This window comes from Hypanus sabinus, chromosome 17 (genome assembly GCF_030144855.1).
Source record: "Hypanus sabinus isolate sHypSab1 chromosome 17, sHypSab1.hap1, whole genome shotgun sequence".
Classification (NCBI taxonomy): Eukaryota; Metazoa; Chordata; class Chondrichthyes; order Myliobatiformes; family Dasyatidae; genus Hypanus; species Hypanus sabinus.
In genome coordinates, this window is record NC_082722.1 from 52316614 (window position 1) to 52388702 (window position 72089).

The 72089-nt window shown below is 39.9% G+C and overlaps 2 protein-coding genes and 1 long non-coding RNA gene across 3 annotated transcripts in view; 1 reads left to right on the forward strand and 2 right to left on the reverse strand.

Annotated features, from left to right (window-relative positions):
- LOC132406929 (cytochrome b-245 light chain) overlaps positions 1 to 15590 on the reverse strand; it is a 21355-nt gene extending 5765 nt beyond the window's left edge. Inside the window, exons 1-5 of the mRNA XM_059993061.1 lie at positions 15410 to 15590; positions 14967 to 15036; positions 8815 to 8889; positions 8508 to 8591; positions 7919 to 8000 (exon numbers count right to left, since the gene is read on the reverse strand). Of these exons, the coding sequence (XP_059849044.1) occupies positions 7919 to 8000; positions 8508 to 8591; positions 8815 to 8889; positions 14967 to 15036; positions 15410 to 15467 (369 nt within the window). The 5' untranslated portion in view covers positions 15468 to 15590. The remainder of the gene's footprint in view (positions 1 to 7918; positions 8001 to 8507; positions 8592 to 8814; positions 8890 to 14966; positions 15037 to 15409) is intronic.
- An 8392-nt stretch (positions 15591 to 23982) lies between these two features.
- On the reverse strand, positions 23983 to 54955 carry mvda (mevalonate (diphospho) decarboxylase a). Its single transcript, XM_059993060.1, has 10 exons — positions 54479 to 54955; positions 48021 to 48091; positions 45561 to 45675; positions 43882 to 44028; positions 43411 to 43610; positions 40936 to 41010; positions 39861 to 40076; positions 34609 to 34724; positions 31381 to 31489; positions 23983 to 25424 (listed from the first exon to the last, which is right to left on the reverse strand). The coding sequence occupies exons 1-10, from the start codon at positions 54546 to 54548 to the stop codon at positions 25350 to 25352; spliced, it is 1194 nt and encodes a 397-aa protein (XP_059849043.1). The 5' UTR covers positions 54549 to 54955; the 3' UTR covers positions 23983 to 25349.
- Positions 25431 to 34595, forward strand: LOC132406930 (uncharacterized). Its single transcript, XR_009516315.1, has 3 exons — positions 25431 to 27252; positions 32931 to 33009; positions 33445 to 34595. It is a non-coding gene; the product is annotated as an uncharacterized LOC132406930 (long non-coding RNA).
- Positions 54956 to 72089: the final 17134 nt, after the last annotated feature.

Consider the following 72089-nt stretch of genomic DNA (forward strand, 5'->3'; position numbering starts at 1 on the left):
ATTCAGGAGGGATAGACAGAAGGAGGTGGGGTAGCATTGCTGGTTAGAGAGGAGATTAACGCAATAGAAAGGAAGGACATTAGCCTGGAGGATGTGGAATCGATATGGGTAGAGCTGCATAACACTAAGGGGCAGAAAACGCTGGTGGGAGTTGTGTTCAGGCCACCTAACAGTAGTAGTGAGGTTGGGGATGGCATTAAACAGGAAATTAGAAATGCGTGCAATAAAGGAACAAATAGACTAGCAAATGATACTTAAAGGGTTGACGGTGGATATGTAATAGCAAGCATTTAAAGATCGCATGGATGAACTACAACAATTGTTCATCCCAGTTTGGCAAAAGAATAAACCAGGGAAGGTAGTGCACCCGTGGCTGACAAGGGAAATTAGGGATAGGATCAAGTCCAAAGAAGAAACCATATAAATTAGCAAAAAAAGTGGCACACCTGAGGACTGGGAGAAATTCAGAGACCAGCAGAGGAGGACAAAGGGCTTAATTAGGAGAGGGAAAAAAGATTATGAGAGAAAGCTGGCAGGTAACATAAAAACTGAGTGTAAAAGCTTTTATAGATATGTGAAAAGAAAAAGATTGATCAAGGCAAATGTAGGTCCCTTACAGTCAGAAACAGGTGAATTGATGATAGGGAACAAAGACATGGCAGACCAATTGAATAACTACTTTAGTTCTGTCTTCACTAAGGAGGACATAAATAATCTTCCGGAAATAGTAAGGGACCAAGGGTCTAGTGAGATGGAGGAACTGAGGGAAATACATTTTAGTAGGGAAGTGGTGTTAGGTAAATTGAAAGGATTAAAGGTAGATAAATCCCCAGGGCCAGATGGTCTGCATCCCAGAGTGCTTAAGGAAGTAGCCCAAGAAATAGTGGATGCATTAGTGATAATTTTTCAAAACTCCTTAGATTCTGGATTAGTTCCTGAGGATTGGAGGGTGGCTAATGTAACCCCACTTTTTAAAAAAGGAGGGAGAGAAAAACCGGGGAATTATAGACCGGTGAGTCAGACATCGGTGGTGGGGAAAATGCTAGAGTCGGTTATCAAAGATGTGATAACAGCACATTTGGAAAGAGGTGAAATCATCGGACAAAGTCAGCATGGATTTGTGAAAGGAAAATCATGTCTGATGTAACTAGTAGAGTGGATAGGGGAGAGCCAGTCGATGTGGTATATTTAAATTTTCAAAAGGCTTTTGACAAGGTCCCACACAGGAGATTAGTGTGCAAACTTAAAGCACATGGTATTGGGGGTATGGTATTGATCTGGACAGAGAATTGGTTGGCAGACAGGAAGCAAAGACTGGGAGTAAACGGGACCTTCTCAGAATGGCAGGCAGTGACTAGTGGGGTACCACAAGGCTCAGTGCTGGGACCCCAGTTGTTTACAATATATATTAATGATTTAGACGAGGGAATTAAATGCAGCATCTCCAAGTTTGCGGATGACACAAAGCTGGGCGGCAGTGTTAGCTGTGAGGAGGATGCTAAGAGGATGCAGGGTGACTTGGATCGGTTAGATGCAATTTAATGTGGATAAATGTGAGGTTATCTACTTTGGTTGCAAGAACAGGAAAACAGATTATTATCTGAATGGTGGCCGATTAGGAAAAGGGGAGGTGCAACGAGACCTGGGTGTCATTGTACACCAGTCATTGAAGGTGGGCATGCAGGCACAGCAGGCAGTGAAAAAGGCAAATGGTATGTTGGCATTCATAGCAAAAAGATTTGAGTACAGGAGCAGGGAGGTTCTACTGCAGTTGAATAAGGCCTTGGTGAGACCACACCTACAGCATTGTGTGCAGTTTTGGTCCCCAAATCTGAGGAAAGACATTCTTGCCATAGAGGGAGTACAGAGAAGGTTCACCAGATTGATTCCTGGGATGGCAGGACTTTCATATGAAGAAAGACTGGATCGACTAGGCTTATACTCACTAGAATTTAGAAGATTGAGGGGGGATCTTATTGAAACGTATAAAATTCTAAAGGGATTGGACAGGCTAGATGCAGGAAGATTGTTTCCAATGTTGGGGAAGTGCAGAACGAGGGGTCACAGTTTAAGGATAAAGGGGAAGCCTTGTAGGACCGAGATGAGGAAAAACTTCTTCACACACAGAGTGGTGAATCTGTGGAATTCTCCGCCACAGGAAACAGTTGAGGCCGGTTTATTGGCTATATTTAAGAGGAAGTTAGATATGGCACTTGTGGTTAAAGGGATCGGGGGTATGGAGAGAAAGCAGGTACACGGTTCTGAGTTGGATGATCAGCCATGATCATACTGATTGGCGGTGCAGGCCCAAAGGGCCGAATGGCCTACTCCTGCACCTATTTTCTATGTTTCTAAGTTGTGTCACTTTTTCTGAGCTCTGTGCCCAAAGATATTGGGTCTCCAGGCTCACAGCCAGCAGCCAGCTCACTGCTTTTGATCTTCCATCTCCCACGATGCATCAGTTTTCTGCGGTAGCATTGATCTCGAATCCACCTGTCTTCAGCACCAATTTCCTGCCTTCTCCCCATATTCCTTCATGCCCTAACTAATCAAGAATCTGTCAACTTCTGCCTTAAATATACCCAATGACTTGGCCTCCACAGCCGCCTGTACCAATAAATTCCAGATTCACCACTCTCTCTGGCTACAGAAATTCCTCCTCATCTCCATTCTAAATGGACATCCCTCTATTCCATGTTCTTTGGTCTCAGACTCTCCAGCCATTGGAAACATCCTCTCCACATCCACTCTCTCGAGGTCTTTCAACATTTGATGTTTTAATGAGATCATCCTTTCTTCTTCTGAATTCCAGTGAGTAGAGGCCCAGAGCAATCAAACACGCCTCATAAGACAAGCCCTTCATTCCCGGAATCATTTTCATGAACTTCCTTTGAACCTTCAGCAATGTCAGCACATCATTTCTTAGATAAGGGGCACAAAGCTGCTCACAGTCCTCCAAGTGAGGCCTCACCAGGGCTTTATAAAGTCTCAACATTACATCCTTGCATTAACAATCTAGTCCTCTTGAAATAAGTACTCATACAGTTTGTGCCTTCCTCACCACCAATTCAACCTGCAAATTAACTAACCTTCAGCAAATCCTACACAAGCACTCTCAAGTCCCTTTCCACCTCAGATTCTTTGAATTTTCTCTCCATCTAGAAAATAGTGTATGCTTTTACTTCTTCTACCAAATGATTCTTCATAAATCCTGTTGGACGGAGCAATTAAGAAGACAAGAAGGATCACAAGGAGGAGTAACGAAGGCCAATATACTATCTATCTTCTTAACTCTTGCTGTGCCTGTATGTTTGCTTTCAAGTCCTGGTGTACAAAGACATCCAAGTCCCTTTGTACATCAGTATCAATCTACCACCATTTAAATAACAGTCTGTCCTTCTGTTCCATCTACAGGTCATGTTCTTTGCATTTATATACATCAGCCTGCATCTGCCACATTTTGTTCATGTGCTCAACTTGTCTAATATACCTTCGACACTCCTTGCAGCCTTCTCACAAACTGCAATCCCGCTCAGCTTGATGTCATCAATATGCTTAAAAAACCATTGCATTTCATTCCCTCATTCAAATCATTGATATACATTTCAAATAGCTGAGGCCCAAGCACTCAAATACACAACGCCCTCTGGTTCTTTCCCTTTTCATTTTCCACTAGTTATATCCTTAAAACGTCTAATAGTTTGGTCAGGCACAATATTGACTCTGTTGAATCCCACTAATATGTATATTTTTAAAGAGTCTTATCACCTTGTCTTTATAATGGACTCCTGCCATTTCCTTTCCACTGATGTTGGGCTAACCAGCCCATTATTCCTCGTTTCTCTCTTCTTTTTTGGGGACTTACATTTACAACCTACAAATCTGCAGGAAATGTTCCACGGTGTAAGTGTTTTAAAAGATGACGAACAATGCCACCAGTTTCATGGTTATTCTTTTAGTGCATTGGGATGAAGAATACAAGGCCCTGGGGATTTACCAGTTTACATTGGCATTCATTTCTACAGCTCTTTGTCCCCTAAAGTATTATTAACTTACTCGAATTCCACATTCTCATTATAGTCTTTGTTTGCACAGAATTTCTTCTATTGGAAACAAAACCAAAGTCTTGTTTATTTACTTCAATATTTCCCTGTTCCCCATTGTATATTCTCCCATTTCTGAATGAAAGGGTTCGACACTTGTCTTAACTAATATTTATATACTTTTATCAATACTTATATACTGTAAGCATGTATCTCTTAAAAATATAATCTCATTCTCCATCTTTCCCTTTCTTAAATAAAACACCCTTTTTTTGCTGAATTCTGACCAGCTCCCAATTCCAATTCAGCTGTCAGATACCCTTTCGGTTTTTACGAAGTTGAGAAAGTCCATGCCCAGTAGTCAAACTGCTTCTTGCATTTTCCTTGAATATGCGATGAATGTACCTTTTGATGGCTGAAATCCATTTGAAATTCTGGAAGAAGCTCTTGGTCCAACACAAGGAGACGGTTGAGGAGTATACATGAGACGACTTTCCCTGAAGCAGATTTCAGGGAGATCCCTCTGCAATGACCAGTTATCTCCTTTCTCGAAGCCGCTTACGTTTATCACATTTCTGTAACCATCTGGCATGCTCTCCCCCTCCCAGAAGAAGGGGGTGAGGTTAATCTGTGCCAGGCCTGTGCCACTGGCACCTCTACTCCAGCAGGGGTTAGTTGGCTCCAGATACACACTTGTTTCTCAATGCTGTGATGGCTTTTTCAATCTCTTGCTGAGCTGGGCAGTGCTAGTATTGTAGCAGGTAGCTGTGGGATGGAGTCAAGGACACTCAGCTCATAGGCATGGTCTTGGTAGAGGAGTTATTTTCTATGCTCAACTCTCAATCAAAAATCATTACATTTGCATTGTTACTAGAAAACCCTCTACTAACAGAGCATCTTTAAAGTTAATAAAGTGTTCCAAAGTACATCAAAGGAGCATCGTGTCAGATTTTTGCTTGAAACTACAGAATAAGATAGAGATGGGACCAAAGCTTGACCAAAGAAATATGATTTTGTGGAGTGACTTAAAAAGAAAGAGCCAAAGAGAGAAAATACTGACGATTAATGAGTTGCCAGAATGACCAACTGCTTATTATAAACAATTAATACAGCAAATTCCTAGGAATCTGACGCTGATAAGCATGTCTAATATTTCACTTCAGTTTAAAACACTTAAGTAGTTCACAGTACAGACAAATTAAATATTTGAGGGGGTGCTTTGAGCGGTCTAATTTCACACTGAGAATGGAACATCAGTACGGCTGCTCCATCTAGCCGCAAATGCAGGTGATTTTCAAACATGTATCCTCAACTAAATCTGGAGGAACTATTTCATCCGGTGAGAATGTTCAAAATGTATTTGAAGAATTTTTTTAAATTGGCATATCATTGAATAGCGGAGGTGGAAAGAGCTTCACAAAAAGCATACAGTCAATAGCGAATTTTTTCCTTGTAAGCCGTGTGGGAACTGGGCTAAATGAAACATTTCAGTGTTTTCCATCATTAGTCAAAAGGGTGAAAATGGTTGACTGAAATAAGATACTGACCGACTATGTTGTTATTAAAATAATACACACAAAGTGCTGCAGGAGCTCAGCAGGCCAGGCTGCATCTGTGGAAAGAGTAAATAGTCGATGCTTCGGGCCGAGACCATTCATCAGGATTTCTTATTAAAATGGCGGACAGTTACCAGTGGTTAAATGGCCTCCTCTTGTTCAATGAACTACAGCATGAAATGCAAGCAAATTATAAGCTAGGTGTGGGTTACAATAAACATTCTATTAAAAGTGACTCAGGTTCAAAAGTGCACCATAGTACCGCATCATTATAGACACACTGCTGTCAGTTGTGAACTGACTTCCTCCTAAAGGATGTATCACTGGAAACTCCACCCACTGTAGCTTGCTTCAGTGAACAGCAGTTGAACCAAAGATCCTACAGGCCCCAAGGAAGAAACACAACTTACCAAAAAGAGTATTTCTGCAATTACAGATCTGGCATCAGCTTTAGTTCTGAAATTTCAACTAACTTCTACAGGAAGTTAGAAAACAAGAGTACTTCACCAGGAGGAGCTTCTCGTCAGGACCAGAGCCCAGTAACTCCCTCAAGAATTAAGACTACCATCTGTTAAAGGGAAAGTCCAGTGACCCAGATCATGAGACATTCCATCTCCTTGGCCACTGCTTAAATTCTGAATACCAAAAAAAAACTGTAAATTTTAAATGTTGCTGTAGGAACCCACATCTTGCTGCTTGTTTAGCCGAGACTGATTCAATGACAGTACAAGACTTTAACATCCTTCTAAGTCACGTCTGACTTTTTAGTTGACTATTTAATTGTTATCATTTAATCAAATGCACATTTTTTAATGATGTAAGTATACATCCAATAGATCAGAGCTGCTTTTAAGGTCACTGAGGATGTATAATGCCCTGCCATTCTATTACTAACAGAAGATAGTTTTGCCTCGTTACATCCTATGAAAACATGTCATGACGGTTTATTATGAAATGACTCGAGGCATATAACCAACAGGTTCTGTTAACAGGAACTAATCTTATTCATTCTATTACACTGTTCAAGCCTTCTGCCATTGAGCTCACTATCTTTCTATGTCATTTTGTTTATTTTTAAACAATCAAAAGCTGCAAATGTTTATTTAATTTGAAGATAGAAATTTTTTTTTAGATCTCTTACTGAGTACACTGCAACTCCCACTCACACACAGGGCTTTAGCAAACAGCTGAAACAAACTCCCTTGCTTTTACCTGTAATAACCAGTAGTGCTTGGTATCTTAGGCTGGCGATGAGACTCGTTGTGGACTGCATAGAACTATCCTTATTGTGAAGTGTATATCCACTCTGTCAGTGAACTTGGTAAGTTATCAGTACAGTAACCAGTGGCTGAGGTGAGGTGAGGTGAGGTGTTGGACAGTGTTTGCTTGTTTGTGGTTTCACATTGAAAATGTAACATTAGTATTACTGCTCTATCTTGCCAAAGATGCAGGTGTTGGTATCAAAAATATACACTCAGCGACCACTGTATTAGATACGCATGCTTATTAATGCAAATATCTAATCAGCCAATCACGTGGCAGCAACCCAATGAATAAAAGCATGCTGATAATATCAAGAGGTTCAGTTGTTGCCCAGCCTAAATATCAGAATAGGGACAAAATGTGATCTAAATGATTTTGACTGTGTAATGATTGTCAGGGCCAAATGGGGTAGTTTGAGTATCGCAGAAGCTACTGATCTCTTGGAATTTTCACAAAGTCTCTAGAATTTACGGGGTATGTCGCCAAAAATAAAAACAAAAACCATCTAGTTAGCGGCAAAAACCATCTGTGGGCAAAACTGCCTCGTTTATAAGAGAGGTCAGAGGGGAATGGCCAGAGTGGTCCAAGCTGACTGGAAGGTGACAGTGACTCAAATAACCACACGTTACAACAGTGGTGTGCAAAAGAGCATCTATCAGTGCACAACTCATCAAACCCTGAAGTGGATGGGCTACAGCAGCAAAGAAGATCACACTGGGTTTCAATCCGGTACCTAATAAAGTGGCCATTGACTGCAAACCTCAGCATTCCTGACTAGAGCTGCTTACAGAGAATCGCCTTCATTCTGGTTAATAGATTGTGAACTCAACTAGCAACAGGTTCGGAACAAAATAAATCGATCACTAGTTGATCACAAAGAATCCAGATTGAAAACTGAACCACTCATTCATCTCATGAAAGATTTAAAAAAAATCTTACAACAATTTTTCACACGTAATAACAGTTTCGCAAACTAACAGTGACTGACATGTTCTGGAAATTGAGAAAGATCATGTATCAGGTTACAATTCCACAAGAATATTAAAATCGACTTACAAGGAGATAAATAAGACTGGCAATGCCCAGGTTTACGGTGCCAAGAACTGTAGGTAACATAAATCCTCCAGGCACAGCGAGGCTGCAGAGAGTTAAGCAAATATCAGAATACGTTAGCCTGCCACCAAAGCACAGCGTAATCCAGACATCAACTAAATAAATACCTGAAAATCCTGTAACATGACAACACTCACTAACTTATTTGGCATTGATCACAGGTAAGAAAGTTAAACATACTGAGCATTATACAACCAAACAACACATTTTAAGCAATAATAATGAAAAATTTAAAAGCTACTCATTTCTTTCTGGATAAGAAAATTACAAGAACAAAATTGCTTGGATATCAAGTTACTAAAATCTATATTAAAACCAGTGTGCTCAGACCATGATTCTTGTACCAAGTATTTCTATGTTACATTGACTGTTCTATTTATTATAAACTACTATGATTGTACATTGCACATTTAGATAGAGATGTAATGTACAGCTTTTTACTGCTCATGTATGTGGAAGATGTAAGAAATAAAGCCAATTCAATTCAATAAAGAAAATTCAAGATACAGAAAGAGAGTTGAGGAATTTCTACCATGCATGGAGAATAGCACGGATGTAGTAATTCCGGGTCAAAGGTCCGAACAAGTTCACAACAGCTGCCAGAAAGCGCTGACCCCTAAATACAAAAAAAAGATAAATAGAATTATCATCGGATAGAGTATGAAACTATATTTGGCTAACTTAGAAAAAGTACAAACCCTATTCATTCATATAATTATTTCAAATCCCACAGTTCTGTCACTATTTGCATCATGCAAAATATTTTGATTTGAGTAATTAATTCTTCATACTTATCACTTTTAAATGCAGTCTAATTTTTCATTTTAACGTTTACTTACGGTCTCTCCATGGTTGTGCCTTTTCTCCTTTTGCCTCTGGGATATTCCAGTAACATTACAAAAGCTCCTGCAGCACTGAACGTCTCCAGGTAAGGAAAAAATGCATAATCACAATGATTCAGCATGTGCAATCCTCTAATGGTCATGGTACCTCTCTCCTAATGACATGACCTTTTAAACAAATTAAACAGCAAAGATTAGCTGTTCAACACTGCAGATGAAATGCTGTCAGAAGCTTACTAAGTCCCTCTCTAAACTTACCATACTTTTAGTATGGTAGAGGCGTTTCCATCTCAACATAGATCCAGATGAACTAGTGAGATGATTGTGGTAAGCAGACTAGAGCCAGATAATCTACAACTGAAGATTTTGGAGAAGAATCGATACAAGTTTGACACAAGACAAGGACTCCACTCACTAATGGAACACAACTTCTTATTTCACGGAGGATGATTAACACCCCCCAATCACTTCAGAAGAATGTGAAATATGATTTTTTCTTGATCTACAAATGTTGGGTGCTGGTATTTTAATGTCACATTTCTGAAGACAAATGGTAGAATTTGCCAGTACAGTATAGATCATAGAGCACAATACCGGCCCTTCAGCCCACAATACTGTGCCGAACATGTACTTTAGAAGTTACCTCGGGTTACCTGTAGCCCTCTATTTTTCTAAGCTCCATGTACCTATCCAGGAGTCTCTTAAAAGACCCATATATAGCTTCCTTTCCTATTGCATCTAGACAGTGAATTGAAAATGAAAGCAGCTGATGATTGTTTTAAATCTTTAATATGTACTGGTGCAAAAGCATATTATGATCTTACCCTGAAAGCACTTCAAATATCTATTGATTTAAACATGAAACTTACACTTTAATCATGAAAACAATGCATTGTTGACCCCTATGCCACCCCCTATACACACTTTGTCGTGAATCAACTCTGCCACATGAGGCACTGTCCGCTCAAAACATTGAAGTCCAAAAAAATTTACTTTATTGCACAGATCATCTCCACCCTCACCTCTCCCACTCCAATGAAGCCTTGGTCCTGAACTTGCAGATGTTCTTTATGCAATGCAATAAGTTTAGAATTAGGTTGAACAAAGAGCTATGGACCAACTAGTAAGCACAGAACCTCTATTGGATCAATTAAGAAAATTAAGACAACAGAGCTGACAAGCACTGGTAATCGTGCAGATCTTTAGGGTAGGTTAGAGTAAATTCTGGGAAGCGGATGGAGTAGTTATTCATAAAATCAGACCAGGAATTACTCCAGAAATTCCCCCTGGATTTCCACATAAATCTTGGTCCTATTTATGACTTTATGAGGTAGGAAGACTTATAAACCACCCAAACATCCGCAGGATTTAGAGGAGCAAATTTATAGGAAGATCGAAACCTGTTGTTAGAAACATAAGATTGTGATAATAGGTGATTTTAACTTTCCACATATTGACTGCGACTCCATTACTGTAAACTGGCTGGATGGGAAAGAGTTTGTCAAATGGGTTCAGGGGAGTTTTCTTACTCATACATACAGTAGAAGTCCCAACTAGGGAAAGTGTGACACCTGATCTGCGATCAGGGAATGAGACATGATGGGTGACAGAATTCTGTGTAGGGGAACACTTTGATCTAGTGATCATGTGATTGGTTTCAAGGTAATTATGAAAAAGGATAGGTCTGGTCCTCAGGTCGAGATTCTAAATTGGGGGAAGGCCAATTGCATGGCATTACAAATGTTTGTTGGCAAAGGTGTACTTGGTAAATGGGAAGCCTTCAAAAGTGAAATTTTGAGAGTAAGTGTTTGTATGTTCCTGTCAGAATAAAAAGCAAGGATAACAGGTTTAGGAAGCCTTGGTTTTTGAGAGATATTTTGGCCCTGGTTAAGAAAAAGGAGGAGATGCAAAGCAGGTATAGGTAGGTAGGAACAAATGAGGTACTTGAGGAGTGTAAAATTTGCAAGAGAACACTTCAGTAGGAAATAAGGAAGGCTGAAAGGAAACATGAGGTTGCCCTGGCAGACAAGGTGAAGGAGAATGCTAAGGGCCCCGACAGATATAGTAAGAGCAAAAAGATAGCAAAGGACAAAAATGGTCCCCCGAAAGATCAGAAACAAGAGAAAATCTGCAGATGCTAGATATCTGAGCAATACACACAAAATCACTCGGAAAGATCAGAGTGGTAATCTATACATGAGGCCAAAAGAGATGGGGGCGATCTCATGATGATGAGAGGCACTGACCACGTGGATAGTCAGAGGCTTCTTCCCCAGGCTGAAATAGCTAACATGAGAGGGCATAGTTTTAAGGTGTTTAGAATTAGGTACAGAGGAGATGTCAAAGATAAGTTTTTTTACACAGAAGAGTAGTGAGTGCATGGAATGAGCTGCTGGCAATGTGGTGGTGGAGGTGGATACATTAGGGTCTTTTAAGAGACTTTTGGATAGGTACATGGAGCTTAGAAAAATAGAGGGCTATGGGTAGCCCTAGGTAAATTCTAAAGTAAGTATATGTTTGGCACAGCATTGTGGGCTAAAGGGCCTGTATCGTACTGTAGGTTTTCTATGTTTCTATCTTAAATCTGGGAGATGGACACAGAGTGCAGCAATGCAGCAATGAGGTCACGGACCCTCTACAGATTACAGAGGAGGGAATAATAAAGGATCTAATGCTTTCTCAGCATATAAGATGCATAAACTTATCTTGGGCATCCAGTCGGGTCCAGGTATCAACTTTAATCTTCATTGAAGATGGCAGAGTTTGTCATTGAAACATCAGTTAAAACCGAAACCTGTGCTCGGCTAGATGTCTGAGAAGAGAGGAGGTGTTGTTTGGTCTCTTGAGGCAAATCAGCATGAATAAGTCTCCAGGGCCTGACAATGTGTTCCCTCAGACTCTGTGGGAGACAAGTGCAGAAATTGCAGGGGCCCTATTTTTAAAAACTGGATAGGCACATTGATGAAAGGGGTATGGAGGGATATGGTCCAGGTGTGGGTCGCTGGGACTAGGCAGATTAATGGTACAGAACTGACCAGATGGGCTGAAGGGCCTGTTGCTGAGCTGATGCAGATGAATATCACAGACTGTGGTGGAGGAAAAGCCCGTGGGTATACTTAAGGTGGAAGCTGATTGTTTTCTGATCGCTCAGGGCATCAAAGGACATGGCGAGAAAGCAGGTGAATGGGGTTCAGTGGGATCTGGGATCAGCCATGATGGAATGGTGGAGCAGACTCGATGGGCTGAGTGGCCTAATTCTACTCCTATGTCTTATGGTCTTAATAGAAGCTCCCTTGTCCAACATAACACCTCCTCCCTTTCCCAACGTGATTCTCAATAATGGCATGGTTGCTAGGCTCCATATACCAGATGGGCATGCTGAGTATTTGGAACAATATGTCCGTCTTGCTTCTCTTTAGTTCAACACACAAATACAATATATAGAACCGCTCAGACTGAACTCAAGAGTTCTAGAAACAGTGAATCCCTTCACCTGCAAACAGTTCTGGCACAGACATGTATTGACTGTGACAGCAATGTCACATTCTTTATGCAACATTGTCCAGCTATTCTTTAGCTGGACACCCACAAAGGAGACAGAGAGGGAACCCAAGCTGACCAGTAAATGAGCCCACATCTCATTTTCCTTCTTCCTGCTTCATAGATGCTGGCTCCGCACTTTCAGAAGCTTTATTTGAAAACACATCTCCTTTTGATGCTCACTATGAGCCACTGAGACTGTAGCCATACAGTAAAGATATCTTGAAGTGATTAATGCTTTGGACAAATTTAAGAGTTTTATTGGAATACAACTTCCACATAATCCAATATTATTTTTACTAGGTGATATTGAAGGGATAAAACCGATACCCAAATTGAATAAATATCAGAAAGAATTTATAAAAATTGCATTGGCAGTTGCAGTTACTTGGAAAAAGGCTATTGCAGTTACTTGGAAATCGGATACATATTTAAGTATAGATCGTTGGAAGAAAGAAATTTATAGCTGTATTCCACTTGAAAAAATTACTTATAATTTAAGAGATAAATATGAAACATTTTTGAAAATTTGGCGCCCTTATTTACAAAAGACAGGATTAAATATACAGGTGCTCCGAAGATGAAATAATTGGTTATTTGGGGAAAGAAATAAATATATATACTAAAGCTATTACGAACTCCATGGAGCATGTGGGGATCTTCCGATCTCCAGGCATTCATTCTTTCTTCTTTTTTTTCTATAGGGATGCTGGGGGGAGGGGTTAAGGGGAGGGGGGATGCGTAATATACATTTTTTCCATACTTTTATTTTTGTAACTACTTGAAATACAATAAAAAAAGTTTTAAAAAAAATGCTTTCCTTCCACCCCTGCTCTCTTACAATGCCTTCCCCGAAAGTACCCTATCCTAATCAGACTTGTTCAACCAAAACATACTCTCACTTCTGCTTATCAAGCTTTGGATTCAGCTTGGCTGCTAAGTTTCACCACATTGTTATGAATTTAAAATTTCTCAATTTTACTAAGGAGACAAAGATGGTACAAAAGCTCCAAACATTAACTGTCAGGGCATGACAGTTCATAATCGCCCAGAATCTCGACTGGTGCCTCAGCATTCCACTGTTTTTAGGACATGGGTGAAGAAATACAGAGCTGTATACCCAGCTGCCTATACTTATAATTAAGATGGGAAACACAGTAAATAATGTCCTGACGAAGGGTCTCGGCCCAAAACATCGACAGTGCTTCTTCCTATAGGTGTTGCCTGGCCTGCTGTGTTCCACCAGCATTTTGTGTGAAGTCTGGCATTATCCACTTTGAAGTAAGTTGAAAAATTAGAGTTGTGGGGGAACAATAAGTTATTAAATAGTTCTTATTGAATGTAGAATGTTGCTGTTTATCTCAATGGGTTTGGGATATAACAGGGAGAAAGTGATGGTACAGAACAAAAACAAGCAATACAACTGGTTGATGCCATGTCCTCACCAACATGGAGGCACTGAGCTGATGCTCAGTTTATGCCATGACCATTATTACTGAACCTTGCTTGACTTTTCCCTTAGATCTGATTTCTTATGCATTCCTCAGCTCTGCCTTTGGTTACTTCGGCATTAAACCCTGACATCTCTCAAACTCTTCAGCTTTGCTTTTGAATGACTACCTTAACAGTGGGCCTCTTTAACCAAACTTCTGCACACATTCCATTACTTTTGTGCAAAGTAATATATTTGGTTTTCTGTTTCACCATGAAGAATTTGTCTATTATTAAAAAGGTGCCAGTAATTGTTTTAAGAACTCAAACTAATAATAGGTTGTTATACACATCACAAGAACCCAATTGATAAATTTATTCTTTAGTTTTGCTTTATATTTAAGACAAACAAAGATTGTGGGCTTTGCTGGCATAGGGAAGCAGTTACTGTCCACTATTAATTGCCAATGAGATGGTAATGTTGATCCACCTTCTTGAACACTGATTAGCAAAGATTTTTAACGGAATCGAGCAACATGATGGATCAATTCAAGGGACTGTTAAGGAGTAATCACATTGCTCTGGTTACAAAGAGGAATACAAGCAGGACAGAGCATCACTTCCATTTTACATCAACCGATGTCCCATCCCAGCATGCCACAGAATTCAAATCTGCACTCTGCTTTAACTCACAATCCCAAGTCAACGTTGTCTTCATTTTTACTTGACCTGTTGACCAGAAAAATCCCACAACTCTGCCCTCGGACCACCAGAATTCAAAATGATGGCGCGGTTCCTGAAAACCACATCACCTGCCACGAGCTCTTCGAGTTCACGTGAAATTCAACTTCTTTATTAACCTGAGGTAACACACCTGTCAACAATTTTCTTAATCAATTAACAGATTTTGCTTGCATTGGCTGTCTCTGTGTGTGTGTGTGTGTGTGGGGGGGGAGTTCCCTTTTGAGGTGAGAGGGACAAGCTGGGAAGTGAATGGAATTGACAGATAGTACACAACGCAATAAGTCACAGTTGGAAATGATCGCCCCATTCCTCAAAGCAATTCACAAATAATTAGATTCAGAATTTGCATTAAACTTTATATACAGTGCGCAATCTCCAGGGTGAGGGGGTCGGTAAAGTGGCTGTAATTGTAGCGTCTTCCTCGTAAAGGATACATGCCATACGCCGCAAACTCCCATCGTTTAAACTGCCCGGCCACTCCCACTATACCGCCGATCAGCAGAACTATTACAAGGAAACACAATGAAAAAATTAGGATCAAACATGCGAAAACTTCAAGATTACACCCCGATCTAAAATCACAAAAATACACTGACAGAAACCCAATAATTGTTCCAATATGATCTGGACTAGGAATATGGGTGCTTCACGCAATGTGTAATCCCAGTAATTTTTGTTGTGTAAATCACTATAAACGACATACCCGTTACCCAGGAGTGTAACAAACCGACAGTCCCACTCCATCACAGTGCGGACAGTCCGCAACCAACACATCAAAACTTCCCACCATCAGAAGTCTCGTCGGCGCGCACAGAAAGTGCTATTTGGGGGGTTGCGGAAAATTCTGCGGAGTTCGGCAGACAGCGGGGTTACTCACTGAGTCCGGAGGCCAACGCCTGCTCGTTTGCCCACATAGCCCACTCGATCTTCCCCATGGCTTGCGGATGAGCTGCTCTCCACGATCCGATCAGAGCCGCGCTCCTCCGGGGCTGGGGTTTAGTTTACTGACGTTGTACCGCAGCCGCGGCTCCCTGAAGCTCCGCGTCATTTCCTTCTTTTCTCCTCACTACGTGACCAATCGGGAGTGCACCTGGGCGTTGTCAACCAACTTCGGCCCAAGTGAACCACAGAAAGAGGAAGTTTTGTGTTGGGGCGCTCGGCTGCCCGACGCCCGAGTGCAGGTGCGCAGCCGGGCACAACTTCACTGACTCATTCTCACTGCCTTCCTCCTTCCATCCCCTGTGCACTGCCCACCATGACTACTAAAAGGATATAAGGGCAGGGAGAATATTTTAGTTTGCTAAAGAGGAATTTCAGTCGAAGTCGTTCAGCTGTTTGCTTTAAAAATCGTGCTACCTGACACTTAGAGCAGAGAACTGAGCTACCAACCGAGGCTCTTGCTCGAGAAGCAACTAGAAACAGCGCGAGCTAGGGGTACCGTCCTGAAGGTGGCCGAGACACTTGGTCAACACTTCGGTGCATGAAACAAATTAAATGTTGTCGACTTGAAAAGTTAGCTCCGTTTCTTTTGCCACAGATACAACCTGGCCTACAGACTATTTTAGTATATTCTGTTTTTAATTTTTAAATGGTGTGTTTATGTTCTGAGTGCAAACTCATTTGGAGGCGCAGCAAGCGATTAGGAAGATTAGCTAAAAGGCTATTATTTGAACAATTGAATTTGTGTGGTCCAGGGCTTGGGTGAAACTGCACAAACAGTGTTGTGTGTATTTTTGGGTTCTTGTCGAAGAATAGATGTACTTGACATTGAGAAGGGAAGATCCATTGGGCTGGTTCCAGGGCAGGCAAGTTTGCTACAAGAGGAGAGATCGAGTAGAACCATAGAACATTACAGCACAGAAACAGGCCCTTCGGCCCTTCTTGGCTGTGCCGAACCATTTTTCTGCCTAGTCCCACTGACCTCCACCTGGACCATATCCCTCCATACACCTCTCATCCATGTACCTGTCCAAGTTTTTCTTAAATGTTAAAAGTGAGTCCGCATTTACAACTTCACTGGCAGCTCATTCCACACTCCCACCACTCTCTGCGTGAAGAAGCCTTCCCCCCCCCCATGTTCCCTTTAAACTTTTCCCCCTTCACCCTTAACCCGTGTCTTCTGGGTTTTTTTCTCCCCTAGCCTTAGTGGGAAAAAAAGATGAGGTAAGTATTCTTTCAAATACTTGGAAGTATGAAAGGATGCCTCACTAACTCAGAAAATTCTTACAAGAAATTTGTGTAAAAAAAATACACAAATACGTCGGCAAGACGTAGAGAGGATGTTTCTATGGCTGAGGAATTTAGAACCAGGAATTAATAAGGGCTGGTTTTTGGAATGAGGGAAGAACCGTCTCCTTGGAATTCTGTTCCCCAGAAAAATATAGGTGCTCAGTTCCTGAGTTCATTAATAAATGATAGACTTCTGAATGTTAAAGAAATAAAGAAATACGAGGACCATCAGGAAGCTGGCACTGAGATAGAAGACTAGCCATAACCATGATGAAGCCCCTTGATTAACTGTGTTGCAAATAGATTTAATGTCTTTAGTTTTGCCATTTCAAAGTAATTTTCTGACTGTTTCATTTCTGCTGTCCTTGGCTTCTCTGCTTGCTAAATTATCCTTGAATTTCCCACTCTCCGAGATTAAACCTGCCCAGACAGACCAGCTGCCAGTAGGCCCACTGAAGAGCCTGCCGGCCGACGGCATAGTGGTGGTGGTCGGCTCCTTGCGGCTTTTCCATCCATGCTGCGTCGAGCGTCAAGCTGGCAAAATGCAGCCCGGAGCCCCACAAGGCACGAAAAGGAAGAACAGGTTGAAGTGCAACCATTTCCTTCTATCTGTCCCCTATGCTCAGTGATGTTTCCAACACCATCCTCTCTGTTCTACCATCTCTCCAGCCATATATTCATATGCTACACATATGGCACTGGGATAAATCTGAGATTACCACCTTTGAGGATCTGCTTTTAACCTCTTTCCTAATTCCTACCTCCCTCACTTTTCTACCCATGTCACATCAAGGTACTCCATATGCACCTCTGAAACCCACATCCTAATCCATCAAAAATGACACGGGCAGCAAATGCATGGAAACCCCACCATGGTTCCCCTCCATGATACACAGTACTGGGCTTTAACCCAACATCTGGTCCTTCACTAGAAGGGCAGCAGTATATTATGTTTTACACCATCTTCTTAAGGCCTATTGCCAGTCTTGCCAACACACAAATAATTAAAAAGAATAAAAATTTGACCCTGCTGCCAGAGAGTAAAAGAAATCAGAACCAAGTATCTTTATTTTCTCAAAGATATTTATGGTGGTAGAGCAGAAAGTATAAGAAATATTAAATGGTGAATGATGTAGCAGGGCATATCCAAATTATATCTATTGTAGCCTTGTTAGTTTAATTCAGAGAGCAAATTAATAAAAATTATGGAGTTAAAAAAGAACATGAATGTTGCTGAAAGTAGAATTACCAGATTGAAAAAAAAATCCTCTTGGTTTATTGTTGTCTTTCAAGAAAGGCCAGTGAATGTTATGGTTTGATAATTCCAAGCCCTGCTTATCTTATACAACAAACACTGTAGATCTCAAAGGAGCGTAATTGTTTAGACCTTAAGATATAGGAGCAGAATTAGGCCATTCGGCCCATCATGCCTGCTTTGCTGTTTCATTATGGCTGATCTATTTTCCCTCTCAGCCCCAAACTTCTCTCTTTCCCTCATTTCGCTTCATGAGAAGATTAATCTTGTAGCTAGAAGTTGGTCAAATTTTCTAGCTTTGATTGGATATCTGTTCCTTTAATCGAGTCTTTTAATGAAGCTTAAAAATACACCACATTCAAAACCTTAGAATGATTGGCATGGGGAGGTGGTGTTGAAACTATAGTTATCAGTGAATCAACAAAACATTTTTTGTTAAAGTGAAATTTTATCCTGATGGAGCCACAGTGATTCACTAGTAATTCGAATTTTGAGGATTTGGTCTACTGTCTCAGGCCAAAGTTTGAAGTGAATATCTAAGCTTCATCATTTAAACTCAATGATTGCCATGACTTGTCAATCATGACTGCGCTAAAAGGAAAAGTATTAAAATGTTACAACATCAAGTACTGTATTTACAAGGAGGAACTGGTAAATATTTTGCAATATTGGAAATTCTCAGATATTATTCAGGTCATTATGTGTCATATATGGAAAGCTATAAGAAAAATATGCCTGAAGTTGTCTGGGTCAATTAGAAGTAACAATTCAGAGAGCTGGTATTTGTTATCTTTCTTTCAAAGACCTAGTACTAATTTGTTCACTTATTTAATGCTTGCTCCATCAAATTAGAAGGGAGTTCTGAATTGAACTTTGGAGTACATACAGTAGTATGCAAAAGTTTGGGCACCCCTGGTCAAAATTTCTGTTACTGTGAATACAACGTTTGTAGTTAAGCGAGTAAAAGATGACCTGATTTCCAAAAGACATAAAGTTTCTGTAATATTTTAAGCAAGATTATGTTTTAATTTCCATCTTTTACAGTTTTGAAATAACAAAAAAAGGAAAAGGGCCCGAAGCAAAAGTTTGGGGACCCTGCATGGTCGTTACTTAGTAACACTGTAGCCAGCTAAGAGTCTTTCAATTCTTGTTTGGGGGATTTTCGCCCATTCTTCCTTACAAAAGGCTCCTAGTTCTGTGAGGTTCTTGGGCCATCTTGCATGCACTGCTCTTTTGAGGTCTATCCACAGATTTTCAATGATGTTTAGGTCAGGGGACTGTGAGGGCCATGGCAAAACCTTCACCTTGTGCCTCTTTAGGTAATTCATTGTAGATTTTGAGGTGCGTTTGGGATCATTATCTTGTTGTAGAAGCCATCCTCTTTTCATCTTCAGCTTTTTTTTTTACAGACGGTGTGATGTTTGCTTCCAGAATTTGCTGGTATTTGCTGGAATTCATTCTTCCCTCTACCAGTGAACTGTTCCCCATGCCACTGACTGCAACACAAGCCCAAAGCACGATCGATCCAAACTCGTGCTTAAGAGTTGGAGAGGTGTTCTTTTCATGAAATTCCGCATCCTTTTTTCTCCAAACATACCTTTGCTCATTGCAGCCAAAAAGTTCTATTTTAACTTCATCAGTCCACAGGACTTGTTTCCAAAATGTATCAGGCTTGTTTAGATGTTCCTTTGCAAACATCTGATGCTGAATTTTGTGGTGAGGACTCAGGAAAGGTTTTCTTCTGATGACTCTTCCATGAAGGTCATATTTGTGCAGGTGTCGTTGCACAGTAGAACAGTGCACCACCACTCCAGAGTCTGCTAAATCTTCCTGAAGGTCTTTTGTAGTCAAATGGGGGTTTTGATTTGCCTTTCTAGCATTCCTATGTTCTCTCAGAAAGTTTTCTTGGTCTTCCAGACCTCAACTTGACCTCCACCATTCCTGTTAACTGCCATTTCTCAATTACAGTATGAGCTGAGGAAATGGCTACTTGAAAATGTTTTGCTATCTTCTTATAGCCTTCTCCTGCTTTGTGGGCATCATTTATTTTAATTTTCAGAGCGCTAGGCCACTGCTTAGAGGACTCCATGGCTGCTGATTGTTGGGACAAGGTATGGGGAGTCAGGGTATTTATAAAGCTTTGAAATTTGCATCACTTGGCCTTTCCTAAAGATGACTGTGAACAAGCCATAGCCCTAAAAAGCTATTTAAGGTCTGAGACCTTGGTAAAAGTTATCTGAGAGCTCAAATCTTTTGGGGTGCCCAAACTTTTGCAATGAGCTCCTTTCCTTTTTTTCCCACTCTAAAATTGTACAAAACAAAAATAATACACTAATCTTGCTTAAAATGTTGAAAAGAATGTTTCATCTGGAACTGATATCCAAAAGTCATAAAGTTAATCTTCTACTCACTTAACTATTCACAGTAACAGAAATTTTGACCAGGGGCCTAAACTTTTGCATGCCACTGTATAAAAAGAACAAAATGTGTTTATGTTCAAAGAAACCTTACCATTACCCTACTAGATATTAGTACTGGTAAGATATTCTGAACTCCAAGAATAGATTCAGAGCAAAGAATACAGAAGTAGAAGTTTTTTCTACATATTTCTGCTTACTTAGGAGTTTTAATTTTCATGCTAGTCATTTTATGGTTTTGCATTTTAAATGCGCTCAAAAGCTTCCTTAAAATGTAATGTCCTCTCCAATACCTGGGAAATTCCATGCAATTCCAGGTAGCATACAGTCACTGCTCTCTCTAAGCTGCATGGGAGCAGGGCCGCGCAGTAACTGAAATGCTCCCGCACACATAACCTTTGTTGCCACATATGATTTATCGAATTGCGTCTGCTAGTTGTCTGTCATTTTCAACAGTGATGTAACCTGTGGGGGAGGAGTTTTATAGGGCAAAGGCCGGGGCAGTTCCACTCTCTCAGCCTCAAAAATTTCGGTCCAATGGTACAAAAAATCATCACAGCTGGAGACTTCCTCAGCTGCAATGGATAGCCATGATGCCTTCTGTGCCTTGTCATTAAAGTGCCATGCAGTTTTCAGGCTGTGTAAACATTTCCTGCTCAGAGCAATGGTTAGTCTATTCAGCTGTAAGAAAAATTAGAGAAAACATTGCCCATAGCACTGGTGTTCTCTGACATATACTCATCCTTTGTTCACATCACTTTCTTTCTCCCCCACCCAGGTGCCATCTCTATATCATCTCCTCCTCATCTGCTTCCACTTATCAATCTCTTTTCCTCTTCCCTCTGTCTTGATTTGGCATCTCAATCCGAAAGAATGATTAACACCTTTGCCTCAATAAGTGAGTGCTACTTGAGCATTGTTTTTAGTTCCAGACTCCAGTATCTGCAATCACTTTGGCTTTCAAGGTCCTCTATACATTGAGAGTAAGAAGATAACTAGCGGGAAGGTAAGATCATTCAAGGATAAAAGGAGGAACATTTGCTTGGATACAGTTCAGATCCTTAATGAGTACCAAGAAGGTTGTGGTAGATAGGGAGATCAGTACCAAGCAAATTAAAATCCTAGAGATTTCAAAAGAAGAGCATTAAAGTGGACAAATCCCAAGATCCTGATGGGATATACCCCACATTATTGAGAAAGCCAAGAGATTACTAAGGACTTGACCATAAATTCTCGCCCGCTGTAGCCACAGGTGAGGTCCCAGAGGACTAGCAAGTAGCTAATGTTGTTCCATTATTCAAGAAGGCAACCAGTGATAATCCTGTAAACTCAAGACCGGAGAGTCTCACATTGCTGGTAGGGAAGTTACTGGAGAGAATGATTAGGGATAGGATTTATGAGCACCTGGAGAACCGTGGCCTAATTAGGGAGTGCCATCATAGCTCTGTTCAGGACAAGTCATGTCTTACTAAATTAACTTGAGATTTTTGATGATTGTGATTAGGTAGAGCAGTGAATGTTCTTTACATGGTTTTAGAAAGGCATTTGATAAGATCTCTCATGGGAGGTTCATCCAGAAAATTAAGATGAATGGGATTAATTTGTAGTTCAAATATCATTCAACTATACATGAACATAGCCAAAGGAAACAGCATTCCTCCAGGGCCAAGGTGCAAAACGCATTACCAACAGCACACAGTACAAAGTACACATGGTTACGATTTCAGGAAAAAAAAGGCACAAAGAAAAAAATAATAATATAGCGCAAGTCTCTATGTGTCATGACTAGATTGTTGTGGTTCAGCTTGCTCTTTCATCAAGCAAACACTGATCCAAGGTGAACTAGCCATTCAGATTCAAAACTGGCTTGCCCACAGAACACAAGAGTGGTGGTGAATGAAGGGACTTATTCACGCTGGAGGTCTGTTATTAGTGGCGATCTGCAGGGATACAAGACCATTAGATGTACTAGGACCTCTGCTGTTTGTGATGTATATAAATGACCTGGATGAAAATGTAGGTGGGTGGATTAGTAAATTTGCAGATGATACTGAGATTGGTGGTGTCGTGGATAGCGTAGAGGACTGGCAAAGTATACAATGGGATATAGATCTGTTGCTGACATGGGCAGAGAGGCGGCAGATGGGAGCACAACCAAGTCAAATGTGAAGGGTTACACCTTGGTAGGTCAAATACAAAGAGGCAGTACACTGTTAAGCAAGATCCTTAACAGTGTTGATTAGCAGAGGGATTTTGGGATCCAAGTTCATAGCTCCCTATAAATGGCTATGTAGGGTGGTTAAGGCGGCATATTAGTCAAGGAATTGAGTTCAAAAGTCAGGAAGTTATGTTGCAGCTTTATAGAATACGTACAAACAAGCTGGAGGAACACAGCAGGTCGGGCAGCATCCATGGAAATGAGCAGTCAATTTTGGGCCGAGACCCTTCGTCAGGACTGAAGGAGGGGGCAGGGGCCCCACAAAGAAGGTGGGGGGAGGGTGGGAAGAAAAGGCTGGTAGGTGCCAGGTGAAAAACCGATCAGAGGAAAGATCAAGGGGTGAGGGAGGGGATAGGCAGGAGCGGTGAAGAAGGAACGTAAGGGGAAAGCACTATGGGTAGTAGAAGGTGGCAGAATCATGAGAGAGGTGATAGGCAGCTGGAAGAGGAGGCAGAGGGAAAGTGGGATGGGGGAAGGAAGAGGGAGGGAATTACCAGAAGTTGGAGAATTCGATGTTCATACCAAGGGGCTGGAAACTACCCAGATGGTATATGAGGTGTTGCTCCTCCAACCTGAGTTCGGCCTCATCATGGCAGTAGAAGAGGCCATGTATGGACATATCTGCCTCCTGCATCTGGAGGATTGCATACAGACATGATTACCCTATTGTGGGAAAATTTTTAAGGCTCTGAAGAGGGTACAGAAGAGGTTTATCAGGATGCTGACTGGATTAGAGTGTGTGTGCTATAACAAGAAGTTGAATAAACTTGGGTTGTTTTCTCTGGACCAGCAGAGACTGAGGGGAGATCTGATAGAATTTTTAAGATTATGAGAAGCATAAAAAGAGTAGAAAGACACTATCTTTTATTCCAGGGTTGAAATGTGTAATACCAGGCGGCATGTATTTAAGGTGAGAGAGGGCGACTTCAAGGGAGATGTGAAGGGCAAGTTTTTTTAAAAAATTCAAGAGTGGTGGGTGCCTGGAGTGATACTAAAAGGTAGATTAGAGACTTAAGAAATATTTAGATAGGCACATGAATGCGAGGAAAATGGAAGGATATGGCCTGTTCCTGTTTTGCACTGTACTGTTCTATATTCAAACTATTTCCAAAATATGATAAAGGGTTTTGTCTGGTACTAAGTTTGTACTTGATATTAAAGCTCTAAAATTAGTTAAGTAGTGTTTGCAAGATTCTCTAATGCACTGCAGATTAGGAAGATTGTTGTTGCAACTTCCTTAAATTAAAATTACACTAAAACAGTTTAATCATGTAAAAGGGTAATCTGTAAAAATATTTAATTACATACAAATTCCCTTTTTTCTCAGTATAGTTGCTGCATTGCATCATTTTTATTTAAATACTGTTTGGCAGTTACAGCTGTATTAAAATCAGTGAAACAAACTAGGAAATACAAAATCAGAAATTCTGCACACTAACAATAACAGTTATAACAATGTTCTGTAGTTCATGGTAGAACATCACCATGAATCCCCTTACACAAAAAAAAGATAAAAAGTGCAGGTAAATGATTTGTCTAGTTTCAGGTGTAAAGCCATTAACTAAACCATGGGATGAACTCAAGTTGCATTTTTTTAACCATCATTTTCATCGCAAGATTTAAGATGAGGTGGACGTAGTTGGCTGGTGAGTGGGAAAGTGAAAGCTTTGAAATGTACAAAACCACTTCCTTGTATATTACCAGAATTAATATAATAAATTAAGTCAAAGTGTCAAAAATCCTGAGAAAGTGTACTTTAAAAACAAAGAATAGGCATAGATAATCAGATCCTAATTTAGTCACAAAGCATGCATAACGTTTTCCTCCACAGCAAACACAAGTTACAGCTTTTCTTCCAAAAATACCATGAGATTCGATTTTAAAGCCATTTTAAAATTTTCTCTGACACCTCTCACTCTGCTGCTTTTAACTATTTTTGTACTTTCTTTGGAAAAATGTCATCCTGCTTGCACAATAGAGCAAATTAAAATGATTACTTTCTAAAGAGCAAAACTACTGCGTTTAGTTTCACAATGAAAGTTCAGCAGTAGTCTGGTTTACAGTTATTACACTGATGTGCAATCAGTGGAAGTACTGTGGGCAGCAGTAATAGTAACAGATTCCCTTACTTGTTAAAATTATAAGAAAACTTCTATAAATGCAAATCAGCAAGATACACCCAAGTGAAACTCTTATTACAAGTTTTAGATCCTCAATTTGAATGAAAACAAGTTACTAGAGATTGGAACAGTAAGAGCTGGGATTTCATTTGAAGTCAATTTACATGACACTGTATTGGACAAAGATATCACTGAACAAACAAAGCAGCTATTATTGTACTCAATATAGACTTGTTTTCTGAAAAAAAGGGTTCATGAATCATGAAAAGATTCATGAATATAAAAATAATAAATTCTATCAACAGTGTAGGTATGCTAATGGGAATTGATGAATCATATATTGAGAACTATACTTCAAATTTCTACTCATTTGTGGTCTTAATACATTACTGTACTCAAAATTCATATAGCTAATATAGCAAAGATTAATGCAAGAATAATTTGCACTTAGTTGATACAGACTGAAACCTGTGAATGCAATTTGGATATACAAGTTATACATACTGTACAGGGCATATTTATTAGTCAAAAACATCTTGCAAGTACTTCACTTTTTGCGAAAAGTGGTTCTTTAGGTATTATTCCTTGGCAAGTCCGTCTTCTCCAACAAGATGCTGGTTGATGTCTTCTATCAACTGTGGCCCTGGTCCGACCTTTGATAAGAAAATCCAAATTGCTAGAGTGAATATTAAGTTCACAAAGATCAATATGTGGCTTGAACAAACAAATTTGGTTATTGATTTCTTTTCCCTTCTAATAGAATTATGATCTTCAAGGACTGATCTCCTGAAATGAGGTAATCAAGTACAGGTAACCTACAAAATAAGAAAACTTTGAAATCCATTCCAATCTTATGAGGGACAAAAAAAAGTATTCAAAGTAAATTTATTATCAAAGTACATACTATACTTGTGCACTATATGGGACTCAGATACATTTTCTTGCAGGCATTCACAGCAAATACAAAGAAACACAACTGAATGAAAAAAAATGACAAACAACCAATGTGCAAATACAAAAAACAAACAAAATAGTAATCCGCAATAAATAAGCAATAAATGTCAAGAACACGAGTTGAGTCCTTGAAAGTGAGTCCACCTGTTGTGGGAACAGTTCAGTGCTGGAATGAGCAAAGTCGAGTTACCCCTTTGGTTTGAGAGCCTGTTGGTCGAGGGATATTAACTGTTCCTGAACCTGATGGTGTGGGTCCTGAGGCTCTATACCGCAGGGCTGCCAACCTTTTTTATGCCATGGAACCTTACCATTAATGGAGAGGTATGTGAACCCCATGCTGGGAACCCCTGTTTACCACCCTCCTGATAGCAGCAGCTAGAAGAGAGCACGGCCTGGATGGTGGGGGTCCTTAATGCTTTCCTGTGACAGTGCTCCTTGTAGATGTGCTCAGTGATAGGGAGGGCTTTGCCTGTGATGGACTGTGTTGCATCCACTACTTTTTCTAGGATTTTCCAATCAAGGCCATTGCTATTTCCATACCTGGCCATGATGCAACCAGTCAGTATACTCTCCACTGCGCATCTTTAGAAGTCTGTTAAGAGTTTTAGATGACATGCCAAATCTTCACAAACTTTGAAGAAAGTAGTGGTGCTGCTGTGCCTTCTTTGTACCCAGGACAGATCTTCTGAAATGCTAACGCCAGGGAATTGAAAGTGACTGATCCTCTCCTCCTCTGACTCAGTGATGAGGACTGGCTCATGGGCCTCTGATTTCTTCCTGCTGCAGTCAACCAGCTCTGTGGTTTTGCTGACAATGCCTGAGAGGTTATTGTTGTGGCACCACTCAGCCAGATTTTCAATCTCCCTCCTACATGCCGATTTCTCACCGCCTTATGATTCAGCCTACGACAGTGGTGTGATCAGCAAATAAATTCTCAAGAACAATTTTAATTTATTCAACCTAACCAATTTCATTTTATATTAAAAAAATTGCCTTATTTGGAGCAAGATGTCATTTCAACAAAGAGACAGCTCCTATGGGGCTGAAGTTAATAAATTGTTTAACATCCCAGGTAAAATGAAGGCTCTAAAAGTTGGAAAGGCATGAGTTTTTCCCAAAAGCTCACTAGCAGTCAATGAAGTAGGTCACTAATTTATACAATGTTACATCAATTTCATTCAAAAAATAAAGAAATGCATTCAGATTAATAATCACTAATATGGGTCATATCAATTTCTAGAAAGCACTTGATTATGTTCTAGATAAGTAGTTTGAGAAAAGGAGAGCCTGCCATAAAAGGAAAAATTTGAATCTCAGGCAGATGTAAGTATGATTCAATGCAGGAAACTGAAAGAAGATGGATATTTCAATGTGGGAACACAAATTAAAATGGAAAGCATGGCAAATGTGTTCTTCTACCAAACAAAAATATTAAAACAATTGTTATCTTTTACAGGCATAAGCAATCATGATGACAGACAGGATTTGAGTTTATTCCAAGAAGAACGGAATATTTGAAAATAAATGGTAAATTGGTTCCCTAAACCGGCTCTGCTAATCATTAAACCACTGCTAATCCAATCTGGGGCTTGACACGCTTTTCTCCTCTCTCCCCACTGCTTTGTTATTGAAATACCAACAATAATGCTCTGAATGTATTCAATGGCTCCACCTCCACTGCTCTTTGGGATAGAGAATTGTAAAGGTTTATGACATCAGAAAAAAAAATTCCTTATGTCTGAAATAAGTTAACTCTTATTCTGAAATTTGGTGTCCTCTGGTGTTAGATACGCTGGTTATGACAGACAGACTCCTTCCATCCATCTCACATGTTTCATTAAGATCTTTCACTCTTTCCCACTCGAATGAACATTGGCCCAATTTCAACTTAATGAGCCTTCACTGCACTACTTCTAATGCAAACACGTTATATACGCAAGAAATGCTCTCAAATCAGAATCACTGGCGTATGTAGTGAGGTTTGTTAACTTTCCAGTAGCAGTACAATGCAATACATGATAATAGAGAAAAAAAATTGAATTACATTAAGTACATATAAATATTAAAAAGTTATATTAAATAGGTAGTGCAAAAAATAGGAAATAAAAAATAGTGAGGTAGTATTCATGGATTCAATGTCCATTCAGAAATCAGATGGCAGGGGGAAGAAGCTGTTCCTGAATCATTGAGTGTGTGCCTTCAGGCTTCTGTACCTCCTACCTGATGGTACCTCATGGTAGCAATGAGAACAAGGCATGTCCTTGGTGGTCGTCATCATCATCATCTGATATCACCCAGCTTCCTAAGTACCAAAAGTTCTGTACTTATTTTATGTCTTCCCCGTTTATTCTCAGCCTGCAATGAGGATTCTCCTTTTTGGATATCACCATACATTCTGTCTTTTTTGCAATTGATAGATAGACCCATTTTTGCACTTACTTCAACAACTTTATCAATTAAGTTTTGTAGTTCCTCCTCCGTACTTGCAATTAACACAGTGTCATCCGCAGATCCGAAATTATTGATGTTTTCACCACCAACTTTGATTCCCAAGATGTCTCTTATTTTTGGTAATATTGTTTCACTGTACACATTAAACAAATCAGGGGAGAAAACATACCCTTGTCTAACGCCTCTCCTGATTTTCATAAACTGATTCACTTCTCCATCTATTCTTTCAGTGGCAGTTTGTCCCCAGTACAGACTTCTGATTAGGCGGAAGTCTTTTGAATCTAGATCTAGAATTTCCTGAAATATTTCAAATAACTTATTGTGCTTCACTTTATCAAATGCTTTTGTGCAGTCGATAAAACAAACAAATCTTTTTGCACTTGAATAGCTCATTCTGATAGTATCCTTAACATCAATTTTGCGTTTCTTGTCCCTTTGTCTTTCGTAAAGCCACATTGTTCTTTACCTATCGCAGCTTGCATCTTACCTTTAGCTCTTGTCATCAATATTCTTAGAAGTATCGTGGTGATATGACTCATTAAACTTATGGTCCTATGTAATTCACATTCTATTGCTCCAGGTTTCTTAGGTAGAGTGATAAATACTGATTTTTTCATCTCTTCTGGTCTCATAAATGTCATTGATTAAATCAGTAAGTTTTTCAATTCCATAATCTTCAAGGGCAATAATTTGTTCTATTACTAATTTATCAGGACCTGGTGCCTTTCTTTTCTTCATCTTATTTATTGCATTATGTTTGGAGTCCTTGGTGGTAGGGGTCCTTAATCCTGGATATTGCAGTCACCTCAAAACTTGCCTGTTTATGTTCCATATAGCTTGCAGTAAAGACAAATATTCCATCAGCCTTCCTAACTAATTGCTGTATTTCATGTACAAGGACTCCTGATCCCCTTCTATTGAAAACATTTTATGGTCTCACTTCTTAAATAATATACTCTTTCATTCGTCCTTCCAAAACTGATAACCATTATACACCGTTTGCCAACATTGTCCTCCTATTTATATCCTTTTACAGACTGCATGTTTCTCAACTTCTTAAACCACAGTTTTGTATCATCATCAATTTTGGCAAAGTATGCCCCTCCACTTTAATCACATGATTAATATAGATTAATGTCCAGCACACATTCGTGGGGCATCAGGCTAGTTACTGATTGCAATCTAAAAATGAGGCATTTATTGCTGCTTTATTTTCTGTTTATCAAACACTCCCCTATCCACACCAATAAATTAACCCACCCCTGTGCTTTCTTACCCTATGCAGTAGCCTACATGACCTTTAGGTCGCCCAAATACACAACAGCACGCGTTTTGATGTATCCACCTTACTTGTTGCATCCTGATAAGACTCCAGCAAATTTACTTTTTTGTAAAATGAAGTTCAGTCTGATTGATCATCCTATGATTTTCTAAATGTTTATTTCTTACTCAATAGATTTTAGCATTCCCCACCCCCCGTGACACTTTAGGATAACTGATTGATAGTTTCCTGCTTTCAGTTCAATAGCGGTGCAATAGCTGGGTTTTCTCCTAGGATCTCTTTAGAATCCAAAGAATTTAGATTATAACCAATGCATCTACCATCTCTGCAGCTGCATAAAAAAGATTACCTTGAATTTGTGCAGTTTTAGCATTCTTACTAGGAGGGTATTAGCCTGGAACAAAATGCAAAGCATATTTGGCATGGCAAGAGAAGATATCAAATCCAAATTATGTGGAAAAATTAAGGTAACTGCATTGCAAATGGAAAAAAGCAAAAGAATGCAGCAGAGGATTGTATTTTATTACTTATGCAATTCCTAATTGCAAGCTCTTAGTTCTTAGCCTTATAGAAGACAAGTTAAGCATTTATCCAAGTTAAACCATATTCATAGTTTGTGTTCATAGGATTGAGTTCCAGAATCCCACCCTATCCAGTCAAAATACTTTTCTTCAACCTCTTTACTATCCCAGCACCAATTATCTTAAATTTGTGTCTCAATTTTTTGATATTTTCCTCTTTATTCTGATCACATCTCAGATTTTTACCAAATTCATATAAATTTCCCATGATCTTATTTTGGTCCTATAAAAACTGCAGCCCAATCAATCTCTCCTTAGACATCATTATTGTAGATCTCATCTGCACCATTTTTAATGCTACATCTTTTTTCTGATAATGAAATGGACAGAACCATATAGTTCTCCAGCTGGTTTTCTTCTGCTCTTTTAATCTATTGCTTGACCTATAAATTATACCAATCTCTTTTAAACAACACTGCCCTTCTTACAGAGGTCTGTAGAACCAATCCCCCTCTGACTATCTGTTGTGTGCAGTATCCTACCATTTATTGTAAAACATCCAGGCCTTGCATTGTGTATTCCTCAAATACATTACCTCACACACTCTGCACTGCCTCCTATTTGCTACTTCTTTTGTCTATCTAGCCAGTCTATTGATGTATTCTTACTTGGAATTTTCTTCCTTACACATCATGCCTTTTACATTTTGGATAGTAACTATTAATATAAGCTACAAAAATGGCATTATCACAGAGTAAGCACAAGAGGTTCTGCAGAAGCTGGAAATTCAGACCAAGACACAAAATGCTGGAGGAACTCAGCAGGCCAGGCAGCACTGATGGAAATGAATAACCAGTTGACGTTTTGGGTCAAGACACTTCATCAGCACTGGAAAGAAAGGGGAAGAAGTCAAGAGTAAGAAGGTGGGGAGAGGGGAAGGATTACAAGCCAGCTGGTGATCGGTGAAGCCAGTTGAGGGGGAAGGTGGGTGGAATGAAGTGAGGAGCTGGGAGATGATAGGTGGATAAGGTAAGGCGCTGAAGAAGATGGAATCTGATTGGAGAGTGGACCATGGGAGAAAGGGGAAGAGTGGCACCAAAGGGAGGTGAAGGGCAAGCAGAATGGGGGGGGGGGGGGAGAAGAGAAATTACCAGGTTAGAGATATTAATGTACGTGCCATCAGGTTGGAGACTACCCAAACAGAATATGACATGTTGCTCCTCCATCCTGAAAGTGGCCTCTTCAGCGCAGTAGAGGAGGCCATAGACCATCAAGACAAGACGAAGCCCATGTTATGTAGAGAAAAGCCTGAACTAAGCATTTCTGAGCAAACAAAATTCTGAAACCAAGAGGAAAAGCAGGAGAACAGAAACTTTACAAGATATTGCTCTCAGCAGTTACCTGAGTATTAATAATGTATCGAACGCCACCCTTAATTGGATCCATATGGATGCTGGACTTCAGTGGCTCAGGAAGGGCAACTGATTTTACTGGCAAACCTTTCAGGAACCTGGAAAATATGATACAAGAAATGTAAAAAGACAAAATACTATTCCTTTATAATTCTGCTTCCCATCTCCTCACGTTTTAAAACTATTTTCATTTTTCAAAGCCATATGCATGAAATTAAAATCCCAAGAAAGTGAATCACAGGTTGTGATTGAATATGTCAAGTCAAGAATCTTTGCCAACATTTCTAGGATACTTCATTTAAAATCAACTACCCCATCCTTGCCAGCTTGATGTCAAGTAGGTAAAGGAGTAATTGGATGCTTCTATCAAGGAAGAAGTATCCAGACTACAAGGAATTTGGATAATGAATACAAGAATTCTGAGGTAACAGTTAAGCCTTTCTACAAATTTATCAAATCTTTGCAATCCACAATTCTCAAAAGGGTCACCAAATAATTGTTGCTCCACAGATATTGTCTGACTTTCAGTATTTCCAGAATTTGGTTTTTATTTTCAAAGTAAATCACAGTGCGAAATGAAATGCCTTTTTTTTGTGATGCACGCCCATGGATTAAAATATACAGTAGCTTTAGGTCTACTTTTTATTTTGAAATAACAACACAAGTGTTCCACAGTGTCAACCGTGACTCCTGACAGTGCTTTCAAGTTCCAGATTGGAGACTGAGCAAAAACACAATGGTTGACATTTATTTAGCAATACAGTGTGGAATAGGCCCCACCAGCTCTTCAAGCCATGCCACCCCAACAATCCCACAACCCCGATTCACCCCAACCTAAACAGAGGACAATTCACCAATTAACCTACCCAGTACATCTCTGGACTGCGGGAGGGAACTGGGGCACCCAGGGAGGATGTAGGGACTCCTTATAGAGGATGATGGGATTGAACTCTACACTCCAAGGCTCCGAGTTGTACACTATCCGCTACACTACCAGGCCAACACCAGAGAAGCACTCATTGACAGAAGCGTCCTTCTGTTCAGACATCAATAATCCACCAACCTGCCTCTCATCCAAACGCAGAAGTTTTCATAATACAATTTTAAAGAACACTTGAGGTGGAATCCTTATATTTTATGTCTTTCCTTCCCACCATCTCCCCCCATCCAGTAACATGAACAATTTGCTGAGTGAAGCGCTTACACTTTGCTCATCGCATGTTATGGATTTGAGGGATGAGAATACGACAGATTCAGTCATCACATTTATTTTTAAATAACTCCCAATGGCCAAACAGAAATATAGGATTAGTACGAACAGGTTGTTGAGGATCAGCACAGACTGAGCTTCATAACCTCTAATTCGACACTGTGCAATTTGTTCCTTTGCATAGGGAGATAGACAGCAAATCTGACATTTCTCCCTCTCTCTCATCCCACTCATACCCTCAGTTGCATCTCCCTTCTAGCATTCACCATTGTAAACCAGTACCTGACTGCCATATTGTGCTCCTTGCTGTTTGCTTTGCTATTTTCCAGTGCGCAATTCCATGTGGTGTAACCAATCCAGCTACTTGTTCACCTACTCAACTTCCATCCATGACGTGCAGGCAAGGATGTAAGTGTCAGGCTTTGCAAGCTTTTCAAACCTTGTAGTCAGGGCACCTTTTGTCCCTGCTATGTATAGTGGGCAGCTCTCAATCATGCAAACAGTAAATATTGTGAAAGGTTTCTGGTGATATTTCCACAAAATGTCTTTTCCCAAAATAGTTTTCATTTGAGAAAGGGATCTTGCAAAGAGAAAGTCATCTGGACAGATATTACTTTTCAGATTATCATTTTTAATAAACAAACTATTGTATATATGTCAAGAAACTGAATAGTTACAAAACCCCATTTATATACTGACCAGTTTTTTGAGCAAGGTAAAACTAAATTGGGCAATGTGCCAAATAACAAATCAAATAGAGTGGTGCCAGAGGGCGACTTCCCCCAGCCCATCAGTGAAACAGTTAAATTCTTCCTCTTCTAATGTCTCTATTTCCCTTTTCAGGATGGCTGGGGTCCTGACAGAGTCTTTGATCTTCAGTGGCACTCAAACCCTGGTTCTGCATGGGAGTGTGTTCCCATTCTTGGAGCTCGTCAATCAGCCATGCTTTCAATATGTCCAGGTATGGCCTAAAATTGGGCATCTTTAGGGTGTAGCCTTGCGCAGCCCTGTGGACACAAATTTTTGTCTATGTTGTGAACTGAAACATCGCAGAAACCGGACCATCGAAACAACGAGAGCAGCTGTCAGAGGCCACTGCACTGTGATGGATCTCACTCTTTCATTGGGTAATGAGATTTTTGCTGCCGGTTCTCGAGTTGGGGAACTCGAAATAAAAGCAACGCTTCAGATTGTGATTGACTGTTTGCGTTCCCTCTCGTTTTCGAAGGGTGATAGCTGCCTCTACCTTATTAGTATGACAGAGAGCCTGCGGATGTCAAAATGTTGGAATGAACAATTAGTTTTTGATGTACTGTAGACCACAGTACATGGTGGGTGATGAGAATGCTGGTGCTTTCTGCTAGAATGGGGAGGGTTGATGCTGCTTGCGCATGTGAGAAGGACAGGGGGCTTCTTAAGTTTTTTTTCCCCTGTAGTTCATTCTTTGGGGTTTTTCTTCTGTTTTGAGGATGTCTGCAGAGAATGAGAATTTCAGGTTGTACATTGTATACATTCTCTGATATTAAATGAAACCATTGAAATATTAGGAATTATCCATCTGCAATTGAGCAACCTTTTAAAGTTCTTTTAAGGTAAATATAATTTAGCTGACTAAGATTAACTGACTTGTGATTTTCAATAGCAATCTTTACTTCCATATGTAACCTCAACTTCCTCCAATGCAGCACAAAATTACTAAGATACTAATTATAGTAAATCCAATGTAACTTGTACACATGGCAACTAAATACCCCATCTGTAAGAACAAAATTAAAATTTATTATTTAAGGAAGGAACCTTCTGGAAGTCACACTAAAGTGGTGAAAATGCCAAGACAGGATCATTTTTCTTCTAGCCAAACATAGGCTAAGCTCCTTGCCAAAATGAAGATATCAAAGATATGAATATTTCCTTCATTAGATATGACAACAAATTGCAATGACTCTGCAGTAGTAGAAAACTGTACTGAATAAAAAGAAAACACATTAAGAACACTGTAAAACTCACTGGTCACCATTTTCTTCTGGAGGAAAATAATGTTTAACAACTTCCACAAATTCATCCACATGTTGTTCCAGTGTGTAAATGACTGCATTGGGGCCAGCATCAAATGTGTATGCCACCTAAAGAGACCAGCAAAGTGGATCAGAAAGAGAAATGGATTACACATTTCACAGTACTACCACGGACTACCTATACTCATCTTACTCTAAACGACAGTATGACATAGAAGCAGTATTAGGCCATTTGGCCTTTCCAGTCTGCTCTGCTATTCACTCACAGCTGATTTATTTTCTGCTCTCAACCCCATTCTCCAGCCTTCTCCCCATCACTTTTGACACCATTACTAATAAAGAAACTATCAACCTCTTGCTTTAAACATATCCAATAAATTGCCTCCATACTGTCTGTGGTAATGAATTCCATAGATTCACCACCTTCTGGCTAAAAAAATTCATCCTCATCTGTTCTAAAAGGACATCCTATTTTTGAGGCTGTGTCTTCTGGTGCTAGACTCTCTCAATGCTGGAAATATCCATGTCCATTCTATCTAGGCCTTTCAATATTCAGTAGGCTTCAATGAGAACTCCCCTCACCCTGCTGAACTCCAGTGAATACAGGTCCAGAACCATCAAATACTTTCATACATTAAACCTTTTATCCATACCATGGGCTCCTATCTTGTTAAGCAGCTTCATATGCAGCAACTTATCAAAGGCCTTTTGAAAATCCAAATAAATAACATCCATGAATTCTCCTTTAGCTACCATGCTTGTTACTTCCTCAAAAAAAAATCTAATAGATTTGTCAGGCAAGATCTCTCCTGAGGGAAATCATGCTGACTTTGGCCTATTTTATCACGTGCTTCCAAGTACCCCAAAATCTCATCCTTAATAAGAATGTAAGAAATGGAAGTGGGTCATGTGGTCCATCAAACTTGCTCTACAGTTCTTTAAAGTTGTGGCTGATCTAGCTGTAAACTCAGCTCTACTTATCCATCTTCTTCCCATAACCCTTAATTCCTCTACTATACAAAGATCTGTGTCTTAAATATATTTTATGTGGTAGCCTCTCCAGGAAGAGGGATTGAACTCTAAAATATTACTAACCTACAATTTCCTGTCCTTTGCCTGTCTCACTTCTTAAAGAGTGGAGTGACATTTGTGATTTTCCAGTCCTCTTGAACGATTTCTGACTTTACTGATTCTAGAAATGTCACCATTAATGCCTCCACAACTTCAACTACCTCCTTCAAAGCCCTGGGTGTAGTCTATCTAGTCCAGGTATCTTATCCACCATCAGGCCTTTAAGCTTCATAAGCACCTTTGCTTTAGTAATAGTAATGCAATATACTTCTGCCCCTTGACTCTCTCAAATTTCTGACAAATTGCTGGTGTCTTTCACTGTGATAGCTGACACAAATACTTATTCAGTTTATTTGCCATTTCTTTGTTCCCTATTACCACTTTTTCAGTATTATTTTCCAACGGCCAGGTTGTCTCATTCTCCCTTTAGAATGCTGCTTCTTTTGGATGAAATGATCCCGCATCTTGCAAATCACTGCCAGAAATTCCCACCACTGCCGTTCCACTGTCACTTCTGCTAGAGTCGCCTTCCAATCAACTTTGGCCAGCTCCTCTCTCATGCATCTGTAGTTACCTTTACTACCAATACCAATACATCTGATTTTAGTTTCTCCCTCTCAAACTTTAGAGTGAATTATATCATATTATGATCACTGCCTCCAAAGGATTCCTTTACTGTAAACTGCCTAATCAAATTGGTGACTGTCAAATGGCCGTGCACATAAGGAAGATGGCCTTTCAGTCTTTGGTTGCTTATTTAGGACAGAGAAAAGTACAGCACAGAAACTGCCCTTTGGCGTATAATGTCTGTGCCAACCACAATGCCAATGAAAAGTACACATCTATCTACACATTGTCTATACCCCTTCATTTCCTGCCTATTCAGTGACTATCTAAACGTCTCTTAAATGTATCTGCTTCCACCTCTTCCCTTGCAGTGTGTTCCCAGTGCCTACATTCGGCAGGGCGGGGGACGGGGGGAAGAAAATTTGTCATGTAAATCTCCTTTAAACATTCCTCCTGTCACCTCAAAGCTACACCCGTAATATCCGACAGTAGTACAGCATAGAAGTGGGCTCTTTTTTGAACTCAACCACGCTGACCAAGACGCTGACTAGTTCTATTTGCCCAATATCCCTCTAAACCTTTCCTATCCATGTACCTGTTTAAGTCTCCTTTCTGAATTTTCCACTCTGGGAAGAAGACCGACTATCTGCCCCCTCTATGCCTCTATCTTAAATACTTTACTGGGTCACTCTTTCAGCCTGTAAAACTCCAGGGAAAACAATCCAAGTTTACCCAACCTCTGCTTGCAGCTAATATTCTTTAATCTAAGCAACATCCTGGTGAACCTCTTCTGCATGGTCTTCAAAGCTTCCGTAGCCGTACTGCAGATGAGGCCTGATGTAGCTGCAACACGACTTCTTGACTTGTACTCAGATACCCTGACCAATGAACAAGTATGTCATATCCCTTCTTTATCATATTATCTACCTGCAACACCACTGTCAGGAAACTATAGAGTTCTGTCCTCCAAGACTACTTAGCAGTATGCAGGAACAGAGGTGTCCAAGTCTACAGATCTCCTGTAGTTGCCATGCAAGTTGATAGGGTGGTCAAGAAGACGTATGGTGTGATCGCCTTCGTTAGTCGGGGGATTGAGCTCCAGAGCCGCAAGATAATGTTGCAGCTCTATAAAACTCTTATTAGACCACACAAAGCATTGTGTTCAGTTTACATTATAGGAAGGATGTGGAAGCTTTAGAGAGATTTAAAGATGTACCAGGATGCTGGCTGGATTAGGAAGAATTTGAATGCATATGTTTGTAATGCGTCAGCAAATACTTCAATGAAATAAGAATTTATCATTAGATTCTTAATAAATCAGCATCATATTTTTATCACCACAAGTAGAATAGTCATATTAAAGATGACAATAATGCCAAAACATGGACATTTACATTCGCGATCAATTACTTCCAAGAAATATCTCAGCTGGTGGGAGCAGGTTTAGAAGTAAAAAATTTGCCAAGATTTCGTAAGAAACTGCTTTGCACAATTTTTCCATGGTAATATCTCCTATTGAAAAGATGGCAAGCTAATGCAAATCAGTGAGTGCTAATCACATTTTCATCATACACATTCTTGAACAGTGGAGGGGGAGTGGCAGAGATACATTTAAAAAGTTACCTATTCTTGGCAAAATGCTAAACTTAACTGTAGTTGTAGTTATTCTCCATTTTGGTCCCATTTACTACGAAGCAAGAACGTTTAAGGGGGAACTACTTTACTGATATTAAGAGTGAACAGCAGAGGAGAAATGTCTGTTCTGGATTTATGAATTCTTGAAAGGGCTTGCCTGCCACACAAATATGTCTTCACACAAGTAGGCCCTGATCTGTCTCTCCAGGTATACAAATAAGGAAGATTAGCAGAAGTTAATGTGGTTCCCTACTGACCAAGGGAGCTGAAAATACACACACAGGGGAATAAGGAAGCGGAAATGAAATTAAATACACCTTCATGACAGAAGATAATATAAAATTCCAAGAAACAATGCAATAGTGCAGGTCAAGATTAAATGGGGAACCCCAAAACAAAATTACCATTTGTTTAAAAAATGACCTGGAGAAGTTTGAGGGACTAAATGGTGATAAAGTTCCACAACCTAATGAACTGCCTTCCAAGGTTTTAAAGGTGGCAGGTATGAAAATCATGACTAGATGACTGAATGTGATCTTCCTTTTTTTTAAAAAAAAGATTCTAGAATGACTCCCTCAGATTCCAAGGCTACAGAGTTAACATACTGTAAATTTATGAAGAGCAAAGCACATTTGAGAAATCCTCTTTTTTGATGTTATAACTAGCAGAACAATAATCTGATTTATATGGTGTTTGGAATTTGAACCCAAGACCATCAAACAAAGATAAATAGATCACATGATATGAAAGATAACAGACTGGCATGGTTTGAGGATTGACTTAAGAATAAATGTGTTATTTTCCAGATTGTAAGGTTATGACCATTGGGTGACTATAGGATCAGTGTAGGGACCCAGCAGCTTGATGGTTGTGCAAGTGTGAAGAAGATGCTTCAAGAGATTTGATCGGTAAAACAAATTATTCCATCTACCATGACCTCACTCTAGGAAAGAAAATGTGAAATCATTCTCTTTGTTAAAATAGTGAGAGTTTGAAAGATGTCGATGTTAAGTGTGACCATATTGTCTTTATTCATGAATTATTCTAAGTTACTCTGCAAGCACAGAAAGCAGTTAAGGCAACAAACAATCTGCTGGAGAAAGTTAGCAGGTCAAACACAATTCATGTGGGGAGAAGAATTGTTGGTGTTTTGAGTTGAAAGTCTGCATCAGGACCAAACATGGAGAAGAGAGAGGAGCCTGTTATACAGAGGAGAGGGAGAATGGTGAACCAGGGGCCAGTGGATGATTGGAGAACCAAGGAGAGGTAAAGGATGACCTGCAGTGGAGAGGGAGGGGTGGAGTTGGAAGCTGAGTGAGGTACATAGAGGCAGCCAGAAAAAGGTAGATGGGAGTGAGGTGGTGGTGGGGGGGTTTGGTGGGTGAAGATGGAGATAGCAAGGAAGATTTGTAATAGAGAAAATAAAATCTCTTGTATATAGTGTCTTGTGAAAAATCTCTTGTACAAGCGCAGGAGAGATAATCACAAGGTTTGTAGCATCATTACGGAAGGACAAGACCATAAACCAGAGCACCAAATTGCAGGGAAAATAGCCGTCTGTTAAGGAGCAAAGTCCCATCTGTCAAGCAGACAGAGGCAACCCCTAAAGAGATAAAACAAAGATCAAAGAAAACTGGAGTACTAATGAATTAATGTGATATCTGCACAAAACAAATACCTTAAATTTCTGGAAGATATTTTGGGTCAGTAGAATATCTCACTCAAATTGCTTACCAGTGTATGCTGTTACAGGACTTGAATCATCTGCCTTGTTTGATAAACTTAACACTGCTCTACAAGAGACTTTCTTTGTCTGCTGGCCTGATCTGAGCTGTAATTAAGGGGGAACTAGGCTCCACATGAAAGCCAGATTCAGGGTGCAATAGTTTGGGAAAGAGAGAAAATTTGCATTTAAGCAGGGTTATTTATACATCTTTTAAATGTATATCTAGATATTAGTGGTCAACGTACCAGCGTCTGTCCAAAGTAAGAGTTGTAACTGTGTACCAAATTAATGATACATTTGGAAATTTCATTAAGATAGAAGATTGGCGGAAAGGTATCAAGACAAGTGGCATGAAACTGATTGCTGTCCTTCATAGTTAACTGACCAAAAGTTTCAAAATCACGTTGCTTGATGGCTTCAATCATTTTCGCCATTTGTTGTGGAACAATTTTAGCTCGATACTGCAAAACAAAAAGTGCACATGTAAATCAGAAATACTTGCTAAGTCAGGCTGCAAAAAGCGAAACAACGTTTCAGATCGATGACATTCTTTCAGAATAGAAAATGCCCACATCCTTTCAGGTATGAACCATTTGCTACTCAGATATCCACTTTCCATTAAATTCATTATCTTCTGATTAAGCCACAGCAGACCCTGTGTCAATTGTGGCTGCCTCTGAGTTAGAAGGGTGAGAGCTTCAGTCCCAAGGAAGAGACTGACACTTAAATGAATGCTGACGAAATGTACCTGACTGATGGAATCATGTATCCTCTTGGATAGATAAAAGACAGCATGATTGAAGAGAAGCAAAAAAATGATGCCTTGGTCAGTATTCATTCAACTCAAAACAATCATTAGAACAATGTTAACCTCTGCCTTTTTAAACATATCCTGTATTACATAATTTACACCTAGTTTCATTTAAAATAATTTCTATAACAAAGGATAGAGGGGATCAGCACAGTGGAGGTTAGTAAAACACTCTACAGTACAGGCAATCTGCCTGTAAGGAGTCTATACGTTTTCCTTGTGACCACTTGGGTTTCCTCCTCGTAGCTGTTGGCAAGTTAATTGGTCATTGTAAATTGTCTCCTGATTAGACCCAGATTAAATCAGGGGATTGCTAGGCAGCATGGCTCAAAGGGCTGGAAGGGCCTACTCCCCTCTGTGTCTCAATAAACAAATAAACAGTGAACAGCTGGAATTAGGATGTGATCAGTTTACAAGGAAGATGAACATGAATTTGGAATTAATCCTCCATACAACCGGTTTTTCAATTAACAAAGATCAAGAGTGCTTCCAATGTATGAATTTCACACCTTCAGTAAAGGACTCGTCTTGACACTGGTTTGCATCCCAGAACTACTACTGACCGACTTTTGTTCCGCATTAACCTGTAAAAAAAAACAATATATGTAAATAGCCAACCTCTAGTCCTATTCACTACCATGGAGATCAAAAGCACTCAAACCAGGAGACTTAGAACTTAAGAATTAGCTATCAGGCTAACACTAACATTAATAGGCTGGCTTGAGCATGGCATCTGATGACTTCTACTTTCCCAGAAGCTGTATTTACTATAAACTAGGTTTCCTTAAATGACTAACAGAAAAAGTATAGAGAGAATGAGCAACACACTTTCATAACAAATTCAGTACACTTCCTTCTTTGCTGAAATAGAAAGCAAGGACTGATGTCAGTGTGACAGCTTTAAAATCCAGCAGTAACAAGGTGAATAAATTACTATTGTGAAAGACTACAATGAAGCAAACTGCAAAGTAGGTTTATGCACTGAATAACTAACTCTGTCATCACAGAGATTTATGATGCAGGAAATGACTGTTTCACCCATTCTGTGTGCCAGACAATAAAACTATCCAACATAATTCCACTTCCCAGCACGAGGTCTATCCTCATTAAGATGTTTTAATCTATTTTATGTCCATTCTTGGGATAGATGTGGATGACAGGCTCATCATTTAGCGTGCACTGTTAATTGTCTTTGAGAAGCTTATTTTAGTGATTTTCTTAACCAGTTGCGAGAGGAAGTTTTGATACAATTGAGCAGTATGCTTCGAATAAAAGTTAAAACACAACCACAGTGTTGAGGTTAGGCCAGAGGGAATGTGTGCTGTTTCCCTTCACCTCATGATTTAAACAACTATCTGCTGATTTCATTGTTACAAATATTAATACCAGTGAATCATCTTTTATTCCTTAGTTGCACAAGTTAAAATTCCCTGACTTGCTTTAATGGAATGCAATTAAACAGGTTCAATTTAAACAGGTTTAAATTAGGTTTCCTTGATACTCACAGAATAAATCACTTCTATAGTTTTAATATTTCTTGAATTCACAAAACTACTGTAAAAACAAGATACTTCTATATGGAAGTTTTAATCACTTTTATGTTAGCTTATGTTGTGGTTGCTTTAGCACAGATTTTATTGAACAATCTGAGTAGAAAATCGTCATGGTCAACCACGGATGTTGTGTGCCAGCTGTCGGCGTGATACTTGAGGGAAGGCCGTAGGATACGGAGAGCAAGCTGTTGCACATGTAGCAGGCTTCCCCCTCTCCCAGCAGCTGATGAACGAGAGAGCAATACAGTTTGGTACCAGCAGCTTCGCAGGAGTTGTCAGTCAGCATTGAACTCAATGCAGCACTGCTTTTGGGGACTTCAGCTCTGGATTTTTCCCCTGGGTTTTACACCCAAAGCCTTCCCCATGAGTAGCAAAAGTTTGAATTAAGTTTTCCTTTACACAGAAGAGCTGCCAGCAATAGCATTTGCACAAAGTGACTAGTTTTAAGGTGCCAGTAACCCACCTTTCAGTAGAAACTGTTCTGCCAGCTTAGTAGCTAAGCTACGTATAAAGGTCAGATCTACACATCTTGTACTACATTTTCATATTTCAGCTCTGATGAAATCAAGGGGATTTTGGAGACAAAACATTGAGTTGTCTCTTCAACATGGTGGACGTGGCACTATCAAATGGGGCTGAATTTATCAACCATCATTTATACAAATTCACTTACATCCTAACTTTAGCATGACCCCTGTACTGGTTCATCTCTGTTTCAAAACCTTGACTTTGTAACAATTCCATAGAAACTGGCTTGTTGACTGCACATTAATTAGCTTTGAATTATGTAAAAATATCGACATCTGTGGTTTCTCATCAGAATCTTACAACGATACATATAGTTTATATCATGCCTCATTCAAAGGTCCTTTTACTAACACAGGGGAATATAGAACTGGTTTCATCTCTCCCATCCTAATCAATGTACCATCAGTCCAACTCTAATCTTTTCCAGCATCTGCAGATTTCCCCGTGTTTGCTCTAATCTTTTCTCTTTGCAGAAATATTTAGAGAAAATTTTTAAAAATCCAATGTTTCTCTACATATTATGACAATATGCAGAAGAAATTCCATTACACTTGTTCCTTTTAACAAAATGTATAACACACTGATGAACACAATGTACACATGAACTACAGTATGCTACCATAGTGTTGATTGGTATAGTCTTCATTGGAACTCTCTCCTGCACATTGTTATAGAAAAGTACTAAAGCTGCTTGATGATAAAAGATCATTAATGGTGCCTTAAAGGTTTCAAAATTCAGTTTTTAAACCTAATTTTTTGAAGCTTATTGGTTGGATCCAGCCAAGTTTTCATGAAGAATTAAATAACATACAGAAACAGTTGTTAAAAATGCAGTCTCCACACAAGTAGAGTCAAAAGAGGCATTCCTTCAAAATAATCACTTTCCTCAGCTTCTGCACTCACCACTAGTATGAGAACTCGAAGCTCAGGCCAGTGGGTTTCTGGTTCAATCTGATGAGCGATGCTATCACTTCCATCTTCTTTCACTCCCATACTCCACTGAACAAAACCTCCATACATGCTTCTACATGCACTGCCTGAGCCCTGGCGAGCAATCTCTGAGAGCTCTCCTTCTAAACCAAACAACTTGGCAAGGGCATAAACTGCAAAATAAAGTAACATTACTTAACATAAAGCATCAAAATATACCAGCAATGGGTTGTGGTCAGCAATTTCTACATACCAAAATATTAAAATCAATAATTGAATCATCTCTTAATAAATGTGGAATTTAAAATTGCTGTCAACAACCAAAAAATCAATTTTCTCCTGCAGGCTCATCATAGCTGTAGTTCAAGGCCTATTGTCCAATTTTTAGAAAACTTTGGCCTCTGCATAATCAAAGGTCTATAATCAATCTTCCAACTTACTTACCCAGACAAGCATAACCAGCTGCAGAGGATGCCAGACCTGCTGCTGTGGGGAAGTTATTTACAGAGTAGATATGAACTTTATAGTTGAGAGTTAATGTGCTGGAATTTTCATCACCACTGTTTCTTCTTTTTCTTGCTAGACGACGGACTGGGAAAAGGAAAAAAAGACAAGTTCTTGAGCATCTGCAAACCTAAATAGTTATGCAATTATAAAGCATTATTTTAATATTTGTAAAACCTTGCTTAAACATTAACTGTGTCTGAAACTGTACTTCAAAAAATATATATAATTAAAGCAACAAAAATAGGATCATTCTAGAATTTCAGAAATTAAGAGAATGTTAACTATAAACTGCAGATGCAGATATAAATAATAGCAATAAATAACAAGCATGAAATAACAATATAAGAGTCCTTAAATGAGTGTAGCTATCCCTTTTTGCTCAAGAGCCTGGTGGATGAGGGGTAGTAACTGTTCCTAAACCTGGTGGTGAGTCCTGAGGCTCTTGTACCTTCTACTCGATGCCAGCAGTAAGAAAAGAGCATGACCTCGGTGGTGAGGATCTCTGATCATCGATGCTGCTTCTCAAGAGCCAACAAGATCGCATCTGCTGTGGACCTGTTGCTTCAGTAGGTGAACTGGAGTGGATCCAAGTCACTACTCAAGACAGGAGCTGATGTGCTTCAACACCAGCCTCTCAAAACACTTCATCACTGTGGATGAAAGTGCCACTGGGTGATAATCATTTCGACAGGTTACCACACTTTTCTTGCACATCAGTCCAATTGAAGCCTGCTTGAAGCAGGTGGGTACCACACACTGCCAGAGCAAGAGGCTGAAGATATCCGTGAGCACACCAGCCAGTTGGTCAGCACGGGTCTTCAGTACTCAGCCAGGTACTCTGTCCAGACCAGATGCTTTCCTTGGATTCACTGTTTTGAAGGCAGCCTGCACATCATCTTCAGATACTGAGAACAAATGATCGGGGGGGCGGGGGGTGCATAGCAGTGCATGATGGTTTCTCCACATTTTGGTGGTCAGAAAGTGCATTGAATTGAAGGAGTTAATCAATAAAGTGATGAATGAAGATGTTGGTGGAGAAGATCCAGTTAGGCCAGTCTAGAAAGAAAGTAGTCTGAACTGGTAAGTGTTTCCAGCATTTTTAGTTTTTTTGTCAATTGAGTGGAATGAACCTGAACTGCCTCTAATGCAAATAACTCCTTCCTTAACTGATCAGAACAAAGCAGTTCATTTGAGATCTGAGCAATATCCAATACAGTCACAGTAAGATTTTCCTACTTTTACACTCCCTCCTCTTTGTATTAAAAGTCAACATCTGGAAATGGTATTATGATTTTACCTAGATCCAAAACATCTTGATTTGAGCAATATCCTATACAGTCAAGGTTAAGATTTTCCCATGTTTACACTCCATTCACTTTGTATTAAGATCAGCATTGGAAAGTGCATTATGATTTTAACTAGGGCACCAAACATCTCTACCTGCTTATCCCCAAAAGTCTCCTTGATAGCTTTTGACAACAACACTCAGTTGTTTCAGATAAAGCAGGAAGTGCAATGTATTATAGCAGCATTAGATAGAAGAACCAGCACCCAACACTGATCAAGTATCAACACAATCTATTCTCATGTTACGGGTAATTCAGATTGATGTGCACCTTCCCGTAAGCAAGTCTGCAGCCTTGGGTTTTCGATATTTTCCTCTTTTCCATTTATCCATATTCTGTCCTCTTTGAAACATCGACTAGCAGTGACTGTTGTTGTACTTTTCAACTGAAAAGACAAAATAAAAATGCAAAATTGATTATGAAGGTTATTTAAGAAAAAAAAAGTACTTTTGACAAATTTTCAGAATTATACAGCACAAAAACAGGCCTTTGCAACCCATCTCACCTATGCCAACTGTGATGCCTTTCTATGCTACTCCCAATTACCTGCATTCAGCCCATCCCTCTACTCCTTTCTTATCTCTGTCCAAATGCTTTTTAAATACTCGGCTACCTCCTCTAACTTGTTCCAAATGTTCACTATTCTGTGTAAAAAAAAATACAATCCTTCAAATCTCCTTTAAAATTCTCTCCTCTGACTATAAACCTATGCTCTCTAGTTCTCAAATCCCCTGGGAAGAATTACTCTAACCATCTATCCTTTGTATTGTAGCCCATGATTTTGTAAACCTCTGCAAGATCACCACTCAGCCTCCTACATTCCAGCTTTTCCAATCTCTTCTTACATCTGCAGCCCTCCATCACGGTAAACCTCTTCTGCACTCTTACCACCACATTCTTCATGTGTAGTGGCGACCAGGACTGTACATAAAATTCCAAATGCAGACTTCCCAATTTTATTGATTCATGGCATTATGCAAGCCACGCAGAAAGAATGCACTTTTTTTTTTAAACTTTCAACATATCTGTCACCTAAAAAGTCATGAGGCATGTGATCCATGGAAACTTGTGTCTGGATTTGGAATTGGCTTGCCCGTTGAAGGCAAAGGGCACTAGTAGATACGTATTCTGGCTGGAGTTTGGTGACTACAAGTGTTCCGCAAGGATCCGTTCCAAGACCCTAACTACTTGTGATGTTCATATAGCACTTGAATGAGGAAGTGAAAGCTAAATTTGCAGATGACACAAAGGTTGCTGGTGTGTGGATAGTGTAAAGTTGTCATTGGGATCAATGGGATAGATAGGATGCAGATCTGGGTGGAGAAGTGGCAGATGGAATTCAAACTAGAAAACTGTGAAGTGATACACTTTGGAAGATTGAACTCAAAGGCAGAGCATGGCAGGATTCTTAGCAGTGTGCAGAAACCGAGGTGTCCAAGTCCACTGATCTCTCAAAGTTGCCATGCAAGTTGACAGATGGTCAAGAAGACATATTGTATGGTATGTTCACCTTCATTAGTTGGAGGATTAAGTTCAAGAGCGGCAAGGTAATCCTGCAGATCTATAAACTCCGATTAGACCACAATGAGAATTGTTCAGTTTTGGCTGCTGCATTATAGGAAGGATGTGGAAGCTTCAGAGAAGGTACAGAGGCAATGTTTCAGGATGCTGCCTGGCTTAGAGAACATGTCTTTTGTGAAGAGGTTGAACAAGCTATAGGACATTTCTCTTTGGAGGGAAGGAGGATGAGAGGTGATTTGATGGAATTGTATAAGATTTCGAGGGGCAGATAGAGCAGATGGAGCCAACACAATTTTCCCCAGGTGACAATGGCCAATACCTTAAGACATGTCTTTAAGATGAGTGGAGGAAAGTTTAGGGCAATGTCAGAATAGCTTTTTTGTTAATAAACAAAGTTTTGGGTAGCTGGAACGCACTGCTAGGGTTGGTGGCAGAGGCTGATGGGGCAATGGGGACATTTAAGAGACTCTCAGATAAGAACATGGATGCAAGAAAAATGAGGGTTATAGACTGTATTAGAGGGAAGGGTTAGATTGATTATGCAGTAGGTTTACATAGGTTCTGTTCCATGCTGTTCTATGTTCCATCTTATATTTTCGTCAAATTATTTACAGGAACCAAATAGAATTCCTTCAGATAATGCCCGATCCCAGGTCAGTTGCAATATCACCAAAGTTGGTGGGTTATGGATTTTATTGGTAAATGTCCTTAAACATCAGTTTTCATTTACCCTCACGTTGATAAGAAAGTGTTTCCTTAATTGATCATTTCAATGAATTCCAATAATCCATTATCCCATTGTTTGGAAATCTTGATGGCTCGGCATCTGGCTCATAGAAGTAAATTCCAATAGTCTGGAATATTTGCTAGTTCTTGGAATGCTGAAGGAAAAGATTTTTTATTGTATATTCGACAATCAATTAAACAGATTGAAAACAGCATGCACGTGGTTGAGGTTGTGCAATAAACTGATTAAATTGTTCTCCATCTCATTCATGAGAGTAAACTATATTAATACTTCAATTGCTGCCCTTGCTGTGGTCAATTAGCACAGAACGAGAGACCAAACCAGACAGCTTATCAGACTAGCTTAGTCTGCAACAGTTTCACTCTTTAGATAACCTCTTTAGTTTGAGGACAAAGTAGAACACAGATATTTGTGGGGGAAAGAAATGGAACATTTCAATTACTTGCAGCCTCAGAACTTACCTGGTCTTGGTGTAATGTTACACTCAGGGAAGAATTAATTGGCAGAATCAAGTCTGAATTTCGTTTCCCCCCTACAAGCAAGAAATAAGAGTTTTAGTTTCTCATGATAATATACAGTATAATATTAAAAGTTTTCTCATATCAGCTAAGAATTTGTTTCTCATCATTTCTAATAGCCTGACACTTCTGCAGAAAGTATGCAATACTGTTCCATAATCCCATTACATCAATGGAGTTTGTGATGGAAGGGAAAACAGGAACAACAACAACAACATTTTCTCCTTCTGCACCCCATCACCCAGTGGGGGCATAGATTTCCGAAAGCAGCTCATCAGACATCTCTGCCCTGCTGGGCCAGCCAGTCTTTCATGTTGACCTCAGGTGTAGCCCAACTACTCTCAGACATGAAGTCCTTGGAGCTTCTGTTGGCATTTCTGTAGCTCTGGGTTTTTACCGGATTGGATTGCGAGCCCCATGCCCAACCCTCTACTTTCATAGCCAGGCTTGGGACCATCCATGGCAGAATTAACATTTTAGTATTAATAAATGTACAAACAATTAAAAAAAACAAAGAATACACTTATTTTAATCCCTCATAGCTGTTCAACCTGAAATTAGTGTGCATGGTTTAATAAGGCACAGACGGCAGGAGGAGCGTTCCCAGGTCCAGTGATGGAACATAACCCAAAAGGTGCTGACAAAACTCCAAGAGATTCTGGACTACCCCAATCATAGAGTGTACAACAATACAGTAGTGGAATAGGTTCTTTGGCATACAAAGACAATGCTGATCAAAAGCCAAATTAAACCAATTCCCTCCTGCCTGTACATAAACACTTTAATATGGAGGGATATGGATTATCTAACAGCTTCCTAAATGCCACCTTCCTATCTGCTTCCATATGCACCCTACAACTGTGCAGAACTTGCCACATACAACTCCTTTGAATATTCCCCCTCTAATCTTAAATGCACATCCTCCAGTACTTAACAATTCTACCATGAAGTAAATATGACAGTCTATCCTATCTATGCCTCTCATAATCTTACAAATTTCTATCAGATCTCCCCCTCAACTTCAGACACTCCAAGAGAAAACAGAAGTTTGTCCAGCCTTTCCTTACAGCTCACAGTGTCTAAATCAGTCAGCATCCTGATAAACCTGCACAAGTTGATTACTGTCCTCATTCTCACTGACATTCTCCACATGAACTATTGAGGAACAACTTTTGAGACACTTTTCCCCACCAAATTTCCCATCTACCCATGCAGTGTCGTGGATTAATTGTTATCCCACTGGCTCATTTCACAGTTGTCCCTTGGTCACCGCCTACAAAACACCAAACTACTCTACACTTCCCTCCAAAAAACATCCAAATACTATTTTATCAAGGTAACATTAACATCTGCTGTGTCTAAACTGTACTGATCATAGTTCAAACCTAATCACTAAACTGTGGTATAGTCTCCAGTTTTCTAGGCCCTGTCCTGTTTTAGTGGCCTCAATCTGCTTTGCCCTTGGAGTTTCTTCTTAACTTTTATCTTGTTCCCTATTGCCCACCTCAAACCCACATCATTATAACCCCTTCCTTCATGTTAGATTATTTTATAAGGCCCCTCCAATGGGCAGTATACCATTTTTGCTACTTGCAACCTCCACCCAAATTCCTCTTGCCTTTTTCTCTCCTAATTAACTTGGTTTCAGGCATCTCCAAGCATCACCTTGTATGTACAAACCTTTGTACCCATATTCCCTTAATCATACAATCATTTGAATTTCATTGTGTGATTAACAATCACATTTGACAAATTCAGTTTACTTCCAGCTACGTAATTTCTTATGCTCCTTTCTCCTATCTCTTGCATGAGCATACGTGCCTAACAGATCCTTAAACTCTCATTAGTCCAGTCTTGGGCTATGATGTGTAATTACACAACCTTTGTACTCTGGCTCACCACCCTTGTCATTACTTGGATGTTTCACTCTACCAGAACATTTATTCTCTTCTCCAACTCTGACGATAAGGCCTTAGTATGGACACTCTGATTTTGCAGGTAAAATTCAGTACAGAGTTAAAACCATTGAGTGGATATTCATCACCAGATTAAATAAGTACCTTCAGCTTTCACCTCCTCTTGAACATGATAAAACTTGGTTTCCATTCTACACTACCAACAGCTGTCCTGAAGCCATTACAACTCCATTGACCTTGCTAACTGCACAATCCAAAGCTCATTTGCCTTTCAAGGAAAGGTGGTCACAATGCAAGCAAAAAGAAATCAGGTCAATATTTAATTGCTTTGACTCCAAAATGTTACACTTGACATTTAATGTGAACAGAGTGGACAAAGCAGCCCTATAATCTGAACATTTCAGTGACAATATTATGACTGGCAACACCTCATTATACCCTTGCTCTACAATATTTATTGGGTGGAGTATTTGAGGAGCAACAAAAGATTACCACCTCCTCCACCCCGCCAACGCCAGTAACCATGGCCACAAACATTTAATGCACTGATGTTAATTTTAATTTAACACCACATACAAGGATGCAGTGCTAGATTCAAATTAATGACAAACCAAAGGAAATTGGAAAAAAACAAGCCCATCGAATCAGTTGATTAGACATTGAATTGAAGCATTTGTGAGACAGAAAATCAAGTAGAGATTGCAAATGGATTTTCTTTTCAATAAGAATTGAGGTTGAGGCAGGATCTGAAATAAAATATAAAAATTCAAGTGTAATTAAGGTTTCTAGTAGTTTAAAAATCTGAGGATATTTGACTTCAGGGTCATTAGACTGCCAGGGTCAGGGAGATTGTTTTTAATTATGAGCTGTGACTGAGACTGAACATAGTTGTTATTCATTCAACATTTTCAATTATTTTTACAATGGCAGGAAAGGTATAAAAAGAGAATTTAACAGCAATTAAGTCTGGAAAAGAAAATGATCGTGAAGGCTACTGGAATGAGAGTGCAACACCACAGGCATCATACAATTAATAGTGTTGTCTGACCCAAGATAGCTTGACAAGAACAGAAACTTGAGCAAGTCAAGCAGCATCGTACAGCAGAGCCTGTCTGCATCCATTAAAAATAACAGGGTTATTAGGGAGAGGGTCAGAGCACTCGAGGATAAAGGAGGGAATTTATGCTTGGAGCTGGAGGAAATGGGAAAGGTAGTGAGCAAATACTTTGTGTTGATATTCACCAAGGGAAAGGATATGGAGGATAATGAGAGGACAGAAGTGTATGCTGATATTCTCCAGCGTATTGATATCGAGGAGGAAATGGTATTAGGCCTCTTGAAGAACATTAAGCTGGATATGTGCCCAGGGCCTATAGGATCTATCTGAGGTTATTGAGAGAAGCAAGATAGGAGATTGCTGGAGCTTTGACAGATGTTTTATCAAATAGTCACAGGTTACATTCCAGAGGACTGGCTAACAGCCAAAGTTGTTCCTCTGTCTTAAGAGGGCAATAGAGAAAAAAAAAGATTAGTAAGCCTTAAATCAGTAGTAAGGAACTGGAAAAGAACCCTAAGAATAGGTTCTATTCTTATTCAGTGACAGGTAAGTTGATGGAGAAGATCCCGAGAGGCAGGATTTATGATCGTTTGGAGAGGTATAATATGATTAGGAATAGTCAGCATGGCTTTGTCAAAGGCAGGTCGTGTCTTACAAGCCTGATTGAATTTTTTGAGGATGTGACTAAACACATTGATGAAGGTAGAGCAGTAGCTGTAGTGTATATGGATTTCAGCAAGGTATTTGACAAGGTACCCCATGTAAGGCTTATTGAGAAAGTAAGGAGGCATGGGATCCAAGGGGACATTGCTTTGTGGATCCAGAACTGGCTTGCCCACAAAAGGCAAAGCGTGGTTGAAGATGGGTCATATTCTGCATGGAGGGTGGTGATCAGTGGTGTGCCTCAGGGATCTGTTCTGGGACCTCTATGTGATTTTTATAGATGACCTGGATGAGGAAGTGGAGGGATGGGTTACTAAATTTACTGATGACACAAAGGTTGCTGTGGATAGTGTGGAGGGCTGTTAGAGGTTACAGCAGGACATTGATAGGATGCAAAACTGAGCTGAGAAGTGGCAGATGGAGTTGAACCCAGATAAGTGTGAAGTGGTTCATTTTGGTAGGTCAAATATGATGGTAAAATATTGTATTAATGGAAAGACTCTTGGCAGTGTGGAGGATCAGAGGGATCTTGGGGTCTGAGTCCATAGGACACTCAAAGCATCGGCCTTCATCAATTGTTGAATTGAGTTTAGGAACTGAGAGGTAATGTTGCAGCTATAGAGGACCCTGGTCAGACCCTACTTGAAGTACAGTGCTCATTTCTGGTTGCCTCACTATAAAATGGATGTGGAAACCATAGAAAGGGTGCAGAGATTTACAAGGATGCTGCCTGGATTGGGGAGCATGCCTTACAAGAATAGGTTGAGTGAAATCGGCCTTTTATCCTTGGAGCAACAGAGGATGAGAGGTGACCTGATAGAGGTGTACAAGATCAGGCATTTATCATGTGGATAGTCAGAGGCTTTTTCCCAGGGCTGAATGGCTAGCAGAAGAGGGCACAGTTTTAAGGTGCTTGGAAGTAGGTACAGAGGCGATGTCAGGGCTGAGTTTTTTTTTATACAGAGTGGTGAGTGCGTGGAACGGGCTGCCTGCGACGCTGAAGGAGGTGGATATGATAAATTATTTTAAGAGACTCCTGGGCAGGTACACAGAGCTCAGAAAAAGAGAGGGCTATGGATAAGCCTCGGTAAGGACGTGTTCGCCACAGCTTTGTGGGCCGAAGGGCCTGTATTATGCTGTAGGTTTTCGATGTTCTGTGCTCTTTCTCTTGAAAAGCATATACTTACTAGACTGCTTTGTGCTGAGGAGGTCATAACTCACAAAACTTGCTCAAGTTTTTTTTATTTCAGGTGGAGACAAAAATAGTTGAGGCAGAGCAATGATGCTGTTCATCTGGTAAGGTTTTAGACAAGGTCCCCTTGTAAGGCAGATTCAAAAAATTAAGGCATATTGGATCCTTGGAGAGATGGTGGATTGGATTCAAAATTTGCCCGAATACCCCTGGGTGAGTGGTGAGACCTGTTTGTGATAGGCACATGCACGACTACACACTCACACAAATGATCTGGATAAAAACAGAGGTCGGCTGATTAGCAAAGTTTGTGGAGCCGTGGACAGTGAGGAAGGTTGCCAAAGGATTCAGCAGAACGTTGACCAGTTGGAAATGTGCATAGAGAAATGGCAGATGGACTTTAATCCAGACATTTATGAGGCTTCACACCTTGGGAGATAAGTGCACAGGCAAATGTTAGTGAATGGCAGAATCCTTTGGAGCAAGAATCTGAGGGATCGTGCAATGCACTGTTTGTCAAAAATAGTAACACAAGCAGATAGAGGATAAAGAAAGCATACAGCATACCTGCATTTGGAACACAGTGCAGTTCTGGCTGTTGCATTACAGGAATGATTTAATTTATTTTATTTTATTAGAGACATAGTGCAGAACAGGCTGCAAGCTGCAGTGCCTAGCAACCCACCTAACAATAAGATCTTAAAACTAGCCTAATCACAGGACAATTTACAACCAACTAACCGATATGACTTTGGACTATGGGAGAAAATCAGAGCACTCTGTGGACACTCATGCTATCACAAACCCCTTACAGATGGCACCAAAATTGAACTCTGAATTCTGATGCCCCGAGCTGTAATAGCATTGTGCTAACTGGTAGGCTGATTAGTTAGGTTTGTTCACCAGATTTTGCCTGGTTAGGGAGCATTAGCTACGAGGAGAGATTTGGAAAAACTCAGATTGTTTCCTCGGGAGCATCTGAGGCCAAGGAGAAGTACACAAAATTTTAGAAGTATATAAAATTCTGAAAGGCATACACAAGGTATAAAATCAGAGCCTTGCATATTTTGTGAGTGTTGCTCTTTATCCCAAAGTTGGGAATGTCAAATGTTAGATGGCCTAGTTTTAAGAAGAAAAGTGAGATTTTAAAGGAAAATTAGAGAAATTTTAAAGTAAATTTCAAGGACATTTAGGAAAAAGTGGCGTACTTTTTTAAAAATAAAAACAAAGAGGCAAGAACCTGAAGCCTGCTAGGAGTAATGGAGATGCAAGACCATCATTCGGTTTAGACAGGCATATCTGTGCACTTGTAATGCTACTGTGAAACAGTAATTTCCTTTGGGATTAATAAAGTATCGATCTAGCAATCATATGAATTGGTTGGAACCGTATAATTAAATTTTAAAACACAGAAGGTGCCATTCCATTTGAGATAGCTACCACATTCCCCGTAACAGTGCAACTTGAATGTAAGTACGGTTAGGTACAGTATACTGATGAGAAAAATTAGGATGCAATAGGAAACAAAAGGAGAAGGCCGGTGCTCGTTGGTAGATTCAGCTTCAATACTCACAGTACTTTATCACAGCAATATTCACTGGAGCTGTACAGGTAATCCGCAAAGCGCTGCTGTCCTCAGCCATCAACACGGTGGAGTAGCCCAGCCAGCTGCTGGGGACCAGACGACGCCGTCAATCACACCATCCTGCCACCTTTCCATCGCCTCACGGGGATTGGCTGACCATTCGCACCATGTAAATTAACCACCAATAGGCAACGGCGACATCGCAATGTCATCAGATAAAATCAACCAATCACCACCACAATATGATCACCACGCGGTATTGTCAGTCCCAAATTGACCAATGAGTGCCAAGGGGAGCGCAGCCGAATCCCAGCACCATGTTTATGCGGGGCTAAGGCCCTTCCTACGTACGACTCGCGTTCGCTTTTCAACTACTTTTGTCGATTTTAGATTGTTAATAAAGTTTTAAACATTGATTGCATCCTCTTACACATGTTTATCTGACATTCATATACCTACGTTTGCAAAGCACATCAATCCCTCATCGGGTTTGAGGGGCGTTCGAAGCAGGGCGCAAACCAAGCGTTAATGTCACGTGATATGCGTGCCCCACCCCGCTGATGACGTCATCTCGGCACAATCCAATGGCGTTGGAGCATCGCAGAAGCGGGACGGTCAGCATGGCAACGGCACCAGCGGACGAAAGAAAGCTTTAAGGCAAGCGGGTTCAATGTCAGATCAGAGGGAGGAAATGTGCAAAACAAAATGTAATTGAGCAGTAAAACTGGAGGTTGAAAGTCTTGAAATAAAAACATAAAATAGTGGAAGTATCCTGTATGTCAAGGAGAGAAAGCTCACTGAGTGAAACCCTAGCTGCTTCCCAGAGACCTGATGATGTTTTATATAGAAATTAGACATCTTCGAACTTGGGCTGAAGCATTTAAAGGCAGCAGTGAGCTGTTTCCACCTGCTTATCGATTTTTTACAAAACTCAATAATAGTTGATTGTTTGTAGATAAATGCAAAGTTTAAAATTTGTGTCTGCAGTTTTAATAGACAACATATGAGATTATGACCATGACCATATAACAATTACAGCACGGAAACAGGCCATCTCGGCCCTTCTAGTCCGTGCCGAACGCTTTCGCTCACCTAATCCCATTGACCCGCACTCAGCCCATAACCCTCCATTCCTTTCCTGTCCATATACCTATCCGATTTTTTAAAAATGACTATACCGAACCTGCATCTACCACTTCTGCTGGAAGCTCGTTCCACACAGCTACCACTCTCTGAGTAAAGAAGTTCCCCCTCGTGTTACCCCTAAACTTTTGCCCCTTAACTATCAACTCATGTCCTCTTGTTTGAATCTCTCCTACTCAATCAATGGAAAAAGCCTATCCATGTCAACTCTATCTATCCCCCTCATAATTTTAAACACCTCTATCAACTCCCCCCTCAACCTTCTACGCTCCAAAGAACAAAGACCTAACTTGTTGAACCTTTCTCTGTAACTTAGGTGCTGAAACCCAGGTAACATTCCAGTAAATCTCCTCTGTACTCTCTCTATTTTGTTGACATCTTTCCTGTAATTTGGTGACCAGAACTGTACACAATACTCCAAATTTGGCCTCACCAATGCCTTGTACAATTTGAATATTACATCCCAACTCCTATACTCAATGCTCTGATTTACAAAGGCCAGCATACCAAAAGCTTTCTTCACCACCCTATCCACATGAGATTCCACCTTCGGGGAACTATGCACCATTATTCCTAGGTCACTCTGTTCTACTGCATTCCTCAATGCCCTACCATTTACCGTAAGATACAGGAGTGGAAATAGGCCATTTGGCCCATTAAGTCTACTGCACCATTTTATCATGGCTGATCCATTTTCCCCGTCAGCCCCAAACCCAGCCTTAATTATACTTGGCCTCCACAGCTGCCTGTGGCAATGAATTCCACAGATTCACCAGGCCCAGAGCCATGAAACACTGTTTGTAAGACAAGCTATTCAATCCTGGAATCATTTTTGTGAACCTCCTTTGAACCCCTTCCAGTGTCAGCACATCTTTTTTTAGATAAGGGACCCAAAACTGCTGACAATACTCCAAGTGTGGCCTCGCCAGTGCTTTATAAAGCCTCAACATTACATTCTTGCTTTTATATTTTGGTCTTCTTGAAATGAATGTTGACACTGCATATGCCTTCCTCATCACTGACTCAACCTGCAAGTTAACCTAAAGGGAATTATGCACAAGGACTCCCCAGTCTCTTTGTGCCTCAGAGTTTTGAATTTTCTCTCTATTTAGAAAATAGTCAACCTTTTTATTTCTTCTATCAAAGTGCATGACCATACACTTCCTGCCACTGTATTCTGTTCGCCATTCTCCTCATCTGTCTAAGTCCTTATGTAGCCTCTCTACTTCCTCAAAGCTACCTGTCCCTCCACCTATCTTCATATCATTTGCAAACCTTATGACAAAGCCATCAATTCCATCATTCAGATCATTGACATATAACATAAAAAGAAGTGGTCACTAACAGACCTCTGTGGAACACCAATAGTCACCGCCAGCCAACCAAGAAAAGCTCCCTTTATTCCCACTCTTTGCCTCCTGCCAATCAGCCTCTGCTTTATCCATGCTAGAATCTTTCCTGTAATACCATGGACTCTTAATGTATTAAGCAGCCCTCATGTCTGGCACCTTCTCAAAGGCCTTCTGAAAATCCACGTACAAAACATCAAGCAATTCTCCTTTGTCTATCCTGCTTGTTATTTCTTCAAGAGTTCCAACAGATTTGTCTGGCAAGATTTTCCCTTGAGGAAATCATGCTGACTACGGTCTGTTTTATCATGTGCTTCGAAGTACCCCCAAATCACATCCTTAACAATTGACACCAACATCTTTCCAACATCTCAGGTCAGACTAACTGGACTATAATTTCCTTTCTTCTGCCTCTCTCCCTTCTTGAAGAATAGAGTGACATTTGCAATTTTCCAATCTTCTGGAACAATACCAGAATCATTACTAATGTCTCTACAATCTCTTCAGCCACCTCTTTCAGAACCCTGGGGTGTACACCATCTGATCCAGGTAGCTTATCTACCTTCAGAACTTTCTGTTTCCCAAGAAGCTTCTTTCTTGTAGTGGCAACTTCACACACTTCTGACTATTGACACTTAGAACTTCCACCACACTGCTAGTGTCTTCCACTGTGAAGACTGATCCAAAATACTTGTTCAGCTTATCTGCCATTTCCTTGTCCACCATTACTACCTCTCCAGCATCGTTTTCCAGTGGACCGAAATCCACTCTTGCCTCTCTTTACATTTTATGTATCTAAAGAAACTTCTGGTATCCTCTTTAATATTATTGGCTAACTTACTTTCATATTCCATCTTTTCCTTCTTAATAACTTTTCTAAATTTTCTGTTGATTTATAAAAGCTTCTCTATCCTCTAACTTCCAACTAATTTTTGCTCTATTATATACCCTCTCCTTGGCCTTATGTTGGCTTTGACTTCAATTGTTAGCCATGGGGGTTGTATCATCTTTCCTGTAGAATACTTCTTCCTTTGTGATGTAGATATCCTTCCAAATTGTTTCCAGAAATTTCAGCCATTGCTGCTCTGCGGTCATTTCTGCCAGTGTTCTTTTCCCACCAAATTTGGCCAACTCCATTCTCATACTTCTGTAATTCTCTTCACTCCACTGTAATGCTGAGATGTCTGACTTTTGCTTCTCCTTCAGGGTGAATTCAAACATATTATGGTCACTTACCCCTAAGAGTTCTTTTACCTTAAGCTTTCTGAACAATTTCTTTTCATTGCACGACAACCAAACCAGAATAGCTGATCCCCTAGTAGGCTCAAACATGAGCTGCTCTAAAAGGCCATCTTGTAGGCATTCTGGAAACTTCCCCCTCCCACCCCCCTTGGGATTCAGCAACCAGATTTTCCCAATCTACCTGTATATTGAAGTCTGCCATGACTATTGTAACGTTGCTCTTTTGGCATGTATTTTCTATCTCCTGTTGTAATTTGTAGACAATATCCTAACTACTGTTGGAGGGTCTGTATGCAACTCCCTTCAGGGTCTTTTTACCTTGCAGTTCCTTAGCTCTACCCACAATGATTCAACACCTTCCAACCCTATGTCACCTCTTTCTAATGATTTGCTTCCATGTGTTACCAACAGAGTCACAATTCCCCCTCTGCCTATCTCCCTGTCCTTTTGATCCAATGTGTATCCTTTGCATGTTAAGCTCTCAGCTATAATCTTTTCTGCAATCTTGGCCACAAAGCCATCAATTCTGTCATTCAGATCAGTAACGTAACATAAAACGTAATGGAGCCATCATCAGCTCCTGCGGAGAATCACTAGTCACCCACAACCAACTAGAGAAGTGCCCCTTTATTCACACTCTTTGCCTTCTGCCAGTCAGCCAATCTTCCGACCATGTTAGTATCTTTCCTATAGTACTTATTTGGCAGCCTCATGTGCAGCACCTTTTCTGAAAATTCAAATTAATCCCTTTGTCCTTGGTCATCTTATTGTTTCTTTAGTTATTTTGAATGTTCCTTAACTATCTCTATCTCCACATAAATATCTGGCATCTTACCTTTATTCTGAGTTTTTAAAAGTCTAATCACACAGCAGAATGCAGCAAATCAGCTTGAAGTTGAGGAATGCTTTGAAGGCAGCCATTGCTCTGTTAATCCAGTAAATGTGTGACCGTTTTACTCAATCAGCTTTTCGAGACTGATTATTGAAATAATCATGGAAATTGAATTTCTTAATCCATGTTACTAGGAAAGATCTTGTCTGCACTCCATGCATAATCAGTAAAAATGCAAGCAAGTGAGACAGTGATTCTCCTTCCATTTTACATTGACTAGATATGAAAATGCAAATAGTATAATTTGATTGTTGCATTAGGAGAATTAATGCTATGTGTCATTTCTTTATAAGATGCCACCTTCATGATTTTCATAGTCTGCAGAGAAACACTGATACTACCTGGATCGTCACAAGCAACACCACAATATTGTTGCAAATTATGGGAGATAATTGGAGGTGAGGAATTATTGCCATCTAGCACATCAGTCAGGCAATCTTTCCAAAGAACGATTTCCTGTTATAAATTTAAACAGGCTTTGACCATAATTATTAAATTGAATGTTGTCTTTGAATAGCAATGCTGATGTAGGTATGTGGGTGATGAGTGATAATTGTTGCAAGGATAGAACTTTTAGAAGATGTAATTTCTGCATTTTAAGCTAATTGCTTCAGAGTTTCTCAATTTTGCTTCAGGGACTGGTTTACATATGGAATGGAATTTCCCTGATATTTTCATATCATCTAGAATTATTAAAAGTTACGGCACAGAATAAGACCATTAGCTTATCCCTTTGATCAAACTATTTAATTAACAATAGAAATAAGGGAATGATTGTGACATTTTCTTCATTGTCATTGTCATGGAAATTGAGAAAGGTAAATTGCCTGAAATGAAAAATTCCTCATAGTCTATTTCTTTCTCCTCTTTCTAAGCATAGATCCCCGACTGGTTGAATATTGAGCACAGATCCAGCAGCATTGCAACAACTTTCAGTTCCCTAACCCCGAGTGCCTCACTTTCGCTCTAGACATCTAGTTCTTCTACATTTTTATCCTACATCAGAAAGCCCTTAAGGTTATCAGTTTCTTTCTTGTCAACAAACCCATACAGTTCCCCTCCACTTCCATCTGGGGAAACTGGCACTCACCCTTAACAACTTCTCTCTAAGCTCCTCCTACTTTCTCTAGAACAAAGGTTTCAGAGATATGCACATGGGTCCCAGCTGTGCCTACCTTTTTGCCAACAACAAGGAACAATCCATATTCCAAGCCTTTACCAGTAATGCCCGCCAGTTTTTTCCTCCACTACATTAACCACTGCATTAGTTCATTATTCTGTACCCATGCAGACCTTGTCAATTCCCTCAAGTTTGCCTCCAATTTCTACCCCACTATCAAATTCGCTGCCTCCATCTCCTCTTTCTTGATCTTTCTGTCTCCATTTGCAGAGACTGATGGTCCACCAACATCTTTTCCAAACCTACTGACTACCACAGTTACCTTGACAACACTTCTTCCCACCCTATCCTTTGCAAGGATGACATTCCCTTCTCTCAGTTCCACCACCTCCACTACATCTATTCTCATGATGAGGTTTTCCACTCTAGGATGTGTGAAGTGACCTCTTTTTTTCAGAAAACTGGATTTTCCCCCCATTTCTGTCAATGTAGCCCTCAATTGCATCTCCTCAATTTCCACAGGTCTTCTTTCCCCATCATCCTTCCTGACAAATTAGGAATAGATTTCCCTTGTCCTCACTACCACTCCACTAACCTCTGCATTCAACACATCTTTCTCTGCAACTTACACCATCTCCAATGGGATCCCACCACAAGACACATCTTCTCCTCACATCTCCATTGTCCATAGGGATCTCTCTCTCTCTCTCTCTCTCTCTCTCTCTCTCCCCCCCCCCCCCCACTGATCAACCTCCAGGCATTTATCCCTGAAATCGTGTTAAGTGTTACACCTGTTCCTACACCTCCACCTCACCACAATTCAGGGCACTACACATTCCTTCCAGGTGAGGCAGCGCTTCACATCTGGCTTCCCCAGTGCTATTTATTGTATTCAATGCTTCTGTTGTGGCCTTCCCTCCATTGGTGAGACCTTAGTGTGGAATTTCCTCATTGAGCAGCTTTGCTCTGTTTGTTGCAACAGCCAGGATCTTCCTTGGCCAGCCATTTTAATTCCACTTCCCGGTCCCATACTGATACATTGAAGTGAAATGCAGATGGAGGAGCAACACCTCATATTCTGTCTTGTTCCCCAATCTGACGGTATCAACATTGATTTCTCAAAGTTCAAAATAAATTTATTATCAAAGTACATATATCTCATCATATACAACCCTGAGATTCATTTTCTTGTGGGAATACTGAATAAATCTATGGAATAATAACCATAATTCAAGAGCCTGACGGTTGAGAGATAGTAACTGTCCCTGAACTTGGTGTGTGAGTCCTGAGGCTTCTGTAACACCTTCCTGATGGCAGCAGTGAGACAAGAGCATGTCCTGGGTGGTGGGGTCCCCGATGATGGATGCTGCTTTCCTGCAACACCGTTTCATGTAGATGTGCTCAATGGTTGGGAGGGCTTTACCCATAACGGACTGGGCCATGTCCACTATTTTTTGTAGGATTTTCTGTTCAAAAGCATTGGTGTTTCTATACCAAGCTGCGATGCAGCCAGTCAATATATTCCTCACTACAATCCATAGAGGTTTGTCAAAGTTTTAGATGTCCTGTTGACTCTCCGCAAACTTCTAAGGAAGTAGAGGTGCTGCTGTGCTTTCTTCGTAATTGCACTTACATGCTGGGCCCAGGATAGGTCCTCTGAAATAATAGCACCTAGAAATGTAAAGTTGCCAACCCTCTCCACCTCTGATCATCTGATAAGGACTGGCTAATGGACCTCTGATTTCCCTCTCCTGAAGTCTATAATCAACTCCTTGGTCTTGCTGACAATGAATGAGAGGTTGTTGTTATGGCGCCACTCAACCAGATTTTCAATCTCTCTCATATATGCTGATTCATCTCTGCCTTTGATATGGCCCATAACAGAATTGTTGTCAGCAAACTTGAGTTTGGCATTGGAGCTGTGCTTAGCCACACAGCCGTAGGTGTAAAGGGAGTAGGGCAAGGGGCTAAGAACACAGCCTTGTGTGTTTAATTCTCTAACTTCAAGTAACCACTCCCACCTTTGTTTTATCCTATCCATATGTCCCCTGTAGCCTTTCTCTTTCCCCTACCCACACTCACTACCTGCCCAACACCTTCAGCTTCCTTGCTCTGGCTCCCCAATCCCCTCATCATTCCACAGTTGACTATCCTCTGCCATCAGATTCTTTCTTCTTTAACCCTTTGCCACTCCCATTTATCACCTCCCAGTTCCTCACTCTATTCCCCTTTTCCCCAATCCCATCTCTTGCCTTCCCCCTCTCTCTTGGGTTCACATCACTTGCCAGCTAGTGCTCCTCCCTGACCCCCTTCATTTTAATTCTGCCTCTGCCCTCTTCCTTTTCAGTCCTGATGAGGGTCTTGGTCAAAAGTGACTGTTCCTTTCCCTCCATTGATGCTGCCTGGTCAGCTGAGATCCCCCAGCATTTTCTGTGTGTGGAACAAAAAAACTGACATATCAGTAATATGCATGATTAGCTAAGGCAAGTTGTGTAGATAGTAAATATTGCTATTACACCAAAAATAGTGTCCTGGTGAAGTTTGTCTGGTTTAATCCCTGAGGAGGTTTAGCAAACGAGCACTAGGTGGCACATCGCACCTAATAGTAAAGTGTACTGAATAAAATAGCTTGTATATTGACTTCATCTCCTTACCCGCTTTACTTAGAAAGATAAGTTCACGACACTGATGTTTTGTTCTTTCAAATACTCTGAATGGTGCTAGGTTTTTGTTTTTTAATTGCTTGGTTGGGATTTGCTTGATCAGTTGGTTGAGCAATTGTCTAAAAGGAGCTGCACCCTTTCCTTCAATAATTGGTTAAAATTTAAAAGAAACTCTTTACTATGAGAAAAAGGAAATAAGTAGGGGATAAAGGTGGCATGTATACAGGGGGACTAGTCACTTATTGCAATTTATTAACATTGATAGTCACTTATTTTTAGTTGTCAGCTTTGAAAACCAAGCTTTTTAAAAACTGTTCATTTTTTTTTCTTGCTTCTGCAATCATAGCATGTTTCCAACATGCTCTAAGCCAGCTTCTATACATTGATGTTGGGAATTCTGGCTTCTTTTGTCATTCCCTGGACTGTAACTGAGGTACTTTGTTGAATAATTTTGGTTTGCTGAGTGTCAGTAAAGTAGCTCTAAGGATTTCATTCCTGTTCAAATAAAAATCTTAAATTGCTGACAGCTTGGGATAGCCATTTCAGAATAGGATATATAAATTAAATCTATACTGTTTTCCATGAAATATAGAGAATGTAAGGAGTATTGTGATTGTTTTAGGAGCTTGAAAATAATTGTTAGGATTGCTCAGGACTTTTTTTTTGCTGGTAGGAAACTTGAGAACAAACTGGAGCAGGTCTGTTAGGGGAAGGGTTAGGAATTACTTTGTAACTAAATGGAGAACACCCTCTCATGATAAATTCACTCACCCCATCACTGAACTGTTCCCACAACCTATGGGCTCACTTTCAAGAACTCTTGATGTCATGTTCTTAATACTTATTGTTTATTTATTATTATTATTTCATTTTATTTGCAGTTTGTTGTCTTTGCACAGTGCTCGATTGTCTGTCTTGTGTGGTCTTTCATTGATTCTCTTATTTTCTGGGATTTTCTGTGTATGACTGCAAGAAAATGAATCTCAGGGTTGTACTGTATAAGATTACATATATGTATTTCAATAATAAATTTACTTTGAACTTTGAATAGACAAAAGCAGCTGCCTGAATTAATAGTTTTAAATCTAGGATTGTATCATCCAACGTAAAAAGTCAAGGTGGGTTGATGGAGTCAGGGCATTGATTTTCCATGATCACAGTGAAAGAATCAGCTCAAGGGGCTGATTGATCTTTTCCATGAATATGGTTAGGATGGAATCTGACATTTTATCTGGTGAGTTGTGATAGTCCTCCTACCAAAATCTTATAAATCACAGCCATGTCAGATAAAAAGTCCACTATTTGCTGGAGCCCTCTAATGAAGTTGCTGTGTCCAGATTTAGTTCCTAAATGGTAGCTCCTTGCTTCCACCAGGCTACTTTTCATCGGCCTTAGCTAAAGTCAGTTAATTTAATGCACATTTAGAGATAAAACTAACTTGTCAATTTGACCTGATAGTTTTCTAATCATAAACCTATGTATCTGAATTACTTGAGATCCTTTTAATTTCTTCTCTTTGCTGTATCATTGTTGTATCTTCCCTGTTCTTTGTGTGTAAATTGTGTAATCCAGAATCCTTTGTATTTTGACCTGGCTTTGGGGTTGTTGGAGCAATATAAAATATATATAGGTAGTCATATGGTTTTTCTCTTTATTGGACTCTTTATTAGAAAGCTTCGGTATCTTTCTTAGGAATGATGTAGATTGAAAAACTTCCTGCAGAATCAGAAGCATGAGTACAGAATGAGAATGAGAATCAGATTTAATATCACTGGCGTATGTTGTGAAATTTGCAGTTATGCGACAGCAGTACATTGTAATACATAATAATAAAAACTAAATTACAGTAAGAAGTATATATATATTTAAAAAGTTAAATTAAATCAGTAAAAAAAAAGAAACAAAAAAAGTATTGAGGTAGTGATCATGGGTTCAGTGTCCATTCAGAAATTGGAAGGCAGAGGGAAAAAGTTATTCCTAAATAGTTCAGTGTGTATTTCAGGCTCCTGTACCTCTTCCCTGATGGTAGCAAAGAGAAGAGGGCATGTCATGATGGAATTGACTAACTTTACAACTTTCTACAGCTTATTTTGGTCCAGTACAGTAGACACCATGGTAATGCTGCCAGTTAGGATGGCCTCCACGGTACATCTGCAGAAATTGGCAAGTGCCTTTGGTGACATATCAAATTTCCTCAAACCCCTAATGAAACATAGCTGCTATTATGCCTTCTTTGTAGCTGCATCAGGGTATCAGGATGTTGGGCCCAGGATAGATCCTCAGAGATATTGACAGCCAGGAACTTGAAGTTGTTCACCCTGATCCCTCGATGAGGATTGGTGTGTGTTCCCTCATCTTACCCTTTCTGAAGTCCACAATCAATTCGTCGTTCTTACCAACACTGCATGCAAGGTTATTGTTGCGATAGTACTCAAGCAGTTGAGCCATTTTGCTCGTATATGCCTTCTTGTCACCATCTGAATTTCTGCCAACAATAGTTCTGTCGCCAGCAAATTTACAGATTATATTTGAGCTCTTTCTAGTCACACAGTCATGGGTGGAGAGAGAGCAGAGCACTGGACTAAGCACACATCCTTGAGGTGCCCCAGTGTTGATTTTCAGCAAGGTGGAGACGTTATTTCCAATCTGGTTGAGTTTAGAGGTGGAATCAGATTCACGTAAACTCTGGCAGGAATTGCAGGCCATTACTATCTACAAAGCTGAACCTTTTATGCACGCTTTGAAAAGGAGAATAGAACTACAGCTATGAGGATTTCTGCAGCATCCGGTCACCCTGTGATCTCTGTCTCGGAGGCCGATGTCAGAACGTCTTTCAAGAGGGTGAACCCTCTCAGGACAATAGGCCCCTGTGGTGTACCTGGTAAGATTCTGAAAGCCTGTGCCAACCAACTGGCAGGGGTGTTCAAAGACATACAGATGTTGCTTTCATGATGGAGTGATAACGAGCATCCAGTGGGCTGTTGAATATTGTATACCCAGTTGAACAAAGTGCAAGTAAGATTTTAATGGTGCACTATGTAATATTTCCTGCCCAGTAACCATTCTGATCTGTTGTTTGGCCAATTTAAGCATGGGGCTAGATTGGAAATGCCGGGTATTGAGCCAGTGGGGCCTGGGCCCGAGAGTGGATGGAAGCAGCAGGGCTCAGGTCCAAGAGTGAGGAACAACCCGAGATCTGGTCAATTTAAGCACTGGGTCAGATTGAAAAGGACAGGGTGTCGGGGCCAGAGGAGAGGGATGAGCCGCTGTTTAGCTCACCGCTCTGCAAGGTTTACTTGTCTCTGTGCTGAACTGAGGCTATGGCCTGAAACAATCAGTCTCCTGGATTGGCTGCAGTCATGACTGGCTTTCGTGAACTTCGGTTCTAAAAGTTATTTGCTTTCTATTATTGTTTGCATGATTTGTTTTTTTTTTCTGCACATTGGGTGTTCAACAATCTTTTTAATGGGTTTTATTTAGTTTCTTTATTTTATGGCTGCCTGAAAGGAGGCAAATCTCAAGACTGTATAATATAGATACTCTGATCATAAACGTACTTTGAATTTGAACTTTGCTTAATCACCACACATATAAAAGATTAAAAACACATGTTAATAAAAAAGATGTATTATAGAACCTGCCATATATAAGATGCCATGCTTTATAAGTGATAATAACAAAGAGATGTTAAACATTGTTTATCCTAATGTCCTTGACAGAGGATGTCATTGCAATTCCGTCAACTGATGGTAAATAGCAAATGAACATTACCAAAACAAAATAAACAAAAAAGCTACTGTGAATCACTGTTACAAAGGAACAGAGAAGGTTGCAATTACTGTATTTGCATTTAGTTAATAAATCAACTTGACAATGACAATAGATGATCAAAAGTAGAAAACTGTATATAGAGACCTCATGATTTTGAATTTTCTGTGTTTTAACTGGAGGAAGTTGTGGCTCATTCAAGATCAGATGTCAGGAGGTATTGTGCCACAACAGGTAGCAGATAACAGAGTATTTAACTGAGCAGGGCATGGAAGGTGAACCCTGGTACATGGGTAGGAGGATTTACTGTATGTGGATGGAGGATGTGGGGTTTGTGGGGAGGTAGGTGGATTAAAATGAAAACAGAGTTTTCTTTAAATAAAGAATCATTCATTATGGTGTCTGGAACAGTAAAGAAGAGGACCTTCTTAGGAGGAAAAGTTAGTTGAGACTTGCTGCTGGTAGTTTATAATGTGAAGCTGAAACTTAAACTTAAAAGTGAAATAAATGTTAAATATTCTTTGAAATGAAGAGATGGCCTGCTTGCAAAATTAAGGTCAGCGTGGTTACTGAGCAATAGATATACCATAGTGCACGATTATAATCTCATTTGCACCTTGTTCAAATGGGTATACAATATTCAATAGCCCAAAGGATGCTCATTATGATTCCATAATGAAAGTAACACCCATATTGTGTATGTGTGCGGTTAAACTAAAATATGAAAAGGTTGATGTCACTGGTTATATGTGGAATCCAGGAATCCAAGCTGAGGGAATAATAAAACTTGGAGTATGATGTGCAGTTCTGGTCACGCCATTATAGGACAAATATAGAGATTATGGAAAAGCTGCAGAAGAAGCTTACAGGATGTAAGCTGAATTAGAGGGTAGTAGGCCTCCGTTAGTCTCGATAGACCATAGATTTGCACCTTGGAAAGTTTCCAGGGCACAAGCCTGGACAAGGTTTTTTGTTATGGCAAAACTGGCAGTTGTCCAAGCTGCAAGTCTCCCCTCTCCACGCCACCAAAGTTGTCCAAGGGAAGGGCATTAGAGGGTATGAGCTATGAGGACAGGTCAGAAAACATGGGTTGTTCGCCTTAGAGCATTGTAGGCTGATGAGAGACCTGATACAGGTTTTTTAAATTATGAGAGGCGTAGATAAGGTAGTCAGAATCTGTACCCCAGGGTAGAAATGCTAAACACCAGAGGACATGTTTTTAAGGTTGGAGGGGTATTTTAAAGGTGATGTGAGGAGCAAGTGTTTTACGAGAGTGACCTGGAATGGCTTACCAAGAGTAGTAATGGAATCAGGCAGTCTACCGGTCAATAAATAGGTCCACATTCAAAAACTCGGCTGCCAGCATAGATGATACAGTATGTTACTACTATCATGGACAGCCACATAAAAACCATGGCAACAAAAGCTCATCAACACCTCTACTTCATGAGGAGGCTAAAGAAATTTGTCATCACCAATTTTTATCAATGCAACATAGAGAACATCCTAACTGGATGCATAATGGCTTAGTATGGCAACAGCCTCCCCTCGGTGGACTCCATCTTTACTTCTCGCTGCCTCAGTAAAGCAGCCAGCATAATCAGATTCCACCCGCCCAGGAGATTATGTCTTCTCCCCCCTTCCATCAGGCAGAAGATACGAAAGCCTGAATGCAAGTATCACCAGGCTGAAGGGCAGCTTCTACCTCTCTGTTGTAAGAATATTAAAAGATTCCCTAGTGCGATATGATTAAGTCCTGAATTCACAATTTCCTCATTATGATCTTGCACCTTATTGTTTACCTGCACTGCACTTTTTCTGTAGCTGTTACACTTTATAATCAATTGTTATTTTACTTTGTTGTACCTCAACATACTGTGTAATGATTTGATCTGTATGAACAGTATGCATGACAAGCTTTTCACAGTATCACAGTACATGTGATAATAATAAACTAATTCTAATTCCAGTTCCAATGAAGGGAATGTAGGGATATAAATGAGGACATAAATTGGCATCAAAATCGGCTAATATCCTGGGCCAAATGGCCTGTTTGGTGCTGTACTGTTTGTGTTCTATGAAATAACTATTCTGTGGAAGGAATTAATTCTAGGAAAATGCATACTGACCTGCAAAGCCGCAGAGCTATCCAAAGCCAGACTGGACATGTCAGATGTTCAACAGAAGGAAGTACATGTGATGCAGCATGAATCAAAAAGCTGAAGAGGGGACAGAGCAGCCAAGTTAATTCAGAGATTGCAAATACTATATAGGCAGCAACATGGATGGCTGAAAAATAAATATCCTGACTATGGGGAAAGAAGTGTACATGATGTGGATGTTGAAAATCATTTCCACAAAGGATGTAGGAAGTCCATGGAGTAATAAAGAAGATGAGTAACAGAGTCAAGCCAATCAGTGGTGCAGTGGCATCAGCACTGGGCTTTGAAGCCAATGGTCCTGGGTTTGAATCCAGCTGGCTCCTTACACGCCATCCATGCTGGGTTTAGTGTCGAGCTAGCAACTCTGCCTTGTAAAAAAAAGACAAATGATAAGGAAATGGCAAAATATGCCATCTGATGCATCCCAAGGTGCTAAAGGAACAACTACAGAAAAGGGTCAGATTCAAAGTACCTTTTGAACACAATGTACCTGTTGTCAGAAGAAGCACCTGATACTTAGCCATGTTGTTGGTGCATGCATAGTCAATTCATTGTCGGGTTAAAATTAAAGAGCCACTTGGTGTTGATGTATGTAATAAGATTATACTGAAGCCTAGCAGAAGATGTTTATTATTAGTTGTGGACCCAAAGAATCAGCAGAGCTATGATGTGGATTCCATTGTAGTAAACAAGAAAGAGGTCACAATTTTAGTTGGAAGCTTTACAGTAAGTAAACAGAGCTGGTAAATTAAGTACACGATGGTAAGTTGAAGATTGTTTTTATTGTGAGCTATCACTTGAACAATATAAGGCAAGAAGAATATGGAGATGTCCGTTGAACAGGGAAACACAAAGTGCAAAAAGATACAGGAAGATATTAAAAGAAAATGGATACACGACTAGCACATACTGTAGGTGCCAAAGAACTGCCACCACCAAGTGTTGAATACATTGTTAGAATGAAGCCCACATCAGCACTCTGCATGCCAGAAGCCAGTGCTAATTTGAGATACACCATACCCAAGCCAGATAAATTGGTAATGGATTAGGATGACCCCTACCAGAACAACAGGTGCCACCCCAGGAAACCCCAATCATTTAGAGCTGATTTAGAAGACATTCATTTATCCAAGTATTTCCAAGATGTTGAGCTCAAGTATTCTGTAAATGGACAGTCATTCTGAATGTGATTTTTTTCATTTATTGAGGCAGAGATGTGATACATCCGAGTCCGCATAGGCAAACCTCTTTCCACCAATGAATACATTTACATGGAATATTGTCACAAGAAATCAGCATCCATCATCAATGACCCCCACCATCCAGACCATGTCTTCTTCTCAGTACTACCTTTGGGCAGGAGACACAGAAGCCTTGGATCACATACCACTGGGTTCAAGAACAGTTGTTACTCTACAAACATCAGGGTTCCTGAAGCAGCATAGATAACCAATCACCACAACTCTGAACTGATCTTAGACTCACTTTCAAGGATTCTTTACAACTCGTGTACTCATTATTAAGTTTTTATATTTTTTTCCTGAAAATACCAACAAGAAAATAAATTTCGAAGTAGTATATGGTAACATGTACACACTTTGACAATAAATTTACTTTGAACTTTGAACTTCACTACCTCTTCCCTGTTGCCCTAAGCCTACATCCTCTAGTTTCTTGTTTTGGGGAGAAGTTTCCTACTGTCTACCCGGCTGTGCTCTCATAATTTTGTGTCGTAATTAGGTCACCTGATTTCAGATCACAACATTTTGATTTGTTTTCCCTAGAAAACAAAGCCAGCCAATCCAGTCTCATTCTGTAAGTGAAACACACCATCCTAGGAAACGTTCTGGTAAATATCCTTTCAACTCTAGTGCAATTGTTCCCTTCCAAAAATGTGGTGATGTGAACTTGTATAGCTTCACACAGTGTTTGTGCTCCAGCTGTAGCTTAGCTAACCTTTTATAAGGTTACACGATAACTTCCCTGCTCTTAGGGAGGTCTACACCAGTTAATGAAGGCTAGCACTCTGCATTTTGGTGCAGCCTTTCCCCATGGGCAGATAGTGGCACACTATTTATTATGAACGTTTGGGTGCTTCACTGACAATAGAGAATTTCTTCGCTTCAAAATGGAGTGGAAGTCTTGAAGTCACTGTCCATTTAATGCTGTGATGATGTAAAGATAACTCATTGTCCTGGTTAATCTCATTTTGCAAAGAACAATTTCTATCAAGAAGATAATAGAACAGAAAGTTTTAGCTTAAATAAAAATCTGAAGATAATAATTGTTAGAATGCATGCAGGTGAATCAGAATGTACATCGACCTGCTGCATCATACTGTATCCTCTGATTTACAAATTAGTCAAAAGTAGGTTTAATCAGCTCACTCCTGATTTTCTGACACTGCTATAAGAATCTTCTTTTGGCATCACGAACAATAATTAGGGAAAAAATTCTCTGCATGAAACTATTATTTAGATTAATTTAACAAATGATTGCTTCTGATGTTTTGGGTTATTAATGGATGGTTTTTTAAATTATGTACGCTGATTAAAGAAAACAGTACTAAGTATATTTTAAATATGATGCATCTCAATGAAGTAAGCACTGGGCAAAAAGTGGGATATGACCTTGCCATGATCCAAGATATCAATGCAAAGGCAAATTGGGGTCACAAGAGGACTGGGTCTCAGGGTCTGCTGTCAGGACATAAATCAGAGCACCAGATTAATTTCCATGTTTTATCAAGGGAAGTTCAAATATCATCAAAATTAATAAAATATCTTGTTTTATTATTATCTTACTTTATCCTGTTACTTGCATATTTGTCACATCTGTTCTAGGAAAACATTTGAAGGATTGAATTTTAAACTATGTTACAGCTTCAGCCAAAGATCATTCCAGTCAAAAAAATGATAACTTTGGCAACCAAAAATTGCAATAAAAACCTGTTTGTTTATAGTTGGATTTCCTCTTCTACCTTGTAATTTAGTTAGAGTTAAGCACCCTGGAATTGTTCTGCAAAATACAGAATGATTCTTTCTGCCTTAATTATTTGACAGCATGGGTCCTTTTCCCTGCCCTGCTCTGTCTCTACATTTCTGCCTTTTGTCAAAAATTAGCATAACCTCAGAACCTCTCAGCATTCAGGCTTGAAAAGCTTCCTGCAGCAATGCATTGATGGTACATAATGGGCACAAAATGGCTTGATTATTGCATGAAATAAAACAGGTTGTACAAAAGGCTGTCAATGAAAATGA

Excerpts from the sequence above, each read along its gene's own strand:
- mvda (XM_059993060.1), bottom strand. The coding sequence starts at position 54,548 with ATGGCTGAGGACAGCAGCGCTTTGCGGATTACCTGTACAGCTCCAGTG. Across the intron at positions 45,676-48,020 it reads TAACATTACACCAAGACCAG|TTGAAAAGTACAACAACAGT; the intron begins GTAAGTTCTGAG and ends TTGTCTTTTCAG. Across the intron at positions 43,611-43,881 it reads AGCTGGTTATGCTTGTCTGG|TTTATGCCCTTGCCAAGTTG; the intron begins GTAAGTAAGTTG and ends TTTATTTTGCAG.